The sequence below is a fragment of the Podarcis tiliguerta genome, assembly GCF_965153285.1.
Source record: "Podarcis tiliguerta genome assembly, chromosome: 17".
In the NCBI taxonomy this organism is placed as follows: Eukaryota; Metazoa; Chordata; class Lepidosauria; order Squamata; family Lacertidae; genus Podarcis; species Podarcis tiliguerta.
The window spans coordinates 17,936,590-18,008,678 of NC_139550.1; the positions used below are offsets into that span (position 1 = coordinate 17,936,590).

The 72,089-nt window shown below is 42.9% G+C and overlaps 2 long non-coding RNA genes across 2 annotated transcripts; one reads left to right on the forward strand and one right to left on the reverse strand.

Annotated features, from left to right (window-relative positions):
- Positions 1-13,863: 13,863 nt before the first annotated feature.
- Positions 13,864-28,252, forward strand: LOC310668057. The gene is made up of 3 exons (XR_014506587.1): positions 13,864-14,100; positions 15,074-15,143; positions 26,839-28,252. It is a non-coding gene; the product is annotated as an uncharacterized lncRNA (long non-coding RNA).
- On the reverse strand, positions 25,224-41,028 carry LOC310667988. Its single transcript, XR_014506515.1, has 2 exons — positions 40,939-41,028; positions 25,224-25,670 (listed from the first exon to the last, which is right to left on the reverse strand). It is a non-coding gene; the product is annotated as an uncharacterized lncRNA (long non-coding RNA).
- Between the last annotated feature and the right edge of the window lie 31,061 nt (positions 41,029-72,089).

Genomic DNA, 72,089 nt, shown 5'->3' on the forward strand with positions numbered 1-72,089 from the left:
TAAAATGGTAAATGAAATTCAGTGCATGCAAGTGTAAAGTGATGCACGTTGGGGCAAAAAAAATCCTAATTTAGCACATGTACTCACATAGTCTGTTGGTGAATGCACAAGAGAAAGTCATAGCAGGTAGTTCAATGAAGATGTCAACCCAGTGTGCAACAGCTAAGAGAGAGAAAAAGGTGAATTCCATGTTAGGGGATGTGGCGTTTGCCCATTCCTTGTGATTATGTTTGTACAGGGGGATGGAAATGGTTAATTTAGATTGACCAATGAGAAAGCTCTGGTTTTGAGGCTCAGCCCAGGGGTTTACCAGGGGGAGATAGAGGAGTGAGGGTCAGACAGAGGCAGTAAAAGTCGAACATAGCGGTTGTGACAGTAGAGTGAGAGACAGGGATAGAACTGAGAGAGAAGGGTGTGACAGTGTGACATAGTGCCACATCTAGTTAAGGGAGTACATTTGAGAAACCGTTCTGAATATATTTAAAACTTGTTTGTTCTTCAATAAACTTTAATCTTCATTGTTGACTTTACAACCTGACTGAGACTCAGTATTTCACCAGAAGAAACCTGGTTGGTGGCAGTGGAAGAATAAAGCAGTGGTGTACAGGTCAATAGTCCGTGAAACGACTGGGGGCTGTTTATGAACGCCACAAGGATCATTAGTTAAAGGGAAAAGGATAGAGGCCCACAAACGTTTCTGGAAATAACTTAAAGAAAAATCATTTCAAGAAGCTATCGGTTATCCGCCCCCCCTCCCGGCCATGTCTGATTGTATCATAAGCATGTTAGGCTATCCGCCAAAATATAGGTAAAGTGTTCTGTTTATTTATGAGTTAATCTAACTTCAGAAATAAGGTACCCAGCAGCTGCGAACACACAATCCCAATTTCTCTCCGGTCAGAAAAGCAGCCCCATTCTTTCTTGCTATTCTCAATTCAACGTGACCTAGCAACAGCAATGGCAGAACACTGGCAGAAGCAAGACATAGGAGAGAGAGAGAGAGAGAGAGAGAATGCAGCCTGGGGAAATGTAGTTTTTGCAAATCCCCTGGGCAAACTACATTTCCCATGTAGCAGATGGGAAGCCGGAGAATGTGGTAAGAGGAGTGGACTCGTAATCTGGTGAACCGGGTTGGATTCCCCGCTCCTCCACATGCAGCTGCTGGGTGACCTTGAGCCAGTCACACTTCTCTGAAGTCTCTCAGCCCCACTCACCTCACAGAGTGTTTGTTGTGGGGGAGGAAGGGAAAGGAGAATGTTAGCCGCTTTGAAACTCCTTAAGGGGAGTGAAAGGCGGGATATCAAATCCAAACTCTTCTTCTTCTTCTTCTTCTTCTTCTTCTTCTTCTTCTTCTTCTTCTAGTAATGAGGGACTCTGGGACCTGGTTCTAGTAGGGATGGATGAATTTGTCAATTTGTGTTTCTTTCAGTTACTCATTTTCCCACACTTGAGGATAGTTTGCCACATTTTCACATCACTTCATAAATTTGCAAAAGAAGTCCTCATGTAAATTCACCCGCATTTTCATGTAGCTTTCTACCCGTACACATGTCTGCATGTAATTTTGCCCCAAACATCTATTTTTGCAAAGCGATTACCCCTAATACATTTAGTATGCTATATTTATTTATAAAAATATTTATAGACCACCCCTCATGTAAAATATCAATACCATGGCTACTAAGACATGAGTTTTTATGCACACTTTCACAGCAGTATATGCATTTTCGTGCACAGTACTTAATGATAGAACTGCATTGCAAAATTCGGAAAGCTGCAAATTTTGTGGGGTGAGTGTGTTTCAGTTCTTGTATTGTTTTGGAAAGGGTGAAAGTTCACCTTCAAATGTGAATTGAATAAAATTTATTCTCCATCCTTTAATTCAGGTGTGTGGGGTTGTGTGTGTGTGAGGGGAATTCTCCAAATTAAAATCCAAGCTGGAGAAGAATTTGGGACCTGTAATGCTCATCTTACAGTTATATTGACTATTACCAGCACCTTGGCACCCAAGCTTGGAATTATAAGATCAGAAATATCTCTACTTTGAAGGCTCGCTCTCTCTGCTTCCCTTCTCATGGTCCATGTACCCAGTCACTTCCAAGATTCATGACCTGGTTCTGCCTTAATTACTCCAGCAAGATACCACTATATTTGCTGGGGAGCTCTGGAGTCGTTTCTTACCCATGAGTATCTCTACTGTCACAACAATTTTTGGCCATTTCTGCCGGTACAACTTTGATATCTTTGCCTCTTCTAAAAATAGGGGGACTGGTGTAGGGGAGAATTGCTCTTGCTGCTTTAGCGATTGATTTTATTTAAAATTGATGCCATGCTCAAGTCCATTTAGGAAATTTGTTTCCTTTCAGTGAATTCTCTGAATTATTCCTTTTATGCTAAGCTCACAGTGTACTCTCATTCATGCTGAATAAGCAAGTCTGGATAGACGGCAGCAGTTTTTCTGTCACTCGGTGATTGATAGCAAGCACGACTTCCAGGCGATGCGGACTTTTCATTGACCTCTGCTAACTTTAGGTACTGGATTTGAATTCTAAGTCACGTCCTGCACCAGCAAGCATTTCAGAGCCTTGAATTATGTAACTGCGGTTGCTGCCGCCTGCATTTAAGGTACCCTCATGTAGATGGGCTGGCGTGTACAAATGCATGCACAGTATACGCGCACAGAGTGAAGACTGGTGTGCTACCTATAAGCCAGGGACATTTAATTTACTTGCTGTTCTTTGGCAGTGACAGGATGTTGTCATCTGTGCACTGCAGAAACCGGGTGTGCCCTGAGCTCTTGTCTGCCTCCTTTAAGGCCATTGTGTGAGATATTCCTACACCAACATTTTTGCCCTGCAGGATGGGCTTGGGGAACCCTTTTCATCCCTAGGATGAGAGCCAGTGTGGTGTAGTGGTTAAGAGCGATAGACTCATAATCTGGGGAACCGGGTTCGCGTCCCCGCTCCTCCACATGCAGCTGCTGGGTGACCTTGGGCTAGTCACACTTCTTTGAAGTCTCTTAGCCCCACTCACCTCACAGAGTGTTTGTTGTGGGGGAGGAAGGGAAAGGAGAATGTTAGCCACTTTGAGCCTCCTTCGGGTAGTGATAAAGCGGGATATCAAATCCAAACTCTTCTTCTTCTAGGATGACATTTCCTCATGGGCAGCTTTCCAGGGGCTGCATGCCACTGATGGCTGGAGTAGGGCTGGGCAATATCTCGTTTTCACAACATCATGATATACCACCAGCTAAACATTGTGATATACCGATACATCACAATGTCTGAAATAAGGATGGTGCTATGTAGAAGCATTGGCTGGCTTCCCAGTTTTCCCCGCATTGTGATTTTTTTGCTGGCAAATGCTCTTGTGATTTACTGCCCCCCCCCCCCTGCAGGAGGCAGGGGAGAGTTGAGCCAGCAGAGTTAACAGAGGTCACAGGAATCAAGAGAAGCATTGGCTGGCTTCATGGTTTTTCCCACATGGTGGTTTTTGCATAGCCCCCCCCCCCTCCATCATGATTCACGATACATTGCTGTGAGTGGCTGTGAGGCCTGGAGGTCACTCCACGCAAGGCCCTTTCCACCTGGCCAGACTTACCAGCCCTATTGAAGAGGCTCCTCAGGAGGCCTGAGGAACATCACCCGGCTATTGTTTTATTGATTTAATAGACTGTACACCGCTTTGAGGGTTTTTTAAATAAAAAATATAAAGCGGTATAGAAATTGAAAAAATAAATAATTAAATTACTAGGTCAAATATTATGAAACCTATATCACAATATGGACTTTAAACCAGTTTGGGATGATATATTGATATATCGTCCAGCCGTAGGGTGGAGCCAGAGGCACAAGTGGGCAATGCAATGGGTGGAACTCTTACTGTTGTAAAGTGTCATGGATTGGACTCAAGAGGTGAGACGGATGAGGAGTAGTGGAGAAGACCCACCTCCCTTCTCCTGACGCTGCAGGAGGAGAAGAATGCAGCATTGATTTACAGCAGGGGGCTGAGGAAGGACACATCTCAGAGTAAGACAAAGAAAATAGTTGGGAAGCGTTAGAAGAAAGGGAGGGGAATTGCGACAGAGTAGTCAGCTGACGCGGGTGGTGCTGTGGGCTAAACCACAGATCCTAGGACTTCCCGATCAGAAGGTTGGCGGTTGGCGAACCAGAGCAACGCACGGAAACACTGTTTACCTTCCCGCCGGAGCGGTTCCTATTTATCTACTTGCACTTTGACATGCTTTCGAACTGCTAGGTTGGCAGGAGCAGGGACCGAGCAATGGGAGCTCACCCTGTTGTGGGGATTCGAACTGCCGACCTTCCGATCAGCAAGTCCTAGGCTGTGTGGTTTAGACCACAGCGCCACCTGCTTCCTTAGGTAGGAACCTACTTCCCTGTTTTTTGAGAGCTATCCCATTATTTCAAAACATGTGTGTCATTTATGGCAGGTGGGACCTAGATGCATTTTGTGCCTGCGTTCAAACTGTAAACTGTGTGTGTCAGGGGTAGGCAGAACTCAGAATTGGATGTACTTTTATATCCCTGTGTGATGTACAGTACATCTGCAAATATATCTCGTGTGTGTGTGTGTGTGTGTGTGTGTGTTTTAAACAAGAGAAGCAACAAAATGGCTACCCATCACCACCATTATCCTACATAATTCTTCTGAAATGAAGGAAGCTTGTGGTGACCACCAGTGTGTTTTTGTTTGAACAGAGCCTCAGAAAACATAACCTTGGCTTATAATGAAGAATTGGTAGTTGTACCATTAGTATAAAATATAATACAGGGTGTGTGCATGCAAATGTGTGTATAAGTCACTACTGGACCAACTAGTTGAATAAGAATAAGCAAGTTTGTTTTCTCCTGCTCTGGAAGGTAGGACTCAAACCAATGACTTCAAGCTGCAGGAAAGGAAATTCCGACTAGATATATGGAAAAACTTTCTGACAGTAAGAGCTGTTAGGCAGTGGAACAGTCTCCCTTGGGAGGTTGTGGACTTTCCTTCCTTGGAGGTTTTTAAGCAGAGGTTGGATGGCCATCTGTCATGGGTGCTTTAGCAGATATTCCCGTATTGCACGGGGTTGGACTGGATGACCCTTGGATCCCCCCCTTCTATCTCTTAAGATTCTATGATTCTAAGACTTCACAGAACAGCTCTGCATTAATTTACTGTGAAGAACTTCCACACTGGAATTTTACAGAATGCAGAACCAAATAAGCTAAAAGAAAAACAACGACCCCCTAACTTTAATGAAATTATTGTTATTCTGTTCTGTAAACATATTATGTGACCAGCAGGAAGTGATGCAACACTAAACCGAGTTATCAGTGTACCAGGGATTTCTCCCAGGGTGAGAAGTGGCTGGTGACAATATCCAGCACTGTGTCCTATGCAGCTTACAGTACAGTTAGGCAAACTTACTTGGTGTGATATCCTCTATAAAACAGTGTCTGCTAGTGGAGTGAAACAAGCTGTGATTTCAGTGCCTCTTGCCCCTCTCCTGAATATGCCTGTCAGCTGCACACACACACACACACACAGCCACACGCCAACATTTAATGAAAACAAGAAAGGAGTTTTGGGGTACCCTCCTATCCCAACAGAGGTGTGAGTGTCAAAGCATCTTGCAACACATTGCAGGTTTAAAGTAGAAAGCACGGTTTTAATGGACCCGAAGATACGGTGATCACAAACGGTATCTCTTTTGCTCCAGCCAGAATTACTGAGATCCCAGTTCCCATTACAGCTCTTTAGATTGCAGCCTCTACATTTTGATGTAACCCTACCAGGGTAGCTGAAGATATCTAAAGCTTGAGGATTTATTAGATGTGAATATACATTTTGTGTGTGTGTGTGTGTGTTTTGTTTTTACTGGTCTGGTGCCAGTAAATAAGCCACCAACCCCCTGGCTGAGTGTCATTTGATAGGAAAAGGCTGGGATCACAAGGAAGCCTTCTGTCTTTTCACAAAAAAAAGAAAAAAAGAACAGGAGGGGGGAAAGTGCTGAGGTAAGCAGTGTCAACCCCAGCTGCATCAACATGATGGTGGGAAGACAAATGAGAGCTTTCACTGCTGGATATGGGGGATAGAGAGCCCACAGCTCTGAAAACCTTCTTCATATTCCTGAAACAGCTGTCATAACTGAAACTGCCAGGGACTGCTTTTTAAATGACTCCCTTTGATAAGAATTCTCTCGCCAGCCCTTTCTTTCAGCTTATAAACACACTTGCAGCAACACGTAGCTCATCGGAGAGGTAGCTGGAGACTTGAATCGCACTTGGCTCCTCTCTTTCTCCTCTCATCCTGAGCCACAATTATCACTGCCTACTACAAAGGCAGCTCCCGCCTTCATTTCCCAGGGCAGTCATCTTTGGGGCTTAAGGTCTAAAATCAGATGTCCTAGAAACCAAGCTTTCTTGGAAATCCATCATCCTTATCCTTAAGGCCTGTCTATTGCATCTCAGAGATGTAGGAGCTGGTTAGCCTTTCTTACTACCTCACATGTGCCAGGGCTGAGCTGTGACCTTGAAACTTTTAAGGCTTAGCTCTGGTGACCCTCCCCTGCTTACATGAAAACTGTGCTCTCCTGCGATACATTTAAAAGCGCCCCCCCCAATTCTGGGAACTGTAAAAGGTAAAGGTAAAGGACCCCTGGATGGTTAAGTCCAGTCAAAGGTGACTATGGGGTTGCGGCGCTCACCTCGCTTTCAGAGTGAGGGTGCGGGTGTTTGTCCAAGACAGCTTTCCAGGTCATGTGGCCAGCAGGACTAAACCGCTTCTGGTGCAACCAGAGTGCACAGAAACGCTGTTTACTTTTCCGCTGCAGCTGTACCTATTTATCTACTTGCACTGGTGTGCTTTCGAACTGCTAGGTTGGCAGAAAATGGGACAGAGAAACAGGAGCTCACTCTGTCGTGCGGATTTGAACCACCGACCTTCCGATTGGCAAACCCAAGAGGCTCAGTGTCTTAGACCACAACGCCACCCATACCCCCTCTGGGAACTGTAGTTTACCCATCAAATGTAGTCTGCCATTTCCAGCACCTTTAACTAACTACCATTCCCAGGAAGGGATGATATGTCCTTTAAATGTATGGTGTGTATACCTCCTAAGATCCCGATAGCGTTGATTTCTCTCAGGCGTCAACCCTATCCTGTGCAGCCCGTCCTTAAATGTGTTAAATGACCTACCATGGCTTTTGTTATTAAAGGCAGTGACTCACTGAACAGACAACAATGGAATCGGCAAAACGAATGAATGAAAGAAAAAGCAATGGAAGCTTTTGCAAAGTTAGGTTGGCCCGTCCTAGTGTTCCTTCCCAGGAAGGCATGTGGTGGATTGCTCAGAGATGAGATGTGATGGCGTTCGTTTTGCTCGGTGCCTGTGATCATGATCTGCTAAGTGGCAAGGAGCGGCGGAGGCAAAGGAAGGTGATGTGCGTCTGGGCAAGCACAGTGAGGTGTTTTGCCAGCGAGACAAACTTGAGACGGGGGCAGCTTTCGTGCCACGGGGCCCGCCAGTTCCTTGTGCCTGTTGCCTGGGCAATGACTGGGGGATTATGAGGAATGCTTGGAGACGATGGCCTTCTTTGGGGCTCATGGATAGGAGCAGAAGGGGGTGGATGGCTTTTGTCTATCTGTTTCTTCTTCTTTATATTCAACAGATTAGACAGGCGGGTTGCTGTGGCGACGACACGGAGGAGGTCTCTGGCACACCTGCACCACAAACAAGGAGTCCCGCCAACATGGGACTTACAGAGTCCTGGAGGCAATTTTTTAGCTGTGGGAAACACAGACAGGAAAGAAGTGGGAGGAGGAAGGAGAAGAAGGAGAGGTACACAGACAAGAAAAGGGAAACCGGGGCACTGTCTGCTGAGGTCCACAACGCACTCCTTGTTTACAGCACTGCCTTTTGCACACAGACTTTGCACATGACCATCCTAAAGCTACTGCCCCAAACAAGTCATAGGTCAGAGCAGCAAATGAGCATCTGCTTGGGCCAAACCTTTCCACAATGTGGTGCTTTCATTTTATTCTTTTAAAGAAGGAAGGAAGGAAGAAGTACAATGAGCGTGCAGACAGCAAACTGGACACCAGAAAACCAAAAGTGCAGGAGGATTAAAAGTGGAGGGGGCTGCTTGTGTGCACACACACAAATGCAGTTTCTGAACTTAACTCGCATCCTTAAGAAAGTTAATTACATTGCGGTGGGAAAAGGTGAGGTGGGGGTTTATAAGTCTTTTGAGCTAAAAGCAAAGAAAGCTTGGAGAGAGAGAGAGAGAACAGGAAAAACGTTAAAACCAGTGAGCACCTAAAGGCAAACATGCCACTCTGGAATGCTCTGGCTCCCCTCCAAATGTTGCTAATGAACCAGTCAGCCCTGTACAGTGTCCTTGCCTCACCTCTCCTGGACAGCCCCCCCCCCCCGCCTTCCAGGGCTCCCCCTCACCCATCACCTTCCTTCCCCCGCCCTCCCCTGATGGCATTCATTGTGATCGTGTTTCACTGCGAGCTGAAATTACTTTAAAGGAAGCCCAGGTTCAGGGACAACAACTTGGAGGCATTCATAGACCATTCTATTACTGCCGGGAGCTTACACAGCAATGTCCTTTGCATAAGACAAGGGTTTGTTGCCTCTTCCCATTCAATCGTTTATGTGGCTCTCTAAGTTTCCCACCCTTAGGAGTATTAGATGGGAGCACAAGCTCTGCATAGTCCAACGCGATGTTTCTGCTAAGATAGCTGTTGTCGCTCACATGGCTGCCAGTGGGTTGTTGTCACTTAGCAGCAACTCAAGGGCACAATGTAAAACATGGATTCTGCAATGACCATAGCTAGCAAACTGCATCAGTGAAACTGATGCCCCCTAGATAAGAGCCAGGGCTTTTTTGTTTTTCTTTTTCCAGCCAGAGCTCAGCGGAGCTCAAGTCCGGCACCTCTCAGGTGGGTGCCATGGCCATTCTAAGAGAACAAGGGAGAAGTTCATGGTGGGCTCCGGCACCTCTGTTTTTCTAGAAAAATAGCACTGCAAGAGCCTGTGGTGTATCCTATTAATCACTATGAATTAAGAGTGGGGAAGAAATTTGGTTCACTTTGCCTGTGAATGCGAGCCTACCACATTTGCCCTTCTCAACACAGCACATGGACTGAAACACAGCTGTCCTTCAAAACCTTCACTTCTCTGAATTTTGAGATGCAGTTCTCCAACCAAATGTGGTCACAAAAATGCATTTAGTAAAGTGTGCTTGTGTGCATGAAAACAACACGTGTGGTGCTTGCAGAAATATGTATTTAAGGTAAAATTTCATATAAAGGTAAAGGGACCCCTGACCATTAGGTCCAGTCATGACCGACTCTGGGGTTGCGGCGCTCATCTCGCTTTATTGGCCAAGGGAGCTGGCGTACAGCTTCTGGGTCATGTGGCCAGCATGACTAAGCCGCTTCTGGCAAACCAGAGCAGCGCACGGAAACGCTGTTTACCTTCCCGCCAGAGTGGTACCTATTGATCTACTTGCACTTTGACGTGCTTTCGAACTGCTAGGTTGGCAGGAGCTGGGACTGAGCAACCAGAGTTCACCCCGTCACGGGGATTCGAACCGCCGACCTTCTGATTGGCAAGCCCTAGGCTCAGTAGTTTAACCCACAGCCCCACCCGCGTCCCAAAATTCCATATAAAAATATGTATATTTGAAGCAATGGATATCAAATGCTCAAACTGATGTGGAAATGCGGCAAACTGAGATCAAATCTAGAAAAAAGAGTGAGAGAGAAACGGACATTGGCAAATGCCTCCCTCCTGTACAGGTGTGTTTAGGCAGCCTGGCTACCAAACCATCATTCCCTAGATTCAAACTAATTTTGTCACCCACAAACCAAACCACTATGTCACTCTGTTAAAGGCGATGGAATGTACGGGTTTCTGGTAAGGCTAGAGCAGAGGTCGGCAACCTAAGGCCCATGGGCCAGAAGCAGCCCATGAGGCTTGCTTAAGTGGCCCATGAGGCGCCCCCAAACCGAGCCGCTCACTTGGCGAGTCCCCGTGCGCTGTGCTAAACCAGTGTAGCGCAATGCGGGGACTATCTTCTGCAGTTCCGGAAATCACTTCTGCGCAGGCCCAGATGCTGGAAATTGCATCTGCGCAGGCACAATTTTTTGTGTCTGGGCATGCGCAGAAGCGATTTCCGGCAATGTGGACATGTGCAGACGCAATTTCTGGCATCACGCTGCGCCAGCCCGGCCCACAAAGGATCTCCGTGGGAGTGATCCGGCCCATGCCCAGTAAGCCTTGCCGACCCCTGGGCTAGAGCAACTGAAATTTCAGCTATATCATGTCACCGTTTGATAACCTAACTTTTTGTGCACCTTCAGGAAAAAAAGAAACGCTAATTTTGCCACAAATCATCATTTACTGATCCTGGTCTGTCCAAGGTGCTTATACAAAATCAATATGCATTTGCAGCTCCTGCTAGCAACGCCCATTTAACATTTCCAGGAGGATGACAAGGCTAAGTGACTGCATATGTTTCATCCTACTTTATAGCAATTCCTAATGTTTCCCTTTCTCAGTGAATCTGGAACAATATGGGCCATTTACATAGGCAATATTTCCACAGCAGGGGGACACTAGTTCAATGAATGTCTTCTATTGTGCTGACGTTTAAATAATATTCCGTACCAAATTCTATCATGAAGGGCCAAACTATATGCAAGGCGAGATCAGATGTCCCATCTTTTTGATTTTTTTGCTTAAAACAGCTGTTTGTGTTTCCAAATTTGAATGAAGCAAAATCACTGGGGGAGGTGGGCTAAACACTCATGCCCAAGTAGATATAGGTTTATCATAACCAAAACCTCAACTCCACAAGACGTCCGGAGTTATTAATGACTAATATTCACCGAAACCCATGGAACAATTTAGTCACGATTAACCTGAAGTCCCTTTTTGCTTGCACAGAACTTAGTCACAACTAAATTTAGCTGGATTTTGGTCAATGGGCTTTCTAAGGCTTCCAAAGTTTAGCTTAATGGATGATTAGTCAGACTCTGAACTTGCACAATGACATTCCCAAAGGTTGGTCTGACAACGAGGCTCCGCATTTTGGCAGGTCTTACTTCTTTTCTGGGATGAAAATTTGGAAATGTGATCTAGGTGGGGAAATTAGGCACACATCCCTGTGTAGCTGACCAAAAAAACGAAGAGCGGCAAAGAGTTATGAATGTTTTGCACAGGAGGTTCAACTCTGTAAAGAGGGATTGTGGCATGAGATATGTGTGGTACCTTATTCTAAATGTGCAGCATATTCAATAAAGAATGCTGGGTCATGTTCTGCAGCACGAGGCTAGAGTTATTAGAAAGTGTTTTTTTCTTTTTAAATGACTGACATTGAAATATTTGAAATGTGGCTTTTTTAAAAGAGAGAGAGAGAAGATGACTGTTGCCAAAGAATTAGAGGTAGAAATCCAACACTTCACTATACTTCATGAAGTATAGTTATTGTGGTCTTAAAGACCAGTAAATGAGATACAGTGGTACCTCGGGTTAAGTACTTAATTCATTCCGGAGGTCCGTACTTAACCTGAAACTGTTCTTAACCTGAAGCACCACTTTAGGTAATGGGGCCTCCTGCTGCCGCCGCACCGCCGGGGCACCATTTCTGTTCTCATCCTGAAGCAAAGTTCTTAACCTGAAGCATTATTTCTGGGTTAGCAGAGTCTGTAACCTGAAGCGTATGTAACCTGAGGTACCGCTGTAATTCTTTTTAAAAGGTTTAACTTTCCCCCATCCCATGTGCCCTTGAAGGAACTGAAGTTGGGAATTGCAGCAGGAAGGAGGAGGCAGTAAAGGACGATTGGTGCCTTGAGATTCTAACCATGTGCTAAAGTGAGGTTCCATGGAGGCCACTGCAGAATATTGCAATCTACTATCAGATCATTTTAAAAACTCCAGGCATGCTATCTGTAAGGCTTGGGTCTCTCCCACACACACGAGACGCCGCCAGCAGTTAATTATCTAAGATGTATTGGTTCAACAAAAAGCCCCGGTTGGAGCTCTGCTAATTTCAGTCTTCCTCCGATGACACAGTTACCAGAACTAAGCTCCGCCCCCTTTCCCCCCAACAGGAAAAATGCCACCTTCTCTTCCTGTCCATTTCATGCTTCTTGCCTAATCTTGTGAGTCTATGAGATCACGGGGATTGCACCCCACTCCCCATATTTCTGTATCTGTGTCACTATCTGAGCTTTGCAACTGAATTCCTATTCTCTGTGTTTCTCCGTTTTTCTGTGTACAAAGGTTGAATTCCTGTGGCTAACTGCTTCTCCCCCCTCCCTTAGGAATTCTCTCTCTCCTTCCACTGTACCTGTCTCTTCTCTGACAGTATCTGCATTTGGTCTTCAGAAGCAATAACATAACCCATGAGAAAGTGGTAAACGGCCTCTGCCCTGTATACCTGAAAGAGCGTCTCCACCCCCATCGTTCTGCCCGGACACTGAGGTCCAGCTCCAAGGGCCTTCTGGCGGTTCCCTCACTGTGAGAAGCGAAGTTACAGGGAACCAGGCAGGGGGTCTTCTCGGTGGTGGCACCTACCCTGTGGAATGCCCTCCCTTCCGATGTCAAGGAAATTATTATTATTTATTGAATTTATATACCACCCTATACCTGGGGGCATAGAACGACTACCATATTGCCCCAAATATAAGCTGCACCCTAATATAAGCTGCACCTTTAAAATTGGAGGGGGGGGGGAGAAAAAAAGAAAAAATACATGAATATAAGGTGTTCCCTTTCTCACAGGGACTCACCGAGCAGGCGGCTCAGTTCAGGGGCGGCTTGTGCGCTGGTTAAACGACCCCATTGGGCTGCTTGTGGCCCATGGGCCTTAGGTTGCCAATCCCTGTTCTATATGTTAGGTCTGCAAGCTGCGCATATTCCATCAGTTTAAGTTGCAATTCTTCTTTGGTTGTGACTTTGCTTGTTTTCCATTTTTGGGCTAACAAAACACGAGTCACAGTAGTGGCATACGTAAATAACCTTTTCTGACAACTGGGAATTTCTATCTGATTATCCCCAACAAAACGGATTCTGGTTGTTGTTTTTTTGAAAAGTACTTTTTTTTCAATTCATTATGAATTATATCCCAATACTCTTTTACCATTTTACAGGTCCGCCACATATGATATACCCTCAGTCTCATTGCACCTCCAACACTTATCTGATTCAGTCTTATACATCTTAACAAGTCTACTTGGTGTTAGATACCATTGGCCCCAAAGACTTTAAAGGCGATCACCAACACTTTGAATTGTGCCTGGAAGCAAACGGGCAGCCCATGCAGATGTTGCTGTCCAATCAAGGATGTGTTTATGAGTGCACATTTCCTCCAAGAAATACCCAAGGCTCCACTGCAGGGAGAAATGTGGATCCTTTGGGATAGGTGTTGAAGACAGTGTACGCAGCACAAGCCATATGGTTTTCTCTGGGCTGACAAAGAGCACAGCAACATTCTGCCTTTCTTCTCCCTTCTAAGAAAGAGCTGCTCTCCCAAGGAGGTGTGAGAATGAGAGTCTACAGAAATACCCTGCCTTGCAGGGGGAGTTCAGAGATAGTTCACTGAATCAGGGGAAACTCTGCCTTTACTCTTGTACCAGGTTTTATGGAAGGAAATTAAAATATATATACTGTCTGACACCATGGTGGAATGCTTGGAATCTGAAATATATAAAGTCTAATAGGATTTTGGCCAAAGCCTAGTGCATGGTCCTACATCACGGTTTTACAGATTCTTTTTCTTTCTTTTGCTATGCTTTACTACAGGTTAAAGAGGTTTACTGCTGTTTGGTTTCCAGAACAATGGCTGTGTAACTTCTGATTTGTGTGGATATTGTGAACTGCACTTGTTTCCTGCATGTTTGAAAACCCCGACATTCATTACCGTCCTTCCTCAATAACCTCCCGACTTCTCTACGCAAGGCTATATAGCAATGCAAGCTCGCTTTAAGCACACATTTATATACTGAGAGCAGCTCTGCTCATTTTTATATCTTTAAATGCCATCTATTTGTGCCGTGCCTTGGAGATGTAAAATGCTGCGTGCGGTAAGTGCTAAGTTATTATGGATTCCCTCTTTCTCCAAAGCACTTTGGGAAATCAATATGTTACTCAGAAAGACTGCATTGTCTCGGGCTGATCTGCTCTCTCTTACAGCTGAATGATATAGGACTAAGGGCTTGCCATACCATCCTGACTTTCCAGATAATACAAATGGCAAATGGGTCTAATTTATATATATTTTTTTCTGGGTTAGCTCAAGAGCATAATTAAGGGCTGCCTATCCGTTCATTTACTTTTTTCAAAAAAGAGAGCATACCATCATCTGAAATTATGCAAAAAATAAAACAGTAAAACATCACCCAGGATTTATCTCTAGGGGAGAACCAACAACATGGGAAATGGGTTCTGCAATCTGGTTATATATGAGCTGTCTCTTGGTGATAGATGGTGCATAGTTTTCGCCATGACTATTCCACCTATATATTTCTCAAATAGCATGTAGCAGACCCTCCTAGCATCCCTATTTTCCAGGGACAGTCCTGGATTTACAGATGGCGTCCTAGTTTCTGATTTGATCCCAGAGTGTTTCCATTCCCTGCTCATCTGTATCATACCCTCCAACTTTTCCTCAATGAAAATAGGGACGTGGTGTCTATCACTAAAAGGAAAGCTCTCACTAAAATAAATGAATAAATGCAGGTATAATTAACACACACTGAAAAGAATAATGGGCTTTTTGTCTGACAGGAGTCCAGTGACTCAAAAAACAAAACCCAACAAAGTGCCTGTCAGCAAGCAACTGACAAGCTGAGCTAGCCTTGTAAATTTCAAAATGTTGTAGTTGTCAGATTTCTGCCTCTTACACATTTTAATACCACACAAACTTTTAAAGAAGGTGGGTTACAAAAGAAAGGCACGGCTTCCTTTGTTGTTTTTGGTCTCTGTGCGTGCAGATTGGTCTGAGATGAGGGTGGGAATCTTCTTCTGCCAGATTTTAATATATTTTCCCCCTTACAGATAACAAAACAATTAACACTAACACATATTCCACCGAAAGAGCTGCAGGAGAGATGCATAAGCAAAATAGGTAAGGATCTGTGTTTGTTTGATGAGGGTGGGGATTGGCTGCGAAGCCTGATGATGTCATCCTTGCACTGGTTTTATTCGACTAGCATGACGAGAGAGGCTGCAGAATAAGAGATGAAATGTGGTTGTATAGGAATGATGGCATGCATTGGCTGCTCAGTGCACTGAAATAGCTGGAATTGTGCTCAGCAAGCCGCCTGCTATTCTGAAATGTAGGCAGATTTCAGGCCCGTGTTCATTTTGTTTTTACAAACTTTCTGCATTCCTAAAATGTCTGAATGCTCTCAGCCATGCTCAGAGTCCTGAATCTTTTACTCCGAGCCAGTATCTGTAGGCTGGGTCAAAGTCTTGAGATTTATGGAGCTGCTCTCCTCGTGGAGCTTGTGAAAATTGCAATCTAAATCAGCTCCCCAGATGGTAGACCATTAACAACGCAGGAGGGCAGGATGCATGCCCACTGGTGTGTAACACCATGGATATAAACTCCAGTGCCTGAGAGGGAGATGCAAATAGCTTTTCCTCTGTCTTGTGAACCTACAGCCTGCTGCCACCCATTTATTCGTTTGTGGCACCATTTGCACTTCATCGTGTGTCCACTGAAAGATCCCCGAAGAATTACCTTAATGTACGAGAGGAGAGCAGTATGGAAGGCGCACACTTGCAGTACATACTGGTGATGAATGCCACAGTCTCGATTGCTTGGATGGGCTCCATTTTAAAGCTCTAGCTGGCAGCCCAAATTCATGAAGCATTGTGTGGCAAGGCATTCTGTGATGGCCTGGGAATCTGATTCAGAGGCTGAACCGGAGGAATCCCAGCCTGTGGGAGTGTGGACTTTGGAGATTCGAGCCTCACCAACACCTCCCACTTTTCCTTCCAGGTAAACTGGCCCCTTTTAGCCTCCCATTACTTGTTTTCAAACTGTTTCTGGAAAACAGAGCAGCGGACACACCATGGAGCTGCTGTTTTCTGAGTCCGATTCCTGCTGCCTGGACCTCGCCTCCCTCCTCTCCATCTTAATCTGAGCTGTGCCTCAGCTCCCCTGGGGGATATGGGGCAAGCAGAAAGTATGCTTCCTCTGAGAATTCCTCTAAGAACATTCCTTTGAGAATGTGCAAAGTGTAGAGTTTGCCAGAATGGTGCATGCTCTGGTTATCACAGTACATTTCTGGGCACAATTCAAAGTGTTGGTGCTGGCCTTTAAAGCCCTAAACGGCCTCGGCCCAGTATACCTGAAGGAGCATCTCCACCCCCATCGTTCTGCTCAGATCCAGCTCTGAGGGCCTTCTGGTGGTTCCCTCACTGCGAGAAGTGAAGTTACAGGGAACCAGGCAGAGGGCCTTCTCGGTAGTGGTGCCTGCCCTGTGGAACACCCTCCTGTCAGGTCAAAGAAATAAACAAATATCTGACTTTTAGAAGGCATCTGAAGGCAGCCCTGTTTAAGGCAGCGTTTAATATTTGATGAATTATTGTATTTTAATATTTTGCTGGAAGCCGCCCAGAGTGGTTGGAGAAACCCAGCCAGATGGGCAGGGTATAAATAAATTATTATTATTATTATTATTATTATTATTAGCCTAGGGTGCATAGTACACCAGCACTGTGACCTCACACCTGATGTTTGAAAGAGCTCCCAATGTGAAAATTCCATTTTAAGAACAACTACATAGCATGTCTGAAAACCCCGCTTGAATGCTTCTGAGCACAACAACAAATCTGTTCCCTAAGTATTCCCCTTTAGCATTGTGAGTGCTGCCCAGCTCCCAAAGAGCCGAGATAGAAAAGAAGTGCCTTGAATGCAGAAAGCATCACTTATCCCACCATCTGCTGAGCGAAAGAGTGAACCCCTTTGCCATCCAATAGCAATCAAGAAGAAACGGCATTCTGGTTTTATGTACCCTGTAATGTCATCGGGATGAGGCAACAGCAGCGGCGGCAGCAGCAGCCGTACTGCCACCGCCACCGGTGAACAGATATGGCCAGGTCTTAAGATAAGCCACCGCTTGAATCATTTGCTGCCGTTTCAGAAGGCGAACCTGAGTGATGCTAAGATATAGGGAGAAAGTCCTTGGGTTAAGCTGGCATGTGCCAGTGAATTAAAAGCTGGCGCTTGCGACGCTGCATTGCAGGGGAGCTTTTAGCCGTTCGAAGCTGCCAGCTGATGTCTCTCTAAGCATCATTGCCAAGAAGCCAAAACTGGAAGCAGGTGCGGGGGTAGAGGAACTGAATGTGGTGGTTGGGAGAGCACGAGAGGGGGAGGTGGCGGCTGGGAGGGGTGTGTGGAACGGATGAACAGAACTTCTGTTGTTAAAATTCTGTTGCCTTCATTAAGGCCTAAACAATGCTTTGCTTTAAACTTGGAGGATATTTTTAGACTGATAGACTACTGCAAACCCAGTCTGACAATCCTCTTACATTTATGCACTGAACTAAAAGGCTCCCCTCCGCCCCCCACTCCTCCAGCAGAGCTGTGGATTGTCTAGCAGAATGTTGTATGCTGATTATAGCAGCTTTGCTCAGGAGACGGAGAGCATCTGCTTCTTAATGTGCCCCCATCGTCCCCCCCAGCCCCCCCCAACCCAACTGCTCTTTGGGAACTTCCACCTCCCTTAGCCCAGGGCCTGGGAAAAGAGCCTCTCCCCAACTCAAGTCTCCGTCTTCACCGTGCCATGTCACCAGTTCAGCCATCGTAGCATACCACCTCCTGATAAGAAAGAAGGCAGGCACCAGCAATGCCAAGAATTTGCATTCCTTTCAGAGGCAGAAACAAGATGTGCCACTCATGTTAGGAGCCAGAGAGATTCTCCATTCTCCCTTACGCTCGGCTCAATGGCACTCACGCGGCCGGTGGAGTGGGGGGAGGGAGGCGAAGGAAAAGGGCAGGTATATATGTGTAATTATAGCAATTGTACTAGACAAGTAGTACCTGCAGCAGAATGTTGCAGTACAGAAGACTCATGTTCAGCATTGCAGCTAGCCTCCTAGGACATTCCATTCTACTCTTTGCCCCCTTTTCACACCCACTTCTGAACAATCAGCTCCTATGACCATATGGGGTGCCCAGTCCTCACTGAGCTATTTCCCCACCTGAATTTTGATTTTAATGATTTTCTCTCTGTGTGTGTGTGTGTGTGTGTGTGTGTGCGCTTCTGCAAACTTCCAGTTTCTCCCGAACCTGCTAATGCTTCTCCTGTGTGCATGGGTGCTGCCATTTTGGTTAGATAAGGATCCATACTGATAGGAATGCATAATGAATATTAGTAGGGAATCTATCACTGCAAGCGGCCATTGTATTTCCTATGCTTCATGCCCATCACTTCTTGGGGACTTCCAGCTTTCATTTTGTTGGCCAAATAAAACAAGGCCCTTCTTTAAGTTGCCTGTTCAGCATTCTGTTAGTTTGCAACATGATGCCTTCCATGAAAATTGAGGTATTAAAATGACATTTGCTATGCCTGGTGGAATGCTTTATTACAAGAGACCAGGGCCCTGCAGGACTTGACATTCTTCTGCAGGGCCTGCAAGAAGAAGAAGAAGAATTTGGATTTGATATCCCGCTTTATCACTACCCTAAGGAGTTCTCAAAGCGGCTAACAATCTCCTTTCTCTTGCTCCCCCAGAACAAACACTCTGTGAGGTGAGTGAGGCTGAGAGACTTCAGAGAAGTGTGATTAGCCCAAGGCCACCCAGCAGCTGCATGTGGAGGAGTGGGGAAGCAAACCCGGTTCACCAAATTACGAGACTACCACTCTTAACCAAAACACCACACTGGCTGTTCCGCCTGGCCTTCAGTCTGGGCCCTGTTTGACCCCCCCCCCCGCCTCTATGGGACCCTGTAAGTTACCTCTTTGGTCCTTTTATTGGCTCATGTGGGACCAACATGGATAGCTGGCCCTGATGGATACTTGAGGTTCCCAACCCCTATGGTTTTAATTTGTGGGCAGTCATTTAATTTTATCCTGATTCTAATTTTTAAGCTGTATTTTAATCAATTGTTTGATTGTGCTTTAATGTATTTGATATTTGATGTTAGTTGCCCTGCACCCGGTCTTGGCCGGGGAGGGTGGGGTATAAATAAAAAAAATGTACAAAACAATCATGAAAATGACTGGCCACTCATAGAAGTACCAAACAACTGCAAAGGCCTGTCGGCATAAAAAATGTCTTCAAGAGTTGACACAAAGTCACAAGCGATCATGCCTGCCAAATCTCTGTGGGAAGAGTGCTCCGCAAGATGGCACTGGAAACTCTAAAGGTCTGGCTTCTGGTTGAGGCTAGTTATAGAATCATTGAGCCATGGAATTGTAGAACTGAAGAGACCCTGGGGATCATCTAGTCTGATCCCCTGCAATGCTGCTTCTTCTTCTTTGGTGATCACTCGTAGCCAAGTAAGATTGTCTTCCATAAAGTTTTAACAGTGAATCCGTAAGTGACTGTGGAGGCCAATTCTGGATCCACACGTCCTTCCACAGTGAGGACATGGGTTTCCGGGTGGGAGCTGATCATGGTGAGGGTTTGCCAAGTGTGCCTTCCTCTTTGCACGTTTCTCCCTTTCATGCTGAGTTCGAGCGTCTTCATAGCCCATGACACCTTTGGTAACAGCTGTTCTCCAACTGGAGCACTCTCAGTGCATATGGGGATTGAACCTGCAACCTTGGCAGCATCAACACCATGCTCTAATCAACTGAGCTATTCAGTGGCTGGGCTTCTGTAATATGGGGGGACAAGTAACAGACCTTCTCTGGATGCTCTTAGTGATTGAGCTGGGATATAAGGCTTCAGGTTGTCCTTAACGCTACCCCGAACCCAAGCTGTTCTTAGCCAATTACAAGCAGGAGTAGCTCTTGAATCACTTGTGATAACGGGAGGGGGATTCCATATGCTAATATCTTTCTTTTAATATTCTTTCATGGGCAAGGGTTTTTGGCTGAGTGATGGAGTCTACGAACCACCATGCAAAAGGGTTAACCTGCACAATGTCTGCAAATGCGACCATGTGCCTTTAAATGCTAGTCTTTTATTTCACGGCACTCAAGGAAGCATTCGGAACACTGAGCACTTTGCAAGGGTGTCGTCCCCCCCGTGCACATGAATGAGGTTGATTAAAAGCTTCAAACAATGAGTGTTCCAATATATTTTTTCATATATAAAATTTAAAACCTCAGCAAAGTACAATACCTTGGTAATAAAGTCATGAAACTGCTAATGGGATAGGTTTTCTACAAATGAACTGACTACCAAGCACAGTAATAAGAAGGCAAATAATATAGTTATAAAAGAGAGAGGTAATGCAGCCAGGGCCTATTAAGTGAAACTGTAGATGAAGAGGACTTATGTCATCAGTCTTTGAATTTTGTACATTTTGAACATCATCCAAAAATTATAATCCACCGTTTGAAATATTATAGCAGTGACGAGGGAGAAGTGGTCTCCCCCGCTTGGCCCTATTACAACCTTATGGCCTCAAACATTCACATCCTACTGTAAATATATCATGTTCCTTATGGAGAACCTTTTAATCCCCCCCCCCCAGTTCTTTTTTGTTTTAAAGGGTCTCTTGCTAAAAGGTTGGTGTCTGGGCAAAGGAAGCCTCTGTTTGATCTTTCCTTCAATGTGCCTTATTCCACACTAATGTCCTGATTGTGTTCAACTGGACTTTCTCCCTTGTATTTCTGTGTATTGAGGTTCTACCCTGAGCTGTTTGGTATACAACCAATATCTTCCAAACACACTGCAGCATAGGTATTTCATCATTTGAACAACCCACACCTTTTGAAGATTTCTAAGGGACCGTGCTTCTTTTTGTCACCATGCAGAGCTATGTCAGCGTCATGCAATGGGCTCTGGAAATAGCATCGGACAGCATTGCTCCATGACTTGGGACTCTGTAGTTGGAGGGGGATTTCACTGCATGGAGTCTTGCATCCTTGTCATTCATGTGCAATGCAGTATCTGCCCTGACTCTGATCAATGGTGCAGGTTACAGGAGATAATACTGCTTTGCCTTGGGTGGGTTGAAGGGATCATATATGTCAGGGGATGGGCTGGATCGGAAGATTGGGGAATGCAATCGCAGGAAGATCAGGTCCTAACAGAATATTTGCGCCCCCCTGCTTCCAGTGTTTCCAGAAGCAGAGAGACAGGCGGACACAGAAGCTGCACAGTTGAGAGAGGAACTACCCAGCTATGAGATAGTAGCTAAGCAACCAGAAGGGAGGGAGCAGCTGGGCGATACATCAATCGAGAGTGGGGAGGATCCCCTCCCTTCCCCTGAACTCGGAGGTCTAAGCATGTCAGAGAACAAAGGATAGGTGGGAAGGGGGAAAGAACTTTCCATTGGCATGCTTCTTGCTGTGGAATTGGGGAGGAGTCAGAGTAGGCAACTGATATCCTTGCAGAGGGTTGCCTTTTTGTGCTTGTAACAGAATGCTGTAATAAAAGGACTATAAATCTGCCCAATGCTCATTAATTCTTATTGGTGAGCCACCGGAAGGGGAGGCTGGAAGGGAGAGGGGAACTCCCAGACTTGACAGTATATGACCTTTAGTTGTAACATGCTTTGATTGCTTACTTCGAGGGTCTGCAAGAACAGGGCAGGCCACTGAAAGAAGTGTCAACAATGTCTAGGCAACACGATGACCATATACATACACAATAGACAATCTTTATAGAATTCCTTCAAACCATAACAAGTTCAAAATGAAATCTTTAGTCTCAAAGTCTCTGAAAATCTTTAAATGAAGTGAGGTACCAAACTTTATACGACGAAAGACAAGCTGTGAAGCTTTGTGTATTCAGCAAATATGATGTCCAACACTGAACAGTGATTCCGGATATTGACTACTGTTTCGTAGAATTCTTCGTCAGCATGGTGGGAGGATATAGAATTGCTTCATAAACCCATCTTATAATAATGACTACATTATTACATGAGCACTGTTCCACAGCATTTGATATTTTCATTTACATACATTCGTTCGAAATACATTCATTGCGGATAGCTTCCTGAAGCCTGGAGAGCAAGAGGGGTCGGTGCGCACTGACCCCGCTCGCTCTCCAGGCTTCAGCGAAAGCCTGCATTTGCCACATAGGACGCACACACATTTCCCCTTCATTTTGGAGGGGAAAAGTGCATCCTATAGGGCGAAAAATACAGTATTTAATATTTCCTGTTTGTGTCCAGAAATAGCTACTTCCATGAGATTTAGCCCATCTTACTCTTTTCTGGGGGGAAAATGTGAAAGTAGATATCAGTATATATAAATCTTCTGAACTCTTTTCTTGCTTTTTATAGTCCAGATAAGCCTCCAACTATGAGTTATTCAGAAATATTAGACGAAAGAGAGCAACTCTCCTTCTCTAACAGGGTCTGACTTCATATTTATTGAGACAATGGAAGGCAATATTAAAGTTTTTACAGTACTGAACATTTCTTCTTGGCTCCTAACCAAAGGAAAATGTGGCTTTAATTCTGTACATTTTGTACAATGGGCCTTGCTAGCGTTGCACGTCATGTTTCCTGCAAAAATGCTTTGTGTTACTTTTACATCATTAAGAATTTACTTTTGTCCTTCCACAGTCCATGGAATTCCATCAACACCTGGTGTTTGTTCATCACATTTTATAGAATGATTGGAGGGGGGGAGGCAGCGGCGAGAAACAAGGTATATTCTATAAGCAAACAGAAGAGATATGGACAAAGTAAAGGAATGCAAACAGGATGTATAAATCCTAAAGCCAGAATTTCCTGTTAGCGAAGATATATAGAACTAGAGTCATAGTTTCAACTGGGAAGAAGCCAAAAGGAAATAAATAATGGCCTTTCAGATTAGTGCATTAATGAAAGTGGCAGCCGAAATCAGTAAGGTTACATAACTCTTTGCTGGAACATAAATAAGAGCTTCAAGGTAATGTGGATTCCCAAAGAGTCCTCTCGTTTAGATGTTCTCAAAGGACTCCAGCATTTAAATTTAAGACTGTACATTTAAAAGAAGTACGTGACAATAAGTGGCAGGCCCTTGTTCAGTTTCCACATTGTACTGTGCCAACTGCTCCCAAAATGCAGAAAGGGGTTTGGGATTTTTTTTACTGTTAAAAAGTGGTCAATGTTATGTTTCTCTGTTACCAAGCTTAAGTTCCGTTCTCCACATTTCGGCATCTTTTTTTTTTTTTAAGCCCCCATGAAATTTTTAATGTGAATATCCCCTAATATTGCAGTTTTCCCCAAATATAATACATTTTTGCAATTGATTCCCCATATCCTAATGCATTTCTGTATGCTATTTTCACTACTGTAATGCATTTTGGACCATAAAGAAGGCTGATTGCCGAAGAATTGATGCTTTTGAATTATGGTGCTAGAGGAGACTCTTGAGAGTCCCATGGACTCCAAGAAGATCAAACCTATCCATTCTGAAGGAAATCAGCCCTGAGTGCTCATTGGAAGGACAGATCCTGAAGCTGAGACTCCAGTACTTTGGCCACCTCATAAGAAGAGAAGACTGGAAAAGACCCTGATGTTGGGAAAGATGGAGGGCACAAGGAGAAGGGGACGACAGAGGACGAGATGGTTGGACACTGTTCTCGAAGCTACGAACATGAGTTTGACCAAACTGTGGGAGGCAGTGGAAGACAGGAATGCCTGGCGTGCTCTGGTCCATGGGGTCATTAAGAGTCGGACACGACTATACGACTAAACAACAACAATGCATTTTGTATGTCTTTTTCATGAATATATGCATTTTTGTGCACCCATTCCCCGATACACACATTTCTCTAAACATTATTTGGCTGGAAAATTGCACCACAAAATTTCGAGACGTATGCATTTTGAAGGATAGTTCACATATCTGAGAAGGGTTTTGAGATGTGTGAATTGCAGACTCTCCAGTTTTCACTATTTTCTAGGAACAGTCCCAGATTTTCAGAGTCTTTCCCAGTTTTCTATATGATCCCAGAATGCCCTGCTTTTCCTTAGGCTGTCCCTATTTTCATCAGAGAAATATGGGCCGGTATGTTAGGATGTCCCTACCTTCATTGGCAAAATGTTGGAGGTTATGGACCCTCGAGTCCAAGAGATAAGTAACTAGAAACCTTTAGAAGACATCTGAAGGCAGCCCTGTATAGTTTTATTATATTTTTTTAATATGTTGGAAGCCGCCCAGAGTGGTTGGGACAACTCAGTCAGATGGGTTGGGTATAAATAGTAAAATTATTATTATCATAATGGATGAGGATGTCCTTATTTTCATCAGAGAAATGTTGGAGGGTATGGAATTGTGGAGAGGAGGGAGTGTATTAAAAGGTGAACTGATCTGAATTTCTCTCCCATGACTTATTGTCCTCAGTTTGGCAGTTTGAGTCTAAGGCTATAGCTTCAACCACATTATGTTATCTCTTACAGCATATACACAGTAACGCTTATTTCTGAGGCATGCCTACATCACTGGTCTGAACCAGGCTGCTTCCTGAGATCCAAACATCCTGCCCCCAAAGTCAAATTGATTAAAAGCAAAGGCAGACATGCAGGCACAGTCTCAGATTGCTTGGAAACCTGGGAGAGGAGGGGACTTAGGACTCAGCTACAATTATAAAGATTTGAATGTGCTATAAACATGCAACACCAGATGGTGCCAGAGAGCAGGAAATTTTAAAACAGGTTTTTCATAGAGATTTTTTTCCCTTTTATTATAACAATCTAATTTCTGAGACTTATTTCTAGTGGGGGTTTTCCTGTGTCTAGATCCACTCTTAGGCAGTTGTGGGAAGGCAAGGACCCTAAGTCTTGCAACTGCCTCATAGAGGCAAGACCTACCAAAGAAGAGTTGCTGTGCTCATACCCTGTACAGATCCTGCCCCCCCCAATAAAGAGTTAACTACCAGACTTTTAGAAGACATCTGAAGGCAGCCCTGTTTAGGGAAGCTTTTAATGTTTGATGTATCACAGTATTTTAATATTCTTTTGGAAGCCGCCCAGAGTGGCTGGGGAAACCCAGCCAGATGGGCGGGGTATAAATAATAAATTATTATTATTATTATTATTATTATTATTATTATTATTATTATTATTATTATTATTAACTTCACCTGCTCTGTGTGATTTACTTCTGGGTTCCTCCTGACAGCGATGAAAATACACCTGAACACAATGCAAATCCCTCCCCAGCTTCTTCACACTGATTCTTGAAACTCAGCGCCCCTATCCACATGGTTGACTTTCCAAACTGATTAAAGCAGAACAAAAAATAGTAAGTAATCAATAGTTGTAGCAGATCCTTCACAATATCACACATAGATAACACATTTTACATTTGCTTAGGCCCTCTGAGAGCTTCTGGCCTGCAGTACTGAAAATATATATGATTATCTTCTTTTTCTTAGTCTTTTCATTGTTAGACGCCCCACTACTGATATCAACCATTTCAGATATTCAGTCTTGTCTATGTCTTCCAGAAACTGTTTCTTCTCTGTTTCAAACTTCTTTCACTCCAATGATTAATAGTATTGAAATGCTTTGCTTCCTCAGTTCCTAGTAAATGAGAAAATAGGGGAAGGATTTGGTGAGATACGGTATTCACTGTATCCGACCCAGACTAATTAGCAAGGCAACCACAGATTCAATACAGATGAAAATATGTCAGAAATTTTGAACCAGTACCAAGACCTTTACCACATCTGCAGAGGGTTCCAACAAATAGATTATTATTTTTAACACAGTTTGATCCAATTCTGAGGGATAGTGAAAAATATATGCTTTGTTTGTTTTAGGGGAATTTGGTCCATATACAGTCTAGATATCAGATCTCCATATGGATGTCTATACCTAACATGGTGTCCTTTAGATGTTGTTTGACTTTGTCTGGCTGCACCCCCTTCACTCCATGTTTCTTCTAACCCAGGCCATAAAGGAGATTTACTCTTACACATTCCAGTTCCCACCAGCCCCAGCCATCTTGGCAATGGTCAGATATGCTGAAAGAAGCTGCTGCTGTTGTTACATAAAATTTGAACCCTCCCAAAGGAGCTCAGGGTGGCTAACAACAAGTAATTCCAGTCACAGATACAGACTGGGGAAGATCTCAGCTTAAAAGGCTTGCTGGAAGAGAAAGGTCTTCAGTAGGAGTCCAGAAGGCGGCAGAATAGGGCCCGCCTAATATTCAAAGGAATTAAATTCCAAAGGCGCCACAACACTGAATACCCAGTTGCTACATTGTGCAGAATGGACCTTCTGAAAGAAGGTATCTGCAGGAGGACCTCACCAACAGAGCACAGCGAAGAGACAATCCTTCAGGTATCCTGGTCCTGAGGGGTATAGAGCTTTGTTCACCCCCAACCAGCACCTTGATCTTAGCCTCCTATCAACTATTCAAGGGGTTGTCTCAACCAGCTAATGGGTGGGCATGGAGCAACAAAAGGAGAAGTGGTGGGGGGAAAACTCATTGCCCTAAGCGGACATCCTTGTGTGGACTAGCTAGCTGAATTTCTCCCAATGGGATTAATTGAAGTAGGACTAATGTCTGATACAACCAAAACGTGTGTGTGTGTGTTTAAAGAACTCTCAAATACATTTTCTCTTTCTTGACTGTGCAATATGCAGAACTTAACTCCACCTTTTGAGTGCCTCAAACTTCAAAATGCAATTGCATCCCAAAGATTGAACACAAGCCATTGCAAACTACTTTTTGTCTCTTTTGCAGGGAACACAAGTCTGCCGAGACGTTTTCCCTTCCACCTTGACTTTCTTGCAGATGAAGATGCTGCAGTTGCACACTCTGAACAACATCAAAGCACTTTCCTTCCTGGCTGAAAAGCTGATGGGCAGGAGGGGCTGAAATCCAGCCAGGCTTAAGTTTTATTTTGGAGTTGTTGTATTTACATGTGCTGATAAGATTAAAAAAAATATTGTTAAAAACAAGCAAGGGATTTCAACACTGGTGAGTTAATTCAATTTTCTTGGACACTGTCAATATTTCTCAAAGCAAGAGAGAAATGGATCTCCACACTGTCTTTGCACTGAAAGGGAGTTTTTTTAAAAAAAGGATTCCAAGAGCTGTCCAGTACAAAATTGTTTTTGGCTCTTCCCTAGCCACAAAAAGGCTGGCCAAACCAATTTCATTCACATTTTATTTTAATAAGACCCAAATAACAACAAGAAAGTCCCTCTGAGGCTCACAACTTGTGGGCAAATATCTAACCTGAAGATGATTGAAAATGCCTGGTTTATTGCTATCCCCAACTGGGAGTTTCAGAATGGGAAATACTGCTTTGAAAGCAACAGAATAAGAGTTGGCTTTGTTATGTATTCCTTTTGGAGCTTATTCCCATTCACTATGTTTCTACTTCCTTGCAGCTGACTGTGGGCAAAGGCCTAAATTTTATTTAAATTCAGTAGGCCTGAGCTTAACCTGTATCTAATGAGGCAGCATATCCTAATACAGTGGAACCTCGGTTTTCGAGAGTCTCGAAAGCCAAACGTTTCGGTTTTCGAACGCCAAAAACCTGGAAGTAATTGCTTCCGTTTTTGAACGCGCCTCGATAATCGAACAGCTTCTGAGGCACATTTTTCACTTTTCTCCATTGAACTTGCTGACAGCCCTTTGTGCCTTGGTTTTTGAATGTTTCAGAAGTTGAACGGTCTTCTGGAGCAGATTGGGTTCAAGAACCGAGGTTCCACTGTAATGGCCTGCTATTTGGTGTTGCTGAGAAGGAACCAAATCCCTCAGGTTTTCTTCTGCTTGTGGTTCACATATCCCCTGGTCAGATAACGAATAAAGGGAAGAACTGAGTGTGCTGTTTTTTTTCCTGTCCTTCGGCGTGGCCCCATAGGTTACAAATTGACTGGGGTGAGAGGCAGAGTCTGTTTATGCCCATTTGTTTTAAATAGAAAAGACCCTGATCCGCTTTAAATTTAAGGGGACAACTACTCTCTCCCTGATGATTCTTAGAATTTGCCACTCTTCAAATGTCACTGAAAGCCCCCACATTCACAGGGGATGAATTGGCCCAGTTTAAGCATAGACACCAAAGTTCTATTTTGAGGATGAAATGGAAGCATGGGATGGGAATAGGAAGCACAAAGCCCTTGTAAGTGTTTCCCCACATTTTGTAATATTGAGAGTGACTCAAGGATACAGGTTCTTTTCCTGTAGCCTCCAAATCTTCAGTCTTCCTGAGAATTATCCTCAGGAACAAGAGGCATTGGGAATATTGCACGGGCTGGGGGTTAAATCTCTGGTTAGGGCACAAATACATATACATAATAAAAATGTATTAATTTCAACCAATGATAAGATAAATTTATGTCAGCGAATTATTTTTACAGATACAAGAAAAGTTTCTACATCATAGCAGATTTGTGTTTCCATTTTAATACCAGTGATTAGAATTAAGCTTTCAGGCATTTCTTCAAGGTCGCTACCCTGCCATATATTTCCCAGTTCTGCATGACACCATTGAGTTGCACTGATGAATTTAACCTTCCTTGGAAAACTGCCTCTATGAGACAATCAATAATACTAATTACACATAGACCACACACAATAAGAATCCTACTGGGATAAATGTATATATTAATAGAGGTCATGTAATTAAATCTCCCTAACATAGGCTAGAAATGTACCCAATTAAAATGGGGAAACTTAATCAGTAGTGGCATTAGTAATTGGAAGAGAAGATAAAGGCTAATTCCGAGATTGTGGGTGAAAACTATTGTGTGTTTGTTGCCATAAAGAGCACTTTAAGATGACATTTCACAATGATCTTTCCCCCCCTTATTGGTGCGATTCATTGTTGAATGAAATGAGGAGTATAGTTGCTAATACTACATCTGTAAATTGGTCTTGAACTTATATTGCTTTTTTCAAATGAAACTTGCTTCAACCCCAAAAGCAATCTACTTCCAGCCAACAAGGCAATCCAATATTTTGTGAAGTGCCACATGCACAAAATAGATTGAATTAAGTTCTGCTGCCCATTTCTTAATCATGGTTAATTGATTTGGAGTGGGCTACAGGTTTGTGCACTCACTTTCCATTGCCCTTCCTCCTCTCTTTTCCATGGGAATTCTGCCACCCATTGGCTTCTCTGCATTAGGTTCAACCCTTCCGATATGAGTTGCCATATGGACATCTTCATGATTTTCGAAAATTCTGCCCGGACGTTATTTTCGACGGACAAATCCCAGATATGTCCTGGAAAACCTGGACTTATGGCAGCCTTGGAAAGAAACCACAGGCATATCCATAGGGATAACTTGTGCTTGCCATCCAGTTCTGTGTGCATATCCACGTGAATGTGAAGAGGAAAACAGAAGAGGAACAAATAATTTGAAAGGTGGGAAGTACTATGCTCTGGTTATGTTAACTTGACAGGTACATTTGTATTTCCCCCCGTTACACATTTGACTTGAAAATGCTGTATTTTTTTTAAAAAAATATTTTTTTACAAGGCAGGCATTTTGCACACTAAAGTAATTCTAGCTAGAGCAATCCTGACAAATTCATTGTAAACATAACAGGTTTCTGACAGGTCTTGTTTAAGACTAACAATTCAGAAAATTACTGCAGTCACTGTTTCGGTAAAAATACAGATTATATCATGGTTAAGACATACAACTTTAAGGGGGAGAATATGCTGAGGATCTTCAAAAATGGATATTAATTCACTGAATATTCATGCGATGTACAAAAGAGACCACTTAATGACTTGATACCCAGGTGACGAGCACCTGAACGGTGCAAAGATTATCTTCCTTGTCAACTATATTTAGGCTTTTATTATATTACTCCTCCGAGTGCTGACTCATCAGAGCAAGTTAAAGATTCCTCTTTTTTTGCAGTGTAACTGTGGAATGCTAAGAATTGGGTGTAAATGTTTTACTGCCCAGTAAGTAAAATTGTGCTTCTTGAAGGCTGAGCTGGCTCCAGGTATGTATGATAGACTGACATGCTATTTACCTACCACGGCTAGGACCCACCTGCCATTTAAATTTACCGCAATTCCCTTGAGTAGTGCAAAGTCAAGGACATTCTGTGTAATTTAAATGGGGGGCAGCTTACAGACCCAGGCACACTTTCAGGGACCCTAGGAATGGGGCCAGTGGCAGACCCCTCTAGAATTCAGAAGACCCTGAAAATATTCACCTTTCTGTACCCTCTCAATTCTTTGCTTCTATGGTGGCAATTTACATCAATGACTTACACCTTTAACAGTGTATGTTCAGGAGTAACGCTGTGCTGATGTTACTCTGACAATACTGTGACACTAGACAATATCATATCCATGAGAATGATTAAGAAGGTTACATGCAAGAGAACCGGGTGCTAGTGGTACCTTGGGTTAAGAACTTAATTCATCCTGGGGGTCCGTTCTTAACTTGAAACTGTTCTTAACCTGAGGTACCACTTTAGCTAATGGGGCCTCCCACTGCCACCACGCCACCGGAGCACAATTTCTGTTCTCATCCTGAAGCAAAGTTCTTAACCCAAAGTACTATTTCTGGGTTAGCAGAGTCTGTAACCTGACACGTCTGTAACCTGAGGTACCACTGTATTATAATGGAATGTGTAGACAGATACTCATTGAAGGAAAATTTGTACCTCTCTCACATTATGATCTGCATATAATTTTTCTACATAGATATACTGTCTGAAGGGACACTGAGAATATAGACCTGTGGAAACTGGATTGTTGGTCTGTGTTGTTCTGCTCAGAAGAAACGCCTCATAGTGCAAATACCTTAGGTACAATTATCCATTCTATGTGATCCTTCATTTTGTGTGCCTAATGTTCTAACCACGTGCAGATCTGACAGCCAAGTAAGATGCTGTAGGGTGGGTCTTGACAAACTGCATTCATATGAACTTGTATGTTTCCCATTATATACCCTCTCATTTAATCCTCTCTTCTCTATTTGCAATGCCTTGCATACTACGCTCAATATTTAGCATCAATAACGAATTGATGTTAAACACAGGGTTTCCTTTATTATTCACTTACCAACTGGTAGCTGTGCTGTATGTAAACACTGCCATTTCAGATGAATGGCAATTCCAGCAGTTAATACACCTATGCCCAATCACTTCTGAACTATCTAATCGCTGCTTGGCATTTGGTCATTATTTGTGGAGCTAGAGACACAAGGTCAAGCTTTCCTGTTTAAGATGCATCGTGGAGAAAGAACTGAGGGTGCATACATTTTGTTTAAATGAAATAGTAAAATAGGTGGGGTGAAATAAGGGAGAAGGCCAGTCTAAGAAGGGCTCTTCCCTGTCTTCTGTGGATATTTATGATAAATACGTGATCCCCTCCTGCCTGAATTCTGAAGTGGTACAGTCCAACAACAGCCGCACGGCATTTATTCTACTGACTGTGTATAGACTTTGTAAACAGCTTAGAGACTACTGTAGTGAAGTGGTACATGCATCGTTTAAATAAAAATAAAACAGATAAGCTCTAAAAGGAGACAGGAGGTGTGGAATGCATTGAAAACTGCTATTTGCTGCAAAAGATAGGAATATAATATGTGAGAAAAGTACACAACATAAAAGAAATTAAGAAAACATTACTACCCCAAAGCTAGGACATTGGCAGGGATATCTTTGCGGCCAAAGAATGAACCAAACACTTTTTGCATTTTTGGTAAAAGGAGACAAATAATGATGAACGAGATGAACTGTAAATATGACAGCATGACAAGAAGCAGAAAGTTCTATCTGTCTGTTGTTGATGGGCCACTTCAAGGACCCTGGTGTTCCCTCTTCTTATGACCTTAACCTGAACATGGACTGGACAGCCTTCAAATAGAGGGCTTCCTCAAACAGGGAACTGTCCTCTGCAAAATAGGGCACATGTCTATCACAGAAGTGGAAAATGGAGGATGAAAAACGCAAGCCGTCCAAGTGTCCCTATTTTCTAGGGACAGTCCCGGATTTACAGAAGCCCTCCTGGTTTCTGATTTGATCCTGGAATGCCCCAGTTTTCCTTAGGACGTCCGTATTTTCATCAGAGAAATGCCGGAGTGTATGGAGTTATGCCCCCACCCCCAAGTCAAGCAGATAAGTAACTATGCAACCTTTAGAAGATATCTGAAGGCTACCATGTATGGGGAAGTTTTTTAATGTTTCATGTTTTATTATGTTTTTATATATGTTGGAAGCCGCCAAGAGTGGCTGAGGAAACCCGGTCAGATGGGTGGGGTAATAATAATAATAATGGTATTTGATGTCCCTATTTTCATCAAATAAATGTTGGCGCGTAAATGCACCATGCAGCTCATCATCCCAACCCTAAATATCCTTGCTCAAAATCTCTCATTCAATAATAATAATAATAATAATTTTATTATTTATACTCTACCCATCTGGCTGTGTTGCCTCAGCCACTCTACTAGGATTTTACTTCCTAGTAGATATGGAGGATGGATGGCGGCTAATGGATTGAGGTTGAATCCTGACAAGACAGAAGTACTGTTCTTGGGAGACAGGGGGCAGGCAGGTGTGGAGGACTACCTAGTCCTGAATGGGGTAACTGTGCCCCTGAAGGACCAGATGTGCAGCCTGGGAGTCATTTTGGACTCACAGCTATCCATTGAGGTGCAGGTCAATTCGGTGTCCAGGGCAACTGTCTACCAGCTCCATCTGGTACGCAGATTGAGACCCTACCTGCCTGCAGACTGTCTTGCCGGAGTGGTGCATGCTCTAGTTATCTCCTGTGTGGACTACTGCAATGTGCTCTATGTGGGGCTGCCTTTGAAGGTGACTCGGAAACTGCAATTAATCCAGAATGTGGCAGCTAGACTGGTAACTGGGAGCGGCCGCCGAGACCATATAACATCGGTCCTGAGATATCTACATTGGCTTCCAGTATATTTCCAAGCACAATTCAAAGTGTTGCTGCTGACCTTTAAAGCCCTAAACAGCCATGGCCCAGTATACCTAAAGGAGTGTCTCCACCCCCATCGTTCAGCCTGGACACTGAGGTCCAGCCCCTGCAAGACGTGAAGTTACAGGGAACCAGGCAGAGGGCCTTCTCGGTAGTGGCTCCTGCCCTGTGGAACACCCTCCCATCAGATGTCAAGGAAATAAACAACTATCTGACTTTTAGAAGACATTTGAAGGCAGCCCTGTTTAAGGAAGTTTTTAATGTTTAATGCTGCATTGTGTTTTTAACATTCGGTTGGGAGCTGCCCAGAGTGGCTGGGGAAACCCAGCCAGATGGGCGGGGTATAAATAATAAATTATTATTATATTATATTAAGACTGCACCCTTGATTTGTGACTCTGGCCTGCAGCAGTTTTATAGGCCCTACTATTCATCTCAAGCATTCACATTCTTGCAGCCCACTGCCATTTACAACTGACCTATTCTTGGAAGATGACAAAGAGCTTTTTATTTAGCCATCCCGACAGGTGAAATACTTCTGCATTCCTTTCCCATTATGTCTTAAGCCACTGCTGGGAACAGGAAAGGTGCTGAGTTGCTTACATACCTGGCCAACGCCGTGCAATTTTGAACCTTGACAAGCTAGTTTAGGGCTTCAGCTAAGCAGCCAAGAATAATGTCTCCCTTGTAAAGCCACAGAGAAGAAGCCCGCAGCTGCTTGGTAAACGCAAGGGAGATTGTATGCGCCGTGGAAAAAAAGTGCTCGTTCATGTGCCCCTGCCATTCCTAGTGCAGTCACGTCAAACTGCACATGACATTGTGGAAAGAGGAGCGCAGATTTCAATTGTGGTAATGTATATGCAGCAGGAATAGAGCAGGGGAGCATGACCGTGACAATCTATCTCCTGTAGATTAATGTCGGGAGCAGGCAGGTATGTCATAAAGCATGGCTTGATAATGCAAAGAAACCCTCTCAGTGTTTTCCTCGTTTTCCATTAATGCTTTGTGCCTGCCTGCAAGAGATTCTCAGGAGACGTAAGGGCCTATTGCTTTCAAATGTTCCCTCTGACCCAGAGAGTGTCAAAAACGTCTGAATGCATGCAATGCTCTTGTTAAAAAGGGGGGGGGGAGAGCACCCCTAATGCAATGCAAATGCAGATTGCAGGGAAATTCCAGCTGAGAAAATGAGGCCTCGTATTTCTCAAACCATATACATGTCAATGGGCCATTATTCTCCAGTTTTAAATGTAATTGCAGCACAGCTTGGAATGGGTTCCCGAAATCATAAAATATACCGAGGAGCAATGACTGAATCTTCCAGAATATTTTATATTTCCCTCCCTGTTCCACATCCTCCTCCCCCAGCAGAATAGAAAATGGAAGAAGCAGGGAGGGAGGGAGGAAGGGGGGCAAAGATAAAAATGAAAATCATATCCTTTAGTTCAACTTTCAAGGGAAATACATATCGGTCTGTTTCTTAACAGCCATTTCATCGTCAGGGGTTCTGAAGTCTTTCTTCAAAAAATAAATCTGTCTTGGTGCAGTTCCGTATGACAAATTATTTCCAGGCAATTAGGAATATTTATAATTGTTTTCTTTGCTAGATGCTTTCTTCCATTTCCAAATTTTCTTTTCAAGCTGATGTTTCCTATAAAGCCTGTGCAACATTCATTTTGAAAGGATTTTCTTTTTTTAAAAAAGTCATGTGAACCACGGCTGCAACCACCTTTTTTTGATAAATTTAACATGTCCGTAGTGCAGCCTTTATCACCAGAACTGGTACATTTTAAGGTATCATTATTTCATTGTGGCTGCCTCCCTCCCTGCTCAGTCTTTCTTGGGAGAACTCCAAGAAACAGCTCCTATGATTAAAAACAATGTAGATTAATACTGCAGTAGTGTTGAGCGAAGGGACGTGGGTGGCGCTGTGGGCTAAAGCCTCAGTGCCTAGGGCTTGCCGATCGAAAGGTCGGCGGTTCGAATCCCCGCGGCGGGGTGCGCTCCCGCTGTTCGGTCCCAGCGCCTGCCAACCTAGCAGTTCGAAAGCACCCCCGGGTGCAAGTAGATAAATAGGGACCGCTTACTAGCGGGAAGGTAAACACCGTTTCCGTGTGCGGCTCTGGCTCGCCAGAGCAGTGATGTCACGCTGGCCACGTGACCCGGAAGTGTCTCCGGACAGCGCTGGCCCCCGGCCTCTTGAGTGAGATGGGCGCACAACCCTAGAGTCTGTCAAGACTGGCCCGTACGGGCAGGGGTACCTTTACCTTTAGTGTTGAGCGATGGTATCCTTTCTGTTTTGCCCCCTTCCTCCCTCTCCCTCCCATCTCTCCCAAATCCATTCCTTTCTGCAAATAAATATGCTTGGTTTGGTTTTGTACTTGAGCCTCTAAGATGGAGAATGCAAAAAACAGAAGGTTTGTTGAAGGAGAATATTTGGCAATGACCAGTTTGGAGCCAGGATCATTAGATGGCTTATATTCTTCACTTAAACCTAAGCTATAATTTGCTTTTTTATTATTTTATTTATTAGACTTATTTACCACCCTTCATCACAAGATCTCAGGGCGGTTCACAGAATAAAAAAATACAAGGCAAGACCACAAGTAAATAGTTAAAAACAGAAACAACAAAACAACTAGCCCTCTTGCTCCCACCAGCACATATAAAAGGCTGTAGAATATTAATCAGCCTTATAAAACAAAAAATGCTAATACAAAATACAAATTAACATATAACACTTAAGAACAATGTGAAACAACCCCACCCCCCAAAAAACCCCAACACCCACCCAAGTTAAAAACCTCATTAAAACCATAATTTTAGCACAAGGGGGCTGTGGTCCATGCCTTCATTCCACCTTCATTGTTGCCCGCAAAGGAACGAACCCCTTTGGTTTCTCTCCTTTCCGAATAGTCATTTCACTGTTTAAAAACATGACGTTGTGTGAACAATGCACACTTTGTGGAGAGTTGGGTTCCAAAATGCTTGTTTACAATGCTATTGTACTACCAACTTTACTGGATGCTTGGGAAACATGGACCACTTATATAAACGCCATCTACAACTCCTCGAAAGATGCCATCAATGGTGTCTCCCAAAATTTTTACACATCACTTGGGAAGACAGGCAAACTAATACCAGTGTACTGGAAGAAGCAAAGATCACCAGTGTCGAAGCAATGTTTCTTCTGCACCAACTTCGTTGGACTGGTCATGTTGTGTGGATGCCTGGTTATCATCTTCCAAAGCAACTACTCTAGTCCTAACTTAAAAATGGAAAGCGTAACGCTGGTGGGTCAACAAAAGAGGTTTCAAGACTGTCTCAAGGCAAATCTAAAGAAATGTAGTATAAACACCAATAATTGGGAAACACTGGCCTGCGAGCCCTCCAATGGGAGAACAGCCTTTATCAAAGGTGTCATGGACTTTGAAGACACTCAAACTCAGGACGCAAGGGCGAAATGTGCTAAGAGGAAGGCATGCTTGGCAAACCCTTATTGTGATCAACTCCCGTCTGAAAATCTATGTCCCCACTGTGGAAGGACGTGTGGATCCAGAATTGGCCTCCACAGTCACTTACGGACTCATTGTTAAAACCATGTTTATGGAAGACAATCTTACTGGGCTACGAGTGATCACCAAAGAAGAAGGGTTCAATAACCCAGAGGGTAGTACAATTTCAGCTGATCGCCGAAGAATTGACGCTTTTGAATTATGGTGCTGGAGGAGACTCTTGAGAGTCCCATGGACTGCAAGAAGATCAAACTCATCCATTCTTAAGGAAATCAGCCCTGAGTGTTCACTGGAAGGACAGATCGTGAAGCTGAGGCTCCAATACTTTGGCCACCTCATGAGAAGAGAAGACTCACTGGAAAAGACCCTGATGTTGGGAAAGATGGAGGGCACAAGGAGAAGAGGACGACAGAGGACGAGATGGTTAGACAGTGTTCTCGAAGCTACAAACATGAATCTGACCAAACTGCGGGTGGCAGTGGAAGACAGAAGTGCCTGGCGTGCTCTGGTCCATGGGGTCACGAAGAGTCGGACACGACTGAACGACTAAACAACAACAACAAAAGTACAATTTTGCCTTTTATCAGAGAGGGCGGTTTTATAGAAATGTACTATTGTTTGGAGAAAACGTTGCCCAGTTTTATAGATAGTAGCAGCAGCATAGGTGAGGCGGGTAATTGCATTAGGCACACCTCACCTTTTGTTGCTTGACTGAGGAGAATATGGGGTCAACCCCACGCTGCTTTCAGAAGGGCTGTTAACTACCTGGAACCTTCATCTTCCTTTAATTTATATCATAGCATAAGCATAAATTCCAACCTTATCTGTTTTTCATCGAATTAAATTTCTGTCACTGTAACCCTGAGGATAGACAAAACTATGAAATGAACTTCACTCTAGTCTTTGAACGTGTTTTTTTTTTCCTTATTCTTTTTAAGCACACAGATAAAAACAGTCTCCTCAGGACTTAGAGCCCTGTGGTAGTTGATTAGTCCCTGCAGTAGGGAAAATTAAATTCTGTGGTTGAGACCCAGCATGCTTGGCTGGTTTAATAATGCGATGGCCACCATCCAATGGCTGACAACCAAGAACGAAGGTACTTTCTGTTCTTTACTCCCTCGTGCAACACCTGAAAATCCCGGGGCGAATCAAACAGCAAATTAAATCTTTCTTTTAAAAAACACATATACACACATACACACACACAAAAACCACCCTCACCTGCAGAGCATGTATAAGGAACTAATTTTAATTCTTTCAAGCTGAAGTCATTGGGATGGAAGCCCAAAAAACAATGACAAAGGTAAGTTCTTAAAGCACCTTTCCAAGTTTTTTTTTAAAGTAAAAAAAACACACAAAAAACCCCACACCTCCCAATGGCTCTTTACAGTTTAGCTTGTTTATTTCTGCTTCCTGCTCTGCAGAAGCCAAGAAACTCGCTAAAAGCAATCAAATCCCACTTTTTTAAAAAAAAAAAAAAAAAGCAAGTCAGTCTTCATTTATGAATGGAAGTCTGTTGCTGCTCAAATAGTATCTGTAATGTTTTTATTAGCTGAAACTTCCCTTATCCCCTTTAAATATCTTGTGCTCCTTCTGCATCAAGTGTTGACAATGAAAGGACCATGGGCCAAATCCAACTCGCCAAGATGCTCCCCCCAGAAAAAAAACCTTTCCCTAGTATCTCGTTGTACAGCTATATGACTTGGTTGCTGTAAAAGCCTTTGGCCTGGGAAGACAGACTTGGTGGTCTGGATATATCTTACCAGCCTTAAACTGTTGATCTGCCTCACTGCATCCCATTGCAACGATGTATATTAATAAACTCAGTACAAATACAGTGCATAACTGAATTACTTTATGCTAATGTTCAGTCACAGGAACAATCACTTCCATTCGTTGCTATCTAAAACATGCCTTGTGCAAACTAGGGGAATGATGGGGAAATAAAATTTCCAGCTACTCACGGCATGAAAACATGCAGACGTGTGGGTTATATAAATGGGGGTCGGTAGGGCAACGTTAAAGTGAAAAGGGGAATTCGGTGTAAATGCTGGTTGGAGATGCGTGGAAAACATTTGCTCAACATTTTTGTGGCTTCCATAAGATTTTTTTATTTTATTTTTTTACAAAATGCTTCATTTCAAATCCAAGGCACATTTCATAGGAGGAAAACTCCCACTCTGACTCAGGAATTATTTTATGTTCCTGAGAAAATAGTGTATTACTTCCTAAGAAAAACACGCTTGTTGTTTGGTCTATGGCATAATAATTTGCCTCTTTTTCCAAGGAAAGTCATGTTCTTGAATGGAAACGGGAACATTTTGTTCTGGGTATCATATGCTTCCTGTGAAAACTGGAAATTTGTGGTGGCGTGATTAAGTGCACTGTTAATTGTTGCGAAGGTTGTGCTGTTGTGTTATGATGTTGTACTATGACATGGCTTGCAAAATTGTTCTATGACTGAGAATGTGCTGAGCATCTTCCAACCTCTGAACTCTGAAATCAGGAGCAGAGACTTCCCAAATGCCAAATGCTAGTCATTGTAAAAGATCACAAACATTTTCCATTTAACCCTCCAAGCTGGTCCCATAATAGGATATACCTTTTACGAATATTCACAAAGGACTCAGAGTCTTCTATACATCTCTCAAATGTTTTGTTTTCTCTGCATTCAACTTGTCTATCCAGCACCTTGATAAACATATTTATTTCTTATTTATTTGTATAAGCATTACCCAATGGGAGCTTGGGAGAGATAAGAACTGACCATGTTGTAAACAACAACACAAAGCAAACCAAAGCTATTTTTACCACCACCTTCTTTATTGATTAAATGTAACGTGAAGTTCCTACTACAGGACTAGCCAATGTGGTGACCTCCAGCTGTGAAGCCAGCATTGCTAGTAGTCAGGAATGTGGTCCACAACAACTGGAAAAGACCATATTCACTGCCACTGCAGCACACCAGCCAACACACAATAGCTCCAGTCACAGTGGTTCTCAACCTGTGGGTCCCCAGATGTTGTTGGACTACAACTCCCATCATCCCTGAGCTCTGGCCTTGCTAGCTAGGGGTGATGGGAGTTGTAGTTCAACCTGGGGACCCACAGGTTGAGAAAGGCTGCTCCAATGGCTAGTTTTCTGAAAATTCAGGATATGAGAAGAGGCTAACTCATAAGAGGAAGTGTTGCAGCATATTTTGTAATGACTTTCTAAACAGAAATGACTGCTTTGGAAGGGAAAGGGAGCACTTCAGCAAAGGTATAGCAGTCTAGGGCTATGATTCTGATTGATAGATATGTTGTGTACTTAATAATGCGCTCGCAATTACTTGAAGGATCATCTGAAAGGCTTCTCGTTATACTGGTCCCTATATGACACACATCCCAAGTTTTCCTTTTTTTCTGGTCAAGAATGTTTGGATTTGAACTATGGGTTTATTTGTCAACCTGCTTTATAGCCCAAGAATTAATGCAACTCTGCTAACACCATCACTGTGGAAGAGCGAAAAAACATCTTTTGCAAAGGGGATATGAGACACACAGAGAAAACAGTGACACTAGTTTGACTCACTCAAGTAGTTTGTGGCAAAGCCAAGGGTTTGAAAGCCGATCTTTTGATTCTTCATCCAGCACTCTTGTAAAAAAACACACCACCAGAACATCTTTCCGTTTTAATCCTCTAATTGGTTTCAGTATCTTTGCCTTGCTTTATAACTAAAGCAAGTGAGACTTTTTTCAATATTCTATTCAGGCATGTTTTGCCCTGCTTAGGTGGTGTCCTTTAAGTTTGTCCTGTCAGCTTTTCCTTCCCTCTCTTTAGACTTAATGGCAACATCAGCTTTCCTGCCAGCTTGAATAGCTGGAGTTAGACATACTCTCAAAGGTGTTTGTTAGTGCAGTCATTCCTTGAACTCTCAGACCTACCGGCAATGTTGTTTTCACAAGGGTGATTTGCATTCATTCTGGAATGGCGTCCAGTACGTGCCTGCAACTTAAAATGTGCCTCTTGAATGAAATAGACGCTGAGCCTCTTAAGAATTCACCCAACATAATTACATACACCCAGGCTCCTCTAAATGTTATCCAAAGGCTAACTATCTGATGCTTAAATTGAAAAAGCTCATTAACTTTAAATACTGCTAAAACAAGTGGGGGGTGAGTAGAGGGAGACTCAGTGGAGATAATAGATTGGCTATGAAGTGTTTGTTGAGGCTAAGGCTAAGAATCTAAAGTTGACTTGCCCGTTTGCATAGCTTTGGGGTTCTCCCTACCCCGGAAGGGAAAGGTTGCATGTTAGGAGCAATCCTGCTGATTTGCTGCATGCCGCATACTCATTCAATGTTTAGCAATAAAAAGGATACAATTGATCCAGTTGTTTGCATGATAATGGAGCAAAACCGACCTTGCATCTACCTTGCTGAAGCTCAGCAGGTCTGAGTGTGGCCAGTGCCCAGCTGGGTGATCATCTGGGAAACACAAATACACTCCCCTGCGTTTTACGATGGAAAATAAAGGTAAGAAAATTTAAATTTAAAAAATAATTTGTAGTATAAAACAAGTTATGTGTGTCTTAATAGTGTCTAAGTTTTTCTTCTTCTTTTTTAAATTTATACATTTGGTTTTTCAGATTAAATTTTTACAGAAATATATCAAACATAAATTGTAAACAACAAGATTCCAAGGAATCTCCTGGATTTCCATCCTCTCCTTTGTGGGTCCTATTATTAATCATTTCCTCCTGCATCTTTTATGATCATCCAAATCTTTTACATCTCCACTGTGTCCAAAATTCACTCTTAATCTACGAACATTTTTAACTGTTTAGAATGGTCTTTTAATTTAAGGTAACTTATAAATTTCCCCCATCCTTGTTAAAATTTGGGTCTTCCTGATTTCTGACTCTTCCGGTCATTTTAGCCGTTTCAGCATAGTTCATTAACTTCATCTGCCATTCTTCTCTGGTAGGAACTTTATATTCTTTGTCTAAGTTTTTCTACACCTGTAAGCTACAAGCAATGATGTGAAGTAGAAGCCTGGGAAATTCAGGGTATAATGGCTGTTCTTTGCTTTGTGGTGTGTTCCTAGAGAGAAATGAGGAGTGTGGGCTGTTTTCCAGGGCAGCAACACAGCCAAAAATGCCTAGTTCCTCCTGACCACATCAGCCTTTTGACTGTGCCATGAAATTGTGTGCCATGATTTCTACAAATGGAGCCATAGAATTGGGTATGCAACCACTTTTTGAAGACATCCTGAGACTACAGGTAAAGGAAGCAAATAATTGCCGTGGGTGTCTGGGGTCACAGCACTTGTTATCGCTTCGCAAGCCATATGCGCTAGATGTTTTGAATACGTTACATATTGTGGGTGTTTGCAGCTCATCTTTCTCATGTGTTTGAACTGTAGTGCTTGCCTTTAAGGAGTGGAAAGTTACACATAAAACTTCCCAGAGGAATTATTTATAGATAGATCTCTCACCTTGCCCCCTCCCCTTGGAAAGTAGGTTATTATTATTACCTTTCCAATTAAGGCCCAAATTGAGAAGGAACAGGGTGTGATATCAGCATCACTTAAGTGAAACATGCAGCGAACAGTTTCGCCTGGAGGAGAAAGGCTTCACTAACTGGGCCAAACACGTGCTGAAGGCGTAGAAGAAGCAGAGGCTATGTCCTTAAAAATGCTGACTTTAGAGAACTCTTCTGACAGCCAGAGAAGCAATTTTTCCTCTCTGACTAGTTACTAATTAGCATTCAAATACACAAGACCTTTTTCAGACAAATCTTTCAATCTAAATTGCTCAAAGCATCGCGTGAGATGGATTTACTTGTATAAATAGTCAAGCTACTTTTTAAATGTACATATATTAATGTGTGTGCACTTGAAATGGAAGGTGCTTTTCTGCTGTCTAAAACAGCCCAAGGAAATTATCTTTGACAGGACAGAGGAGATTTATACTCACAAAGAATTATTGCTTTTCCTAAATTGGTGACCTTTTTTGAAGACGTTGACATATGGATGCCACAACAGAACTTTTCAGGGATGCATATACAGTATACAGGGGAGTGAAATTATTCCCGCTGCATTGTATGTTCGCATCATAATGTCTGAATGAGTCTCTATGTGTGCAAGCTGTATGCACGTAGATCATGGTGAGGGTTTGCCAAGTGTGTTTTCCTCTTAGCACATTTCTCCATTTTGTCCTGAGTTTGAGTGTCTTCAAAGCCCATGACACCTTTGGTAAAGGCTGTTTTCCAGTCATAGCGCTTGCAGGCCAGTGTTTCCCAATTCTTGGTGTTTATACTACATTTTTTTAGATTTGCCTTGAGAGAGTCTTTGAACCTCTTTTGTTGACCACCAGCATTACGCTTTCCATTTTTAAGTTCGGAATAGAGTAGTTGCTTTGGAAGATGATAATCAGGCATCCGCACAACATGACCATTCCAGCGAAGTTGATGTTGAAGAACCATTGCTGCTTTATATGATTTTTGCTTCATTTAGCTAAAATGTATGACTGAATCAAACAAATCTTCACATTGTGCTTGAGAATCAGAGAACTGGAGAGTTTGAAGGAACCACAAGGGTCATCTAATGCAACCCCCTGGAATGCAGGAATCTTTTGCCCAACATGGGGCTCTATCTCATGACCCTGAGATTAAGAGTCTCATGTTCTGTCAACTGAGTATCCCAGGGAATCTTTAATATGTTGTCCAAACACAGCCATTATAGAAAGCTGGTGTAGGCAATGTGGTTCCATCCAGATGTTGTTGGACTCCCACCCTTCCATGATCAACTCCCACCCGGAAAGCTATGTCCCCACTGTGGAAGGATGTGTGGATCCAGAATTGGCCTCCACAGTCACTTATGGACTTACTGTTAAGACTGTGTTCATGGAAGCCAATCTTACTCAGCTACGAGTGATCACCAAAGAAGAGCTGCACGTAGACTCTGTTGGGGAGTTGGCCCATTCAAGGGTTCTCTGGATGCCCTGGGACAGCATATATTCATTCAGTTTGTAACTGCGTAGCTTCATTTCAGCCTCTTATTTGACAATACTTTCAAAGCCTGAACCTGAAGTTAAAGCCAGAGCTGTGGCAAGCAATGAAGTTTGAATAGGTATAAGCACTGACCAGGGGGTGCCAACTTAAATAAAATATTGGGGGGCTCAGGTTAAGCCCTGTCTTGCATAAACAATCACAAGACCATTTGAATGGCAACATTCATCAACTTGTGGGGGTGGTTCCCTCAAACATTTTATTTCAGGGTCTGAAGGGACTTCAGCCCCTAGTACTTGGCTCCCATGGCACAGACACAGGTCAGTGTTAATAGTTTACATCAAAGTTGCCAGCCTTTTTGGACATATGGGCATATTTGCAAATCATGGGCACTGCATGAAAGCTGGAGCCTATATTATTCTGCCTATATTATTGGCTGCAATACAATGCTTTCATGAGGCTGAATTTCAGCATGGCAAGGCCTCTGTGGGCACATATGTACGTGCAGGTACCAAACTGATGAACCCCCATTTACAGGGTTCTACAGGCCTTGTAATCAGGAACAGTAATCCAGACCGAAAAAGGGGGAAAGCTACAACTCAGTTTTATTGAGTACAAAGCCATGCAGATGTCCACAATCCTAGCATGCATCAACAGGGGTATAATTACTGATGAAAGGTGGCTTTCTGAAACCAAAATTACTCTTTCAGCAAAGATTCAGGCAAAAGTGAGTCTTGAATCTTTTATGGTCAGTCCAGGACAAAGCTACGCCATAGAGCAGGTCGATCATCCTGAAGTCTGTCGTTGAGGGAGAAGTTATTGAAAAACTCCTCTTCAGTTGATGGAACTGGAGTCGCTTTTATTCTGTGTCTTGTCACTTCCCATTCCCCCTCTGTAACTCTCCATTCTCTCCTCATGCTAGAATCCTCCATACCCTACACTTGTCTGATGACCTTGTGGAACTCTTTGCTATTTTTTGCATCATTCTTTTTAGCTACATGGTGTGATACCTGCACCAAATGTCTTTGTAACCATGTGGGTGAAAAATGTAGTTACCCTCAAAGAAGAGATGAAGCCATTATTTTTAACCTCTTTTCTTAAAATACCCCCTTTGTTCTCTTGGTCTATCCCTCACTGTACACTTATCTTTGCTCTTCCCAAATTCTGCCAGCTCTGTGTGGCTTTTCTTAATTTAGTTCAAATTCCAATTTGCCAGCTACCTGACTGAGAAATAATGTTCCACCCACCCCTATGTTTTTGTTACCTGCAAGCATAATCATAAAGCCTCATACTGACTCAGAGCAAAAGTTTTGCTTATGTCATTCTGGTTTTGCTCAGGTCAGGCCTTCACTGGAAATAATTTACAATTTGGAAAGGCAGGACAAACGAAGAATGACAATGAGAAGAATGTGAGCCCGGGAAGTCTATGCAGTGTTTTCCCTTATATCCCCATTGAAATAATTCATTCCAGTATTTCTGTGAATCTGATTGGCCATCAGGTGTGAGTCCTCCAAATTACAGGATCTGGACCAAGTTCGTGAAGAGCTTGTCTGAGGCCTGGGCGGGAGTTAGAATAAAGTTATACAGTGGTACCTTGGTTTTTGAACAGCTTAGTTCTTGAAGAACTTGGAACCCGAACGCTACAAACCCAGAAGTGAGTGTTCTGGTTTGCAAACTTTTTTGGGGAAGCCAAACATGTTCTCTTTTTAGTCCCCCGCTTCCGATTAGAGAGTGTTACTCTTCCTGTTTGAGTGCCATGCTTCGGAAGCAAGGGAAGGAATGGCAGGAAAGGAGTCACCGATTGTGATTCTGGAAGAGCACCCTGACCCCCCATCCAAACAACGACTATCATCAGCGCTGGTAAGGAGGGGGGAAATCACATTTTCAATTTTTTGAAACAACAATACTGTTTTATTGATTTTACAGTACAGTACATAGTTTACTGCTTTCATTTTATGGATCAATGGTCTCATTGGAAAGTAAAATCCATGTTACATTTCTGTTTTAGGGGCTGTTTTTGAAAGTCTGGAACAGATTAATCCATTTTGCATTATTTTCTATGGGAAAGCCTGCCTTGGTTTTGGAACGCTTTGGTTTTGGAACGGACTTCCAGAATGGATTAAGTTTGAGAACCAAGGTACCACTGTAAACTAAAAATAAACAAAAACAAAACAAAACAAACAAACAAACAAAAACAAAACAGCTAGTTCCTGCCACCACCTGGCCTGTTTTGCCCTCTGAGGTCTGGGACAAGTGTACCTGGCTGCCCCATTCCCACCGCACAGGCTTGATCTGGATTCTGGCAAGAACATAACTAGAGCCATGTAGATTCAGACCAAAGGTTCAGCACTAGTCCCATGGGAAGACCATGAACATTTTGAAGATGTTCATACCATGGAACGCCCATTTGCTGCACATTTCAGCTCACCTTCCATTAAAATGAATCAGAAGTTGTAAGGGGAAAGTGTAGAGTTAAGCTGGAGGAAGAAGGTCTGCCTATTCTTGATGATCTTAGATCGGTCACGCCAATAGATTCTGAAGGAAGGAAGGAAATCATGAGAGAAGAATGTGCTGTGTTTCTTCCATGTTGCTTTGCCGGGGGAAGGAGCTCCCCAGGTCTGTGGTGTCGAAGTACTGCTTTGATCAAAAGCAGCTGTTGGCTCCACATATTTGATAGGGGAGGGGGAGAAGGTATCTTAAAAAGAAAAGCATGCAAAAGGCAGATGCAAATGTTTTGAATGCTATGGTGTTTTGTGGTTCACAGTTCTCCTGTTCTTCCTGAACACTTATCGTGGGGCATGACCTCAGAGGCAGGGGGTGGGCGAGTCTGTCAATTTCAGTTTCTCTTCGGTTTTCATTTTCCAAATCTTGAGTTCACTTCTCCACATTCCCACATCAGTTTTTGGATTTATCTTTTCTTTTTACATTCTCGTGAAAATTCATCAGCATTTGAGTGCAAATTTCTCCTGATAAATATTTTTAAATGCAATTCCACCTAGTATTGAAAATTTTTGCAAAGAAATATTCCCCAATGCAATGAATTTAAAAGTTATTTTCGCAAGTGTGTGCATTTTTGTGCACATTACTTGGCATTGCAAAATTCAATGAAGTGCAGATTTCAAAGGATGGCTGCATTTCATAGATTCATCAAGTTGTAGAGTTGCAAGGGAACCCGGGTCATCTAGACCACCCCATGCAATGCAGGAATATCATCTAAAGCATCCATGACAGATGGCCATCCAATCTCTGCTTTAAAACTGCCAAGGAAGGAGAGTCCACAACTTTCATGGGAGTCCGTTTCACTGTTGAATAGCTCTTGCTGTGAGAATGTTCTTCCTGATGTTTAGTCAGAATTTCCTCTCTTGCAATTTGAAGCCATCAGTTTGGGTCTTATCCTCCAGAACAAGGAAAAACAAGCTTTCTGCATCTTCCCTGTTGTGGCGTTTGCCATTCATTTGAAAATGTCTGTACAGGGGGGAGAGAAAGATTTAAAATGTAGTCCAATAGGAAAGCTGGAGGCGGAACCTACCTGTTTGTAAAAGGGCTTAGCCCGAGGTTTGAGTGGGTAGTTGGTTGGTTTTAGTGGGTTAGTTGGTTGGGAAAGGCAGTTGGAAAAGCAGTCGGCAGGAAGTTGGAAATAAAGAGACAGATAGTGCAGTTGGTTCTTGAGTGAGGGGAGGTAGAAGAGATGGAGACAGGATAAAATAAGACTAAGAAGGTAAAGAGTAACAACGTTTGGAACGCAGTTAAAATTTGTTTGTGTCCGCAATAAACTACACTCTTCTTTTTTAACTTGAGAACCTGACTGAGACTAAGTGATTTTCCAGGGAGGACCTGGTTGGTGGCAGCGGATTAGTGGTGTACGGGTCAATAGTCCGTGAGACGACCAGGGGCTCTGTACGAATACTACACGTGACAGCCCTTGAGATATTTGAAGATGGCTATCATATCTCCTCTCAGTCTCAGTCAGTTAAGACCCTTTCCTTCATCCCTACCAAGCATGCCTGTGAAGGTGGTGGGACTGAGAGATGGGCCTCCCACAATACTCGCTTTCAAATGTAAACAGAATTAAATCTCATCCCCTTCCCTACTCAAAGGCAATCTGGCCATTGAACTCTATCCGTCCACCCGCCGCCTGATGTTTGTCAATTTAGATTCTTGGAGAACACGCTAACATTGAAACACAGAAGAAGAAAATAGATGGAATTCAATTACAATATAAAAGCAGAGGATTTTCAAATAATATTTCCCCAATAATTTCACGGACTGCAGTTCTATGCATGTTTACATTGCACTGTGTTCAATAGGATGTACTCCCAAGGAAAGTGTAAACAGGACTGCAGCCTCAAAAGTGCTCTTGTTCAAGTTGGTCTAAACCGTTATGCAAAAATATTCAGCTCTGTGTTGTTCTAAAACTATGTGAGGCTACGTAAATAATAATGCCGATTTACCCGCACATCTGATTAGATGAGGTCTTGTTTACACTTCCATGTTTTCTTTGGAACCGTGCTTGGCAGCCACCCCCAAAGTCCCAGCAGTGAAATAATCGTTGCTTATATCATTTTCTTCTCTGGTTGCTTTGATTATGCTCTGCTGCTTTTAAAGTCTCTGTGCTGCTTTCCTCCCGCTTTCTCCACCAATGTCAGATTTCCCAGTCCTTCACACTTAAGATGATCTGCTTCTCTGTTTTGTGGCTAGGTCAATTGAGACATTTTTTTCCCAATTTCCCCCAAAGGATCACTCCTGTGATCAAGATATATTAGGATCACCATATTTCAAGAAGTAAAGATCTGGACACAAAAGTTATTGACCTTTTTTGGGAGACAACAACTTCCCAACTGGGCCAGTTTGAATTTTGAGTGATATTACCCTCCTTCTTTGGCCACCTCATGAGTGATATTACCCTCCTTACTTTGGCCACCTCATGAGAAGAGAAGACTCCCTGGAAAAGACCCTGATGTTGGGAAAGATGTAGGTCACAAGGAGAAGGGGACGACAGAGGACGAGATGGTTGGATAGTGTGCTCGAAGCTACCAGCATGAGTTTGACAAAACTGTAGGAGGCAGTGGAAGACAGGAGTGCCTGGCGTGCTCTGGTCCATGGGGTCACGAAGAGTCGGACACGACTAAAGGACTAAACAACAACAACACCCTCCTATATAGGACATAAAACATTTCCTGCAACTGATGATGTATTCTTGCAATCTCTTCTGAAATATTAGTCAGTTAAGATGTGATGTGCTGATTTCATATGTCCTTGATGATGATGATGATCATCATCATCATTTTCTCCAACATGGCATACATCCTTCTCCCCCTCTTTATTTGATCTTCACAACGCTTTGACGTAGGCTAGGCTGAGAGGCCCAAGGTCACCCAGTGGGCTTCAGGGCTGAGTGGGTATTTGAACCCTGCTCTCCCAGGTCTTAGTCCAGCTCTCTAACCAGTATGCCACACTGCCTCTTAATGGCAGCTAATAAGTTGCCAGAATATCATTCTGGAGCGGCAGTCAGGTGCCTTCTCACAAATCTTTCAAGATAAGGAGTGCAAGGACCATATTGTTAGCCAGGTGGCATTGCCCAAAATTATGCCAGTGTGCACTGCTTTTAGTTTCTTACAGCAAATCCTGCACTACAAAAAGACACACAGACACACAAACTCACAGGTGCAATCCCACATGTGCACAGTTCCATGCCAGATTGCTGCATTCATAACACAGCAGTAAACAGCCTTGCTCGTATCTTTTAAATGTCATCGGCTGTGCTGTGTGGCAGCTCTTGCTTCACCGCTGATTGCTCCAGGATTAGAACCAGTCAGTCACTGTGAACTTGGCAGCTGCGGATTCCAGATGTACGGCCCCTGGAAGGAATGACTCTTTCCAGCAGTGTCAGCTGGCTATCACTTTCCCTTTTCCCGGTCCCCCCCCCCCTTTCTTTCTTTCAACAGATCTGATGTGGTGGCTCAGTGCATCATGCCAACATTATCCACTTTCCCTTCACTTCCCTTTGACTGTGGGGAGCTGACTCACTGTGACATGGTTTTGATGTGGGAAATGAACAAATTGCATACAACGGCTGCGTTTCTCCTATGGCAAATAGTGATTTAGCTCCTCAAACCGGATGACAGGCCTGCATCTCCCCATTGTGAAATCCATTGTGCACGGCAGAGCTTCAGGAATGGATGTGTAAGAGCCTGGAATGCTCTGCATGATTTGCAAACCATTTTTAAAGCTGGGCTGAATTTTTTTATAATGTGCAGCACTTCTTTTGATTTAAAGTTTGGCTTCCTAAAGTTATACAGATGCTTAAACACTTTGCAGACCTGGTCTGTAATATTCGCCTAGATGTAGAGCAATAGTATACAGTGGTACCTCGGGTTAAGAACTTAATTCGTTCTGGAGGTCCGTTCTTAACCTGAAACTGTTCTTAACCTGACGTACCACTTTAGCTAATGGGGCCTCCCGCTGCCGCCACGCCACCGGAGCATGATTTCTGTTCTCATCCTGAAGCAAAGTTCTAAACCCAAGGTACTATTTCTGGGTTAGCAGAGTCTGTAACCTGAAACATCTGTAATCTGAAGCGTCTGTAACCTGAGGTACCACTGTATTGCATTCTTACAGCACATTTCAGGCATTTAAAACTCTTCACATATATTATCCCTGTGTTACAGATGGTGGTTTGAGGTTGACAGACCCTCCAGTGTCCCTATTTTCCAGGGACAGTCCTTGATTTACAGAAGCCACCCCAGTTTCTTATTTGATCCCGGAATGTCCCTATTTTCATTGGAGAAATGTTGGAGGGGCTGGGGTTACCCAACCCCCGAGGCAAGGAGATATGTAACCATACAACTTTTAGAAGACATCTGAAAGTAGTTCTGTAATGCGAATTTTTTTAGTATTTAATGTTTTACTATGTTTTTATATATGTTGGAAGCTGCCCAGAGTTGCTGGGGCAACCCAGTCAGCTGTGTGGGGTTAAGTAGTAGTAGTAGTAATGGAATAGGATGTCCCTATTTTCATTGGAGAAATGTTGGAGGCTGAGCATATAATGGTTTACATTAGGCCACCTTATGAATTCATGCCTGAGGTGGGATTTGAACCAGAAACTTGGACCATATACACTGGTACCTTGGTTCTCAAACTTAATCCGTTCCTGAAGTCAGTTCCAAAACCAAAGTGTTCCAAAACCAAGGCATGCTTTCCCATAGAAAGTAAAGCAAAATGGATTAATCCATTCGAGATTTTTAAAAACAGCCCCTAAAACAGAAATTTAATATGAATTTTGCTATCTAACAAGACCACTGATCCATAAAATGAAAGTAATAAACAATGTACTGAAGTCACACAATCAATCAATCACTCAAATCAGTAGCTGAACTGGGTTCCACACAGTCACACACAAAAACAAAAGAGCCACAAAAATGCAAAATAAATAGCAAAAACAGACAGATCTCAATGTAACACTCAAAATGGAAGTGTGGCACTCAAATTGGAAGCGTAACACTCAAAGCAGAGCACGTTTGGCTTCTGAAAAATGTTCGCACACCAAAACACTTACTTCTAGGTTTGCAGTGTTTGCGTTCCAAGTTGTTTGAGTACCAAGGCATTTGAGAACCAAGGTACCACTGTACACAATAAATAATTTAAAGCACATTCAAAGCATATTCTTGGTGTGCATGTGCTTTGAATGTGCTTTAAAGATATAGCATGTGCACAGCCTTCCTGGCTCACAGATCACACTCTAAGTCACAGCAATGCAACCTCAGTCTGCTTGGGAAGCCCCCTGCTCTTTTCCTTTCCCTCATTTGCTCATGAGATGAAGGAGAGGACTCTCTCTGGGGCCTTCATAGCTAATAGGAAGTTCAGACTGTAAAAATCCTTGGGAAATGGAGACTACTGGGCCCTCCAGAATAGGGTTGCCAACAGTGTAGTTTTTGCCTTTTTTGTGATTTTGCCAAAAAAAGCTAGACAACTTCCAGATTTTCACTTTTTGAAATATGGCAAACCTACTCCAGAATCTTAATCTCCAATTAACCACTGTTACTCTACTGGTGGGGTGACGTGGATGGCACTGTGGGTTAAACCACAGAGCCTAGGAGTTGCCGATCAGAAGGTTGGCGGTTCGAATCCCTGTGACGGGGTGAGCTCCTGTTGCTCGGTCCCTGCTCCTGCCAACCAAGCAGCTCGAAAGCATGTCAAAGTGCAAGTAGATAAATAGGTACCACTCCAGTGGGAAGGTAAACAGCATTTCCGTGCGCTGCTCTGGTTCGCCAGAAGCGGCTTAGTCATGCTGGCCACATGACCCGGAAGCTGTACACCGGCTCCCTCGGCCAATAAAGTGAGATGAGCATTGCAACCCCAGAGTCGGCCACGACTGGACCTAATGGTCCCTTTACCTTTTACCTTTACTCCAGAATCTTAGTGTGTTTGAGAGCAACAATTTCAGGTTAACACTTCCTGAATATTTGCAACATTTATGCTGACTCTGGCTTGCTATTCTGCTGCTTAATAATATGCCAGTTATATTAATAACACAACGACTAAAATGTGCAAATTGGCTCCACGTTGAGTAAATGTTACCTGTGGTGAGAGAACAACAATAGACATTATATCAGCAGACTATTTAGACTGTATGTTACACATTGTAAGGATTAACAAAAGAAGCATAAGCATATTGGTCAGGGATTCTTTTGTTTGTTTGCCAAGCTTTCATGGAAATAAAGAAGTACATATGTTATAGTTTGGCAAGAATACATCAAAGAGGTATGTTGATGAAGGCCACGATCCCATGTGCACTTACCTGGCAAGACTTGTTGCACACACCTAATCTTACTTCTGAATAAACATACATAGGATTGGATTGCATGGCCATTGATTTCACAGAGCTTAAGTGCACTTTGTATTCAGAGCCGCACTGTTTCCTATACCCTTCTGATGCTTTTTTCTTTTTTAGAGGAGATGTTGATCCGATCTAGAGAAAAGCAAAACTGCAAGGGGAGCTTCATAGGTATTTGTAGATCATAATGCAGGCTTCAGTTTTTGCAGATGACTTCTGTGTTTTGCAGAAGGGACCTTTTGCAGCTCTGCAGATGACATAACCATTAGGACAGCTAAGTGAATTCATAGCATACAGCTTTCCTTAATTGTGTGCAATTATAACTTGGGTTGCAGCCCAGCAGAATACGACTGAAGCAGTGGTGTCAAGTGGATTATTTTCTTAAACCTCATTCTTATAAGAAGGCATCTTCATCTGCAAGCATTCCCAACCTGAAACAACAATACCCAGGCACAAAGTGTACAAGCTACATGACTCCATTTGCCCCACTGCTCTCATTAGACTGGGGATACCTTGGACACTCACTTTGCTTGGAGTTTATGGAAGTTCCTAACTGGGCTTTCATTCAACATTCCTTCCAAGCTGGCAAACGTGTGTTCTGGACACTGTATTTTTGAAATACAGTGCTTTAAAACGGAAACAGAAAATAGAGTAAAAATAGATGTGTTTCGCTTGCCTCTTGCCTCTTCTTCTAACCAGATCATTCACACAATTGGTTTCCTGTAATTCTTTGGATCCCACACACTCAAGTTATTTTTGAACTTTTTAAGGTTTATCTTCTGAGCTGCGTCTTTAAATAAATAGTCCTGAAGCACCACAAAGACGCCAAAGAGGCTGTGGCTCAGGAAATCTAATGCTGAAATAAGGCAGTTGGATTTTACAGTGACACAGAACCGTTGGTTCTCTTCCCCTACAACAGTTTTAAGAGAGAGAGATGATAAAAGCAGAGCTCACAATGTGTCTGCAAAGCTCTGAACCACCCTTAATAATGGAACAGTCACACAAGGACAACAGCCTGTCAATCTTGCCCATCCTTGTTGGCTGCCACTATTTTTATCCTCTTGCCTTCCATTTCTTTTTCCACTCCCAGCTGGGGAACACTAGGAGATCTGTTTTTTGTTACCTATCTCTAGCTGGAGGCCACCATGAATGGGTTACCCTAGAGAGTTTGGCCACGCCTACTGAGCATTTTCCACATAGCTATGTGTCTAGGCTGTGCCTCAAAGGTAGGATGCTGCTCGTCTTCCTCACTAGACAGGTTCTTTTTCTCAAGGTGCCTTTGGGGAAATGGTTCAGCAGGATGTGCAATAATAGCAACTAACCCTAATCCTGCTGCCCTCCCCTATTTAGATTGGTATAGCTATAGAACATTCAGTTGACTTGGTTGTTCAGCCAAGTCAACTCCATTCACCCTCTGTAAGGGCTCCATGCACACCCCCATGCCAGCTGCCCAGTCCACTGGGAGGCACAACACTTGCCCCGCCCTGGGCACCAGCAACCCACTCTACACCACTGCTTAAATAACAACGAAATGTGTTTTTCTAGGTATCAGCAGGTAAACAGTAAAGAAATAAAGAAAACAAATACTTCTAACTAGAATGTTGGGGCTCTGCGCAGATGATGGTTTCAGTGAGATTACATTGGGACTTAAAAGATTCATATTCTTGTATGTTTAATATGGTGAGTAACATATTCCTGCTTAGCCATTGACTCTCGTTCTCTGTCTGTCTCTCACACATTCAGACAAAAGAATTTGTTTTTTCAAAAAGTTACTCTTTTGGAGGTGGAATTTGGCTATGTGCTGCTTTGCCGATCAAGGCTGAGGATTGTACTTTAGTTATCCCATAAATCTTGACCAGTGGGGGGAAAATGGTTTTCTGAAATGATTGCTGACAGCAGAAGAAATACAGAAAGGATAATGGCACCTATCTAAAATATATTATGCTTAACTATCACCACTTAGCTTGACTGTTGTTTGGGGAAGAAGTGTTCAATGGCTGATGAGACATTAGGTATAAAACATGATTTATTAAAACCCTGTTTGGTATTCTGGAATATGGTTATGTAGTCTGCTCACAGGGGTTTAATGTAACACATAGCTAAAGTATCCAAAAGGGTATCCAAAAAAAGAATTTATCCATGGGAGTGGAGGAGGAGATGACAGTAGTTGGCAGTAGAGAAGGTGGTGAGCATGGAAAAAGCACAACTGAAGGTCTCTGGTGTTCATCTGCTAGCTCCATTGTGAAGGCAGACTTGGAACGTGGCTGAAGATCACGGGAGCTCCGTATTTGCACTATATCTGTGTCCAGCCTGTTTCCAGGGTTCCTAAACATTTGGAGCCTCATGGGCATGTTTAGTAGTTAGAGAGTGTTGTGAGCACCATCACAAAATGGCTGCCACAGCAGGGAAACATACGCATTCACTGCCAGCCAACTCTCCCTCTCCCAAATCTTTCCCTCAACCCAAAGTGTCCAAGCATGAAATTTGCTCCTGTTTTTCCTTTCGCCATGTAGATATTGGTGTGGGGTAAGGAGCCCCACACACTAGCCACTCAGACTATGACTGGATGCATGCCCTGTTTTTAAAGGCTAAGAGGGAAAGATTGCAGCTTCTGAAGTGGACCGTTGATCTGCTCCAGGTCCTGATCTACCCAGAACAGATCAGGTAAACCTGCTTTGGAATCTGAGTAGGGTGGCTTCCTCCCCTATCCCTCCTTGTGGGGGCCAGTTCAGGGGATGTAGAAAGATGGCAGTAGTAAGAAGAAATTTTTGTGTTTGAATCCTTGAATCTTTGCGAGGCTGTGCTCATCATTACTGGCACATCATCAGACTGCAATGCAAGGGAGAGGGGAGGGGATGTTCTCTGTTGTTCACATGTAGACGTTTTGCAGACAGAGGGAGATGATGCTGGGCCTTAATCCAAAAGAGCTGGATGAGAGCATAAAAGAGAACCACATGTGCACATCTGCAGTTTTTGCCACAGCAGCTCCTACAGCTGAAGAGCCAAACCAGTCTGCTCTTCTGGGATCTGCAAAGACTATACACATGCCTCTTTTTCGGGCATGCATTCAGCTCTTTGTAAATGGTGTGCTTGCACCCCCGATCCAATTATATGTTCCAGTGTGGGAATTTGGTGTGTGTGAAGCTCCTCTTGCTTAGAATAGCACATCTTCAAGTAGGGAGATTCCTCCCTGTAAACAAATCTCCCCGCCCTACAATTCTTTGAGCGAAAGTCTCCCCAAAAAGGGACATATGTTAACTGAATCAGGTTGTAAATTGATAGCTTACAGCTATCCTCAGAATGGTAACATCTTTTTAAAAAAATAGTTATTTTCTTTCTTTCTTTCTCTTTCTTTCTTTCTTTCTTTCTTTTTCTAAAATACAGTATAGCCTTCCTTTCTGCAATACGCCATGTGTGTGCGTGGTGGAAATATCTGTTCTTAATAATCATACTCAGAATAATCGAGAACTGAAGGGGTCGGTTTGGGCTGTCCAAATGAAAATCAAGCCAGGGGGATTGCGGCGGTGATCTTTGAGAAAACTGGGTGACGGGAGTTTTGGAACAACGGTTTGTAATCTGGGCTTGGCTGAAAACATACCAAAACACTTAAGTCAGAGCTTCAAGGTTCACTTCTAAAAATATCAGAAGGAATAACGGCTAATGCCTTCTCCCCTACGCTCCCCACATTTAAGTAACTGCTCAAACTGCATTGATTGGAGACATGTGACCATTGTGGAGGTGAAGGATATGGGGAGATTACTGGGACGTTTTCCTGTTTCATTTAATTAAGCTTTTTTTATACATATAAAAAAGTAAAATGCGTATGGTAGCAATCGTCGAGCAAAATGGTTTAGAGCTACAAACAACTGGCAGACAAAGGAGGAAAATCTGGGAATGGTCCAGTCTCCAAGAGGGTTCCCAAAGGATAGCATTTGCTACAATGGAAAGAAAAACATACGAGAGCGAAAGGCATAAACCAGAATTGTGCACTGTAGCTTTTATCGGTTGTCCTAGGCTCCAAATTGTTTTCGAGCTGGGTTTTATTTATAAGAACAAAAAACAACAACAAAAAAGCAGGCAGCTTTAAAACGAGACGGTAGATGTATGTCAGATTCTTGGCAAACAGTTTGCATTGCAGCTCTTGAGTAGTGTTAGAGAGAGAAAGAGAGAGGGAGCGAGACAGAGAGAGAGAACGAACAAACATAGGCCAGGAAGGACCTCAGTGTTGTGAAAACTGCAGCCACAACATTACCTGAATCCTGGTTTCCTTTGCATAATGCAATAGCAGGAGCAGGAGAGGGGGACATCCTCTTTATGTATGGCTCCTGCTGTTCAACACATGTCCACATGCATTGCATACAGTACATGTTAAAATATCTTCTTTGCATCGCCTTGGTAACTGTCTCTCACACACAGCATTGTTAACTTTCTCTCTGAAGTTGTGTTCTTCCTCTCTAGATCTGCTACCTTCTTTCTTCAGCAAAAGAAGCTGTGTTATAAACGGGAATGTTTTCGTTAACTCTGATTTTTAAACAAATGAGTAACCAGAGGAGTACTGAAAGTCAGATGTAACATATGAAAGAATCATCTCAAACAGGCGAAGTAGTCAGTGTGGAAACTCGCTCAGTGCGGAGTTCTGGATGGTGCGATATGTCTTATTACAGACTTAATTTGATTTTAAAAGAATTATCTCTGCCCCAGGAACAGTAGTTCTAGGAGATAGCTAGGATTTCTAACAAAATAATCAGTACCCTCACCAAACTTTGGATTCTTTGGAGAAAGCCATTGCCATTAACCTGGTATAAAACCAGTTCTGTGGTGAGTAGTCATGGAGCAATATTATTCAGTGCAAAAAGGGGGCTTTGAGGCATATGTAATGTTTCTTGAAACTAGATCCACGGAAAGCAGGTGTGTTTTGCATTGCTTCACTGCTTTTTGTTGCCCTGATCAGAAACTGCTGCATCTCCATTTTTTTATTTTAAATTTAGCCGCTTTCTTCCTACAAACAGTGCCATCATTGTGCAGCCATTTGGAGCTGGATGTGGCTCATGGTATCACGCAGATTATTCAGAGTAAAGGCGTTGGTGGAATTATTTTTGAATCAGTCGAGGCCACTACACTCACTCTGAATTGGTTTCATTTGCCCTCTGTTATGTCATCTCGTAACCAAAATGTGATTGGTTGCATGATAGCATCACTGCTACTTGGATAAAGAAGTATTTTTTAAAAAAACAAAAAACAAAAAACCCTAATAAAAAAAAGTTAAGGGAGCAGCCAGCAGTGCTGTGAAAAGCTCAGACAGAAAGACAGCTGCACAATTTGGTTGTTCTCAATGCCTTTTGAAAAATGCTGCTTTATCTAGGGAAATATTTATTAAAGTTCACTTGGAAAAACATTCACCGGCAGCTCACAAAAGCAGATTTTCAGTTGTCAGGGGATACTGCCTGAATATATGCATGTTTGTTCTTTTGGAGTGGGGGGTTACCACCTGAATGTCCCTTGGGTGAGGACATTGCTGCTGTGCAGTTTCACCTCCTTTCAGCCCCCTGAAAAGTTGCCAAATATGCCCTCCCTCCCACCAAATTACATTGCAGTTACCGTGATAAGCTGTTAAGAGATCTATTTCTGAGAAGAGGTACACCTTTAAAATCAGCAGCAGCTTAAATATGAAAAGCTCTGCTTCCCCCCACTTTCCTAAATGATGAGATAAGGTGGAGATCCGGAAAACATTCTGAAGCTGTTGTGACACAGTTGTCCCCATGTACTCACCTACCAAAAGAGATGGAAAACGGAGTACCATTGCCTTAGAAGGTCTCACTTGTCAAATGTTTTCTGCCAGAGCTGCCTCAAGACATTTTGCTGCCTGAGGCACAACAGTAAATCTCACCCCCGCAAATCAAAATACATAGCACCCATGGCTGGCCAAATTTTTTTGGCACCTGAAGCAGAAAATCCTACAAGTGCCTCTCCCTTCCATGACAGTGAAAATGCAATAACTAATTTAATTTCTTAACAATTTACTGAAGTTATCTGACACTCCAGATAAGCTGCCTAAGGAGGTGGCTTCCTCACTCTGGTAAATGGTAGGGCCGGCCCTGTTCAGGCTTTTCTTTTAGGTTCCTCTCCCTCTACCCTCCACCCCACTCCACCCCAACACTGTTTCAGACCATGTTCACAACACAGTGACTACATTATAGCTTTGCCAGTCTTGTGAAAAGCTATCATGATAAAAATTTAAATGGGGGAGGAATGGAGGAAAAGGAAAACACTGAACAGACATGAGACTCAGCCTCATTGTGAACCAGGATCTAAACAATGGGATAATGATGTTTGGCGCAGGATGGCTGCAGATCCAGCTCAGGAACAATGGCTGTACTGTAGCCTCTGCGGTTTAAAAATTTGCCTTGTGCATTGCTTCAGACAAAGGATTTTTTTATTTTAAAAAATGGAGCAAAGCAAAAAATAAATATAAAAATGGTCGGGTTCAAATTTACTGTGATATAAATATACATACACATTTCTGCAGATGTTATTCATTGACAGAGCTTGCCATGTATAATTATTCTGCATGCTTCATAATATTTTAATGAGTTTTTTCCCCTTCTTACCAGCAACAAAAATGGAAAAGTCGGACATTTGTCAAGGAGGGTGGGAAATGAGAGCAGGAATTTGAGGGAGGGGCATGGGTTTGGGGGGGGGAACCACCCGAAAAAACCCCATGTTAACAGGCTCAGTAAAAAGTCAGAGGGAGCTAGCCCACATTCAACAAAGCAGAATTGCTTTCCAATCTGTGGATAGCTTTTGAAGCAAAAATTGTTTTTAACAATTCATTTGGGCTAAAGGGTAATGAAAATGGGAATAGAGGGGTAGGGCGACTCTTACAAGCTGGGAAAAGAAGCCGTTAAGTGGGACTGTTGCGACAATGCCGCTAATATATTGTGCCAATTAAAGTCTTGAAATAAATAACAAACCACTTAATATGTGTTGTAAATGTCATGCTGATTTAAGCATTGTTATGCATAGATTACATCTCTCTGGAGGATTGATGCGGAGGTTCTCAATGGACTCTTTTTTATATTTAATTTTTAAACTTTACTGGGGTGAAGACCAACTGTAAGCAGAGGAAGATTGATAATGGTGTTACAGCTCAGTGTTTTAACACTAATGATCTGCGAGTGCAATACAACTGTGGGATATTTACCTCACCATAGCTTGCCATCCCCCAGCAACCAGAACAAAAACCTCGCACCATAATAATCCCCTTGAACTTTCTAGTGTCTGTATATGTGTGTGTGTGCGTGTGGAGAGACAGAGGGAAAAGCTGAAAAGACAGAACTGTGAATTTACTCAACGGCCTTGTGTAACTCAGAATTTTTGTCTGTGTTTTCCTTAGAAACAGCTATCAGAAACTGGCCCTATTTTTTAAGCACAGGGATCAGAATCTCCTCTGTAAGATGCAAAAAAAAATTCAAGAGTTAGTTGAATTTCTGTAAGCAAGAGACATGCGGTTCCTTCTGGGATTCAAGTCAAATGACCAATTTTCCTTTGATTTTTTTCATTGAGAGAAAGATCAAGCCGACAACAAAGGAAACGGGGCCCTACTTAAAGCTACTTAAGTGAAATGGAAACTGCAGGTGATTTTTGTGCAAATGGCCTAGAAAACGTGGAAAAATGCAATCTTGGGGGATTGTGCCGCTTTTGCTTGCAGAGATCACATTCCAGCTTTGGAGACTCTTTGGAGCCAGAGCACAGCAGCGCCAGGAACCACAGGTTCAAGATACCGCAAGAGCCGATCATCTGATAATCTGCTTAAAAAAAGAGAAAAGTTTGTCATTTTCTGTTCTTGTATGAAGTTCTGGACTGTTTCCCCATCCAAGCGCGCAATCAGTGCCATGCCTCCTTTGCTTCACCAATGGTGCTCAGATACAATACGATACGATAAACTTTGTTGTCATTGTCCCATGCAGAACAACGAAATTGAAAAAAATCTACACCAGACATTCAAAACCAACAATCCTGCTATTCCAGCTATCCCAGCCTGCTTAGCCCCCTAAAAACTCTGATACCCCATAATTAAATACAATATACTCCCATAGAGACTACCTTACACTGTGTTTAAAACCAAAATCACATTTGGATAGAAACTGTTTCTCAGGCGGCTAGTCCTAGTCTTTATAAACCTGTACCTTCTTCCAGAAGGCAGAAGCTGAAAGAGATCATTTTCGGGGTGTGCACTATCCTGCACTATCTCTGCAGCTTTCTTATGACACCTGGAAGCATAGATTTGATCGAAGGTGGGAAGAATGCACCCAATTATTCTCTCTGCAGTCCTTACAACCCTGGACAGCATTGTTCTTTTCCGTCCAGGGACATGTCACTGATGCCAAATCATACCCTAGAATCACAGAATCAAAGAATCTTAGAGTTGTTAGGGAACCCCAAGGATCATCTAGTCCAGCCCCCCTGCAATGCTGAAATCTCAGCTAAAGCATCCAGGACAGATGGCCATCCAACCTCTGCTTAGAAACCTCCAAGGAAGGAGAGTCCACCACCTCTCATGGGAAAGCAAGGATGGCAAAACTATCCAAGCAGCCAGACCTTCCAAGTGTCCCAATTTTCCAGGGATGGTCCTGGATTTACAGACGCCGTCCTGTTTTCACATTTGATCCCAGAATGTCCCTCTTTTCCTCAGGACTTCCCTATTTCCATCACAGAAAAGTTGGAGGGTGTGGAGTTATGTGACCCCCCGAGCCAATCTATATAACAATACAACCTTTCGAAGATATCTGAAGGCAGCCCTGTATAGGGAAGTTTTTTATGTTTTTATATATGTTGAAGGTGCCCAGAGAGGCTGGGGCAACCCAATCAGATGGGTGAGCTATTATTATTACCACCATTACTATTATTATTATTATTATTATTAAATAGGACATCCCTATATTCATGTGAGAAATGTTGGAGGGTATGAAGCAGTCAAGAAGTTAATGGTAATAGAGACCTCCCGGGTATAGGGCGGTATATAAATTCAGTAAATGATAATAATAATGAGAGTCAAAATCCTGATTCTGTTTCTCAAAACTTCAGACATGAAAGGGCAAGTTGCATAGGTGAGACCTAATGGGTGACAAAATAAGAATGTGTGAGTTGTTTGAAGTGAGATCTGAAATCTGCATTAATGATACTGACTCAATTATCCTGAGTAATAAAATAGGGAGGGGGGAGGGTTTCCTTAAAAAATTGTTGCAGAGGATAGGTGTGTTTAAAATCCGTCCCTTCCCCAAACCTTATATCTGGCTTGCATCTGATTTGAAGGATTCCTACTTTTCTTCCCCATAATCTGCACCTAGTGCAGAAGAAAATAACAATAATGTTTTCTCTCAAAATAGGCATTTTAACTTCTTCTTTTTAAAAAATTGAACTGACAACAGTGTCAGCACATTTGGGAAGTGCAAAAAAACCCAATGAATCACTCAGTTCTTAGCCACTCATTAGTCTGAGAGGCACAGCTCAGGTCAGTCTGTAGTGGAATTTGCAATGATCCAATTCCTCAAGCATCTCTGTTGAAAAAGAGATCAGTGTTTTTATCCAACGAAGTCATCCTGTTTGTGCAAGGATTCCTGCCTGTGCAACCACAGAGCTTCTTCTCCATCTCCTCTCTCCGTGGGTCCCCTGCCAACCAATCTGCTCCAGAGGGTGTGTGGGGGACTCTCAGAACAGATTTTGGGGATTTTCAGGGAGCGTATACCCTCCAACATTTCTCTGATGAAAATAGGATTGTCCTATTCCATACCCTCCAACTTTTCACTCATGAAAATAGGGGCGTCCTCAGGAAAAGAGAGACATTCCGGGATCAAATCAGAAACTGGGACAGCTTCCATAAATCCTGGACTGTCCCTGGAAAATAGGGACACTTGGAGGGCTTGAGAGAGGCAGCAGTGAGGTGACTTCACTGGATACAAACCAAATGTGAAAAACTTGCAGAAGTTTCAATGATTTACTTTCCACTCACCGTATTTCTCCATGTATAAGATGACTTTTTTCTTATTTTTTTTTTGTGTGTGTGATAAATTGAGAGTCGTCTTATACATGGGTTAATATGCTAAGGAAGCAAGGGCTGGTGCTGTGGTGGTAGCAGGGAAATGTCGGAGGGCTGGCTGCTTACCTGCTCTTCCCGGCTCAGGAAGAGTATTTAGTGAGTGCCGATATGCGGTGTATTACGGCACGAGTTCTGTCAGCCAGAGCGGGGGATCATCAAAAAGCTGCTCAACAGCTCAGCAAACTTACAAAAGAAGCTCAATAACTGTTGAGGGCTCTCAAAAAAATAGGGGTCATCTTATACATTGGGTCAGGGATGCGGATGGTGCTGTGGGTTAAACCACAGAGTCTAGGACTTGCCGATCAGAAGGTTGGCGGTTCAAATCCCTGTGATGGGGTGAGCTCCCGTTGCTCAGTCCCTGCTCCTGCCAACCTAGCAGTTCAAAATCACATCAAAGTGCAAGTAGATAAATAGGTACCGCTCCAGCGGGAAGGTAAACGGCATTTCCGTGTGCTGCTCTGGTTCACCAGAAGCGGCTTAGTCATGCTGGCCACGTGACCTGGAAGCTGTACGCCAGCTCCCTTGGCCAGTAAAGTAAGATGAGCGCCGCAACCCCAGAGTCAGTCACGACTGGACCTAATGGTCAGGGGTCCCTTTACCTTTACCTTATACATTGGGTCATGTTATACATGGAAAAATACAGTAAAAGCAGCTATGGGATGGGGTTCTCAGATTGGATTGCAGCGGCAGCTCTGAGGCATATGACTGTTTTTTGCGTCATTTTTGTGCCACCTCAGTAAAGTCCCCAATCTTCAATTCCCTTCTGGTCAGCTCTGCCTGTTCCTTATAGGCAGCCTTTATGCCATCTGCTGGGCAAGGGAAGGGCACACATGCCAGGTAATACAGCAATAATTAAAGAGTGATCTCTAGTTTTCCATGACTTTGCAAGGAGGCAGAATGACAGTCTTGTTTATTTCTTCATTAAATCTTCTTCTTTTGCAAATACAAGGAGAAAAACTGTAAAGATGACAATGAAGAACAGAAAATGAGTCAACCAAGGGCAACATAACTATTTAGGGTTTCACACATATTGAGCTTATTAACTACATTTTAAACTTAAGGTTTTAAAACGTAATTTCCAAAATTATACTTGTGAAGCAGATGGGTCGTAACAGATTATATATACTGTGAACGTCTACCAGGTTTCTACAAATAAATCTGCAATTAAACCCTTTTGCAGCCTACCGGGACAGCCCTCTGCATCTTATCAAAACACCCAACAAGACACAAATCTGAGGTGTCCTCAGTCTTCGGTGGTTGGAATAAGTGTCGCCTTGTTTACGCTGTCCCTACACCCCTGCTGGATATACTGGCCCTGGTAATATACTGTAACTGGTCGTTGGGAAAGCAGCAATTGCAATAAAGATAGGCACAACTGACACCCAAGCTGTGATAGGGTCATATGGCTACATGCAGGTACACCAGCATACCGGGAAATTGTTTGTGCTTGCAGGAAAAAGCCAATACTTTTTTTTCCAAAAGGCAAACTAAAGAATCCATTCTATTGTAAGCAGGAACCTTTCTGTTCAATCAGATTTTGTTGTTGTTGTTGTTGAGGCAGCCCAATCAGGCTCTAGGAGGGAAGCAGAATCAGCCAATCACATGGGACCTGTTGTGTAAATAATGTATATAAAGCCAGTGGTTTGGGGAGGGGGACTCATTCACTCTTTTGACAAGCTGCAATAAAGAGCATGAAATCACTTTGTGACTCCGAGTATATTTCAGTTATAAAAGTAAAACTGTAATACGTTTGGGATTACAACATCACCCATTTATAGCAAATCTTATGGTGATTTTGTGTGTGAGAGAGAGATATTTGAGAAATAAGCTCCAACAGGGAGATCCATTACAATTTTCCTGTCAGTCTTTCTATTAAAAACAAGAAACTTACATCTTCAGCTCAGTTTTAAACCTCATATGTTGCTTCATCAATTCATTGACAAAAAGTATAAGAGAATACTGGCAATGAAGTCATGTCTACGTTTGCATCATATTTCTAGTGAAACATTAAAGGTTATTTCCTTGTATTTATTTATTTCAATTTAAGAAAGAAATCCTGATATCTGCTGCCTAAGAGAGCGACAACACTAAGACAGAAAGAGGGGAAAGTTCTTCTTTTAAAAAACCCAAAACTATTTCCTAGCTGGTCTATGAATATTTTTTATAAATATCATAAACAATAACCATGTAGGACCAGGAGCAAATCACAGCAACTGATCCCGCCCTGTTTTGGAAATGGTCTGATGTTACTTTTAGCGATGTTCAATGATTATGTAATAAATTGTAGTATTAATTATTTTGTCATTGCATTATACTACCCCATTCATTTCAGTGCAAAGAAAATGCAATGCAAAGTGGGGAGTAATCAATTAAGTATCATTTTGTGGGCCAATAACCACATCCCATACTGATCATATTCGCTGGATAGATTCTGGAAACGGGACGAGTACACAAACATCGGCAATTTCTCATCCCATTTCCATTTCTACCCAAATTCACTGATATCCTTTAAGTTCCAGACTAAAAATTTTCATAATACAAGAGCACTTTAGTTTTTTGGAAGCCTCAGCTGAAAGAAAATGAAGCAAATAAAAATGACAGTACATTTAGCTGCGTGTTCCATAATTTGCTGTACAACTCAGAGAACGATGTGTTAACGTAAGAGACGTATCCATTGTTTTGGCCTTTGTGTTTGTGCCCACAATCTATTATTAACAAGAGTATCTTTTGAAAAGAAACAATATTTGCTGTTCTGTCTGCAGGTTTAGAGGTAAAAAAAATAAAATAAAAATCAATTATTCATGGATGGTTTTAAACAATACAAACAACATTAAGCTCGGTAATTATAAGATAAGCAATGAAGTAATTTTCATTTGACTGGGTGGGGATGTGTAAGTGTAAACCTAAAATTTGCTTTTGCAGCTGCAGGGGTGCCACTTTGTGCCTAGGGCTGCTAAGGAGTAAACATATTTTAATTGTGTTTTAAAAATACATACCTGGTTTGCATCTTCTAAACACCCTCCCTTAAATTGCTGGGGCTTTTGATTGGAGAAAGCTAAGTAGCATTATCTCATTCTGTTGAGCTGGAAGTTAATAACAGTGCAATCCTCTTATACCCGACAACTGTGGAAGAAACCAATTTTGTCCACAGAAAGTATAAAACGGAATTCTGGACTAAAGTGTGGGAGTGCTATTTTTGACGCACAATAAGCAACTACAGTGGTACCTTTGTTCTCAAACTATATGTGTTCCGGAAGTCTGTTCCAAAACCAAACTGTTCCAAAACCAAGCTGCGCTTTCCCATAGAAAGTAATGCCAAACGGATTAATCCGTTTCAGACATTTAAAAACAACCCCTAAAACAGCAATTTAACATTAATTTTACTATCTAATGAGACCATTGTTCCATAAAATTAAAGCAATAATCAATGCACTGTACTATAAAATAAATAAGAAAGTATTGTAGATCATAATTTTTATTTTTTATTTTTTCTTACTTGCACTGATGATCGTCATTGGTTTGGATGGGGGGCTTTTATCCATTTCCACAATCACACAATCAGTAGCTGAACTGGGTTCCACACAGTCACAAAAACAAATTAACCAAAAATGCATCACAAAGAAAAACGCAAAATAAATAGCAAAAACAAAAGCGCCAAACTTAATCCGTTCCAGAAGTCTGTTTGACTTCCAAAATGTTTGAAAACCAAGGCACAACTTCTGATTGGTGCAAATGCCCTGGAAACAATAGCCGACAGCCACATTGGACGTTCAGCTTCCGAAAAATGTTCAAAAACCAGAACACTTACTTCCGGGTTTTCGGCGTTTGGGAACCAAGGCATTTGAGAACCAAGGTACCACTGTATTTAAGTGTATAGCTTTAGTGTGAAAAGTACAATGAATCACCCTATATTACTTATGCGATAAAGGCATCCCCACCTTTCCTTCCCAGGTAGGTGGCCGAAGTACAAACCCATATAATTCTTTCAAAAAACTATTCAAACCCAGTCTCTCACAAACAAATACTGTACTCCGGGCTTCCCATATTTGTCTCTTCTCTCTCATCACTTTTTCCTTGTCTCTTGTATTTAGGTAAGATGGAGACACACAGCCCCGCTGCTCTGTTTGCTAATTCATTTTTTAGACGCAAAACACAATGAAATTTGTATGAAAGTACCCTTCCAAGTTTGTCGCGTTCGTAACTCGAAATTACATAACCCGAAGGTAACGTAACCCAAGGTACCACTGTAAAAGGACACATTCTACTCATGTAAAAACATGCTGATTTCCGGACCGTCCGTGGGCTGGATTTAGAAGGCAACTGGGCCAGATCTGGCCCCTGGGCCTTAGTTTGCCTACCCACGCCTTAAGACCTCACAAACACAGTTAATAGTAGCATGAAGATCCTCTCACCCAATTCTCTGAACCTTGAATCCCTGGCTTGGTTTTTTTAAAAAAAGCCAGAGAAGATGTCAGATATGAAGAAGAAGAAGAAGAAGAAGAAGAAGAAGAAGAAGAAGAAGAGGAAACTTCCATCAGCAACAAACCGAAGAAGGTCTACTAATTAAAATTTGGCAACAAAGAAGGATGAGCTGAGAGGTGCAAATCAAATCAAAGTTGAGGAGAAGCTGTGGGGAATGCTGTCTCCTCCAGCGCTTGTTTTCAGGGAAATGGGGATGCATATTTTAAAACAAAAATAATGATTAAAGCTTGATTGCATTTACTCATGGCATATTCGGAAAGAAGAAGAAGAAGCCGTGAACATGCACCACTGGTTCCATCCTCGTGTCACTGCTTAGCAGGGCTAATACTAAGCCTTGAAGCTCTTTTACATAAATAGGATGACAGCTCAAAACAGTTGGGGGTGTTTTGATTGCCAATTTAACTTGTGTTTAAATTAGTGGGTATTTAAGTGTTACTAAAACATTTAGGGCCCTATTCACCAAAGCATCAGTTCTCATATTCTAATGCTTTGGCAGAATGTTCAGTTTGTTTTTTCCCCAATGCCATTTTGTTAGCAAGCATCTTGAACAGGATGTCAACTGACTGCAATTAAGACTTACTTGGAAATACCAGATACATTGGCATTAATGGCAGGGTAAGAAGGAAACGTTCTGCAATATCAAGGATTTCCTACCCCACAACCTCAAGATAAGCCTAAGCATTCCTGGGATTCTTTTTGCAACTTGGAATATTTGGTTTGATTTGATTTTCTAATAAAAACTATTGCTTTGTGGAAAAGGTCCCTTACAGGGTTTGGAGGGACCTGAGGATCATCTAGTCCAACCCCATGCAATGCAGGAATACACAGCTGCCTCATCCGGGGATCGAACCTGCAACCTTGGCATTATCAGCAGCATGCTCTAACCCACTGAGCTATACAAGCACCTTGAAAAGCAAAAAACCAAGGCCACCCCTGTGAATTACATAATATGAAATACCAAAGTGCTGTGAACACATTATTTGCAGTTGTGGAAAACTGCAAATATCTTCACTGGATTTCCTCAGAGGCAAGGCTTTTAGGACCTTTGTACGTAGCAAGCTCTTTATTTGCACGCATAAAATGTTTCTCATGTACAAATGTAATGCATGCATGCTGTAAATGTATATGTTACACGTGAAGGTGTGCCGTGAGCATGCCTTTCCCCTGCGTGGATGTAAGGTAAACATACACAGACCCTCAAACAATTAATTAAATGCAAGAGGTAATTTGAAGAGCACTTAGTTAAAAGATGAAAATATGACAACAATTCAGAAGCAGCAGCAAATAGTTAATGAACCAGAAGGGGAAGTTGGGGGATGTTATGGGGTGGGGGAGTTCTGTTTTATTGTATTTCTCTCATATGATAAATGTGTTGAATATTAAATTGTAAACTTACTAAAAAATTATTTTTAAAAAACAAACATACACAGACCCTCCAAGTGTCCCTATTTTCCATAGACAGTCCCAGAAGCCGTCTCAGTTACAGAAGCCATCCCAGTTTCGGATTTGATCCCAGAATGTCCCGCTTTTTCTTAGGACATCCCTATTTTCATCAGAGAAATGTTGATGGGCATGGAGTTATCCCCGATCCAAGGTGACACCTGAAGGCCCTGTATAGGGAAGGTTTTTTTTAATGTCTAATGTCTAATGTTTTATTATGTTTTTATATATGCTGTAAACCACCCAGAGTGGCTGTAGCAACCCAGTCAGATGGGTGGGGTATACAGAAATAGATAGACAGATGATAGATGATAGATAGATAGATAGATAGATAGATAGATGATAGAGTGGAACCTCAGTTTTTGAGTGTTTTGGAAGCCGAATGTTTCAGAACCCGAACGCCGAAAACCCGGAAGTAATTGCTTCCATTTTTGAATGCCCCTCGGACGTCGAACAGCTTCCGCTGCATGTTTTTCAATCTCCTCAACAGAAATTGCCAACAGCCCTTTTGCGCCCCAGTTGTTGAGCGTTTCAGAAGTCGAATGGTTTTCCGGAAAGGATCACGTTCGACAACTGAGATTTCACTGTAATAATAAAATAGGACGTCCCTATTTTCATTGGAGATATGTTGGAGGCTATCACATTTGTTTAAATGAAAAGATTTCGTCTGAGCATTTATGTGCTCAGACCCCTTTGCTACTTGATTATGAAGCCTGGCCGCTCGAGATGGAGTCAGTTGGAACGGCGCTAAATACAGCCCCCATCCTCTGCCTGGAGAATATAGCCTTCCCTGCCCCACCTCTGGAAGAAAAAAACAGAACTATTAGCTCCGAGCGTTACTTCCTGTCTGCTAATGAGTACAGCCAGGAACTGAAACAGATCGATGCAGACCAGCTCACGCTGTATAGCGTTGGTGCGATCAGCCAACAATCATAATCTCTCTTTGTTTTGTGCCACCCTGGAGATGAATTATTCATCAGGCCCAATTTTATATGCCTATTATGTCTGTGGGTAATGTCACTGTGGCTCACGGCACCAGGAAACCTTGGCACTCTGCTTAAGGCACGGCGTTGTGTGCCATTGTGTGCTTTTTAGGTTAGTCAAGCAAACCCAGGGAGTTTAGAGTGGCATCAGCTGTGGAGGCAGCTGTTATGCCCAGCCCTTGGAGCTGGAGGAAATGTACTGCAGGGCCCACCCCCAATAGAGTGCAAATGAGGAAGAGTGGGGGAGAGATTTGGGGATCAAAGAAAGATGGATGTTCCACAGTTAGTGCTGTTGTTTGCACACACACACACACACACATCTTTGAACGCACACTGCAGCCTCCAAAACTGCTCATGAGTCATTCAGTCGCCGTAATTTATGTATCAGAAATATTTGCTTGTGAAATTCAGAAATGATTTATTCTTCAGTTGTTGCTTTTATTTACTTGCTTAATGGATTGACTGATGTGCCAGCACCCCTCCGGCAGAAGAGCCCCCGCTTCTTTCTGCCTTTTCTTTAAGGACGTATATTGCTAACAGACAGGACTTTTTTGCAGATGTGCTAAATCGGACCGTCGTTGTTCTTCTGTGTTTATAACAGTTCCTGTTGGACTGATGATTGGATCTGTTCTCTGCTGGGGAAAAAAATCCCAAACCCAGGTACATGGCTCGCCGGGACATTCAGAAAGGAACAATAATGTTAATTTTCATAATAATCAACAAGGACAATAGCAATAATAAGAAACATTGAAAATACTTCTGGAAACTCAAAACAGGATTTGAAACCAAGATAGGCACCTAGACTAAGCAGTTCTCTCAAAGAGCTCTTTTCCGAATCTAATAGAGCCATTCCACAACAATGGGAGTTATTACAATTCCATCTGGCATCATTTATCTGCAGATGAGAGGCGTGCAGGCAGAGAGGTCCACAATCTAATTTACTAAAATGGCGGCTTCAGATTATCTCCTGCTCTATGTGGCCATCCAGCCCATTTTAATTTTGAACTGGATCCGTGCCACTGGAACAGAGGTAAATGATTGTTGCTGGGTTGGAGGCTTCCAGGCAAAAGAGAGCTGTGGGTGTCTCCTGCCTTGTAAATATTTTTATCTGGCAGATTTCATGCTTGTTGTTGCTTATCGTTATTACTGTTGTTGTTTTTCTTTTAAAAGAAGGAGAAACCATTTTGAAGGTAAGAACAAAACTGTAGCCATGAGATGATCTGATTTGCAGAATGCAATCTCGACAGCACCTCTCTTGCTATACATCTGGGCGCATGTGCTGCAGTTTTCACAACGAAGCCAAGTGAGCTCATGCCAGCATATGATTGCTGAGAATGGTCATAATGGAGGACTCAGCTATACGGCTGCAAAGGAAACATTTTAAGTGTGTTGCAAAGTGCATTATACCAATGTGACACTAGATGGCGATGGTGAGCTATGGCAAATTCCATATATTTTTCAAATCAGTTTTTTTAAAAAAGCATTCTCACAATCTTTTTTTTATATGTGTGCAGATTCCACCTAAGGCTCACCACCTTTTGCCAAACTAATTTTAAAGGGGCTGTGCGACATCACTTCCTGTTCCTTACTGGCAGGGGATGATTGCATCACAGCACACGTGATAACAGATTTCCAGACAACCAGGGACATTGGGCATACAAATGGCATGCTGTGTGCATGTGGCAGATCAAGAAGGTCAGAGTGTGAGCTGCTATAGACTGCTACAGTTGGGATCAATCAGATAAGAGCCAGCCAGCAGAGCACTTTTCAGTTATGATGGGTCCCTGGTTCTCCTAGCAAATGGATGTTATCTGGCCTTCTGCTGCCTTTTTGACCTAAACCCATCTCTTGGCAGGAGTAGCCTCCACAGGTGTCCAGAATGCCTGAAAGACATGGAGTCAATTAGGAGAGAGATAAGCAGATCTTAATTGTCAGCAATGAGACAGCACATCTAACCCTGGGTTGTGGGGCGGAGGGTTGTGACAGAATACTGATAGTGATAACGCTAAAGGTAAAGGGACGCGGGTGGTGCTGTGGTCCAAACCACTGAGCCTCTTGGGCTTGCCGATCGAAAGGTTTGAATCCCCATGACGGGGTGAGTTCCCATTGCTCTGTCCCAGCTCCTGCCAACCTAGCAGTTCGAAAGCACACCAGCGCAAGTAGATAAATAGGTACCATTGTGGCGGGAAGGTAAACAGCATTTCCATGCGCTCTGGCCTACGTCACAGTGTTCCACTGCACCAGAAGCGGTTTAGTCATGCTGACCATGTGACCCAGAAAGCTATCTGTGGACAAATGTTGGCTCCCTTGGCCTGAAAGCGAGATGAGTACCACAACCCCATAGTCACCTTTGACTGGATTTAACTGTCCAGGGTTCCTTTACCATTTTTTTACTTTAGTCCTAATGCCTTCGAAGGCAAGCCTGGTTTTGTACCATGCAGTGCTTCCTTTATTCCGTGCAAAGATGCATGAAGAAAACTCAGCAAACCACGTTTGCAGACAACTCTTCTTGCCAAGAGCTTAGGGCAGTGGGTAACGGAATTTCTCTTTTTTAGCTTCAGAACAACCCTGCAAAGTGGCTCTAGGCTGACCGTTGCTGACTAGTCCCATCCACGGAAGGTCAACTTGTGAGCCTCATGGATCAGCAGAGGTTTAAACCCAGGCTCTGCTACTCTCCCTACGACGCCGCGGTGCTGGAAATTATCCAGTACCCTTGTGCCTTTGCTGAAG